Source organism: Alnus glutinosa, chromosome 5 (assembly GCF_958979055.1).
Source record: "Alnus glutinosa chromosome 5, dhAlnGlut1.1, whole genome shotgun sequence".
Lineage (NCBI taxonomy): Eukaryota > Viridiplantae > Streptophyta > Magnoliopsida > Fagales > Betulaceae > Alnus > Alnus glutinosa.
Window position 1 is genome coordinate 32342260 of NC_084890.1, and position 61478 is coordinate 32403737.

General features: G+C 38.3%; 5 protein-coding genes across 6 annotated transcripts; all 5 read left to right on the top strand.

Moving 5' to 3' along the window:
* The first annotated feature begins 276 nt into the window (after positions 1–276).
* LOC133869344 (disease resistance protein RPM1-like) lies at positions 277–7140 on the top strand. 2 transcript variants are annotated; one of them, XM_062306315.1, is made up of 3 exons: positions 277–766; positions 1591–1753; positions 3476–7140. In XM_062306315.1, the coding sequence occupies exon 3, from the start codon at positions 3510–3512 to the stop codon at positions 6327–6329; it is 2820 nt and encodes a 939-aa protein (XP_062162299.1). In that variant the 5' UTR covers positions 277–766; positions 1591–1753; positions 3476–3509; the 3' UTR covers positions 6330–7140. The 2 variants fall into 2 exon arrangements, with proteins under 2 accessions (XP_062162299.1, XP_062162301.1); XM_062306317.1 differs by lacking the exon at positions 1591–1753.
* Positions 7141–29925: 22785 nt separating this feature from the next.
* Positions 29926–35703, top strand: LOC133867975 (disease resistance protein RPM1-like). The gene is made up of 2 exons (XM_062304754.1): positions 29926–30265; positions 32453–35703. Exon 2 carries the CDS (start codon positions 33551–33553, stop codon positions 35279–35281), a length of 1731 nt encoding a protein of 576 aa, XP_062160738.1. The 5' UTR covers positions 29926–30265; positions 32453–33550; the 3' UTR covers positions 35282–35703.
* On the top strand, positions 32474–33367 carry LOC133869278 (putative disease resistance protein At1g50180). The gene has a single exon (XM_062306232.1). It carries the CDS (start codon positions 32474–32476, stop codon positions 33365–33367), a length of 894 nt encoding a protein of 297 aa, XP_062162216.1.
* A 1722-nt stretch (positions 35704–37425) lies between the features above and the next one.
* LOC133869593 (disease resistance protein RPM1-like) lies at positions 37426–42588 on the top strand. The gene is made up of 2 exons (XM_062306626.1): positions 37426–37653; positions 39668–42588. The coding sequence occupies exon 2, from the start codon at positions 39689–39691 to the stop codon at positions 42500–42502; it is 2814 nt and encodes a 937-aa protein (XP_062162610.1). The 5' UTR covers positions 37426–37653; positions 39668–39688; the 3' UTR covers positions 42503–42588.
* Positions 42589–57586: 14998 nt separating this feature from the next.
* Positions 57587–60395, top strand: LOC133869279 (disease resistance protein RPM1-like). The gene has a single exon (XM_062306233.1). The coding sequence runs from the start codon at positions 57591–57593 to the stop codon at positions 60393–60395; it is 2805 nt and encodes a 934-aa protein (XP_062162217.1). The 5' UTR covers positions 57587–57590.
* Positions 60396–61478: the final 1083 nt, after the last annotated feature.

Below are 61478 nucleotides of genomic sequence, written 5' to 3' on the forward strand. Positions count from 1 at the left end.
GGGAGCTTAATTGCTATGAAATTGGCAGTGGGGATAAGATAAATAGAAGAAAAGGTCCTTGGATTGGATTCCCCTCAATTACTGTTTTTTTAAACCAGCAGCCAAACAGTACCCACTTACAAAATACACCTTAATTGAAAGTACGTTTCTGACCTCATCAATCTCCAAAGTCGAAATTGGGATCATGACAAACTAGATCAGCTTTTTGATTCTAACACAGTCAGGCTGTCAGCCACTAGGGATGGTCGGTCACGCGTGAGGGATACTATAACGAAAGTGAAGAACAACCAGAAGAAAGAACGACGTCGTTGAACATTGACTCGCGTCCCTGCCGCCTCAGAGCCCAAAGCAAACGGAAACTTGACCCTTTTTTCCTTAATTGGCGGTGAACTGAAAAATGGACCAGACTTTTGGTTGGTCGAAAGAAAAGAAGAGGTTGTATGGTTATTTCCTTTTGAAGAATTAATATTCAATTAATGGCGTGTTTGCTGGTTCAGACTGAAAGTGAATATCTATATATATAATACTCCATATACATCAGTCCATCTCCATCTGTGGTAAATATAGCATGATCACCAATACCCCCTGTTTTGTGGTGTCTGTAACTTCTGAATTATTTTAACTGAAACTGAAGCTAATTTCTCCATCGTAAGTCAAAAACAGCAGCCATCACACCACCCGCAAGCTACCTTCCTCCCTGCCAACATTTTTGTCAAACTCTTCACCCCCCACAAAATGCAGCCATACCCAACGTATATAATTCCAGGTAAAATCTTCAAATTCCCCCAGTTTCGATCTCCAATGTTCTATTTTTTTGTGAGCATAGATTGTTTATTTTTTTTATTTTTGTTGAACATGCCTCTTCTTTTTGTGTATTCCTTTCTCTTACTATACAGATTGGATTTTTGTGCGGTTTTCTTGTTTTTGATTTGTGGGTGTTCTTGTTTTCTTTGGGTTTGCTTCAGAGGAGAAGATTTAGATTGTGGGTGTTTGCGTTTATGAGAAGTAGGTAGTTGGAAGAAGGAAATATGAGTGATATAAAAACAGTTGAATAAAATGGTCAAAGTGATTCTAAGAAGCGGGAGGTGATGCTTCTGTGGCCTTTGTAGAACTAAATGTATAGCTAGAAGTCTACGATGTTTCTTTGGATTCTGACAAACTAAATGCAGATGTTGGTGTTTCTGACGCTTATTGCATAATCTGCCGAAATATTATTTCTTGAGAAAACTTCCCTTACTACCATAGTTTTCATTAGTTTTAAAATCATATTTATATATTTTAAAAAATGTCAATTTAGTTTGTCTATCTTTTAATTTTTTTTTTTCAATATCACATTTCCGTTAAGATTTTACAAAAAATTTGAAAATGCCCAAATATATAAAAAAACAAAATTCAAAGATTTAGACATTGATATTTTTACAAATTCCGTTCAATCTTAAACAATGCCAAAAGTCTTGCAATTTTTTTTTTTCCTAAAAAAATGAGAGACATTTTCACTGCTCTCGTGAATTGCTCTCCCCCATGACGCCCCTCGCTCTCAAAACTCAATCTTTCTCTTTTAATTTGTTTTTTGTTTCTTTTTGGTGCCAGGTCCAACATCGCACATATGGTTCTGATCTATCTCTCTATCTCGCTCTCATTTTGTTTCTCTCTAGCGCCACAAAACTCCCTCCAGTAAGTCGCACCGTACCACTGCCATCCCACTATGTACGTTGCAAGCTCTCCCCAACTCGCCTCCATTGAACCCCTGCAGGTGTGTTTTTCTTCCCTCTCGATCTCTCATCCTCCACCTTGTATTCATGTTTTATGTTTGAGTGATGTTGTAGGTTTTGGATTTAGGTTTCAATTTGTTGGAGGAATACCTAATTTGTTAAAAATAATTGAAGGAATGAGGTGAATTTTGAATTAGGGTTTGAATTTGTTGGAGGGTTATTCTTGAATATCAGTTTTTTCGAGTTAGGGTTACTTTTCCCTATTTTCCCCTACTCTTTATTTTGCTGGCTGATTAGTCAATTTTAATGATTTAGAGTTTTTTTCCCCCTATTTTCCTGTAATAATTGTTTGATTACATCAAACTTAAACAACTATAGTAGAGAGAGACTTGTTTTATGAAAAAGATAGTTATGATGAAAGTTGAGGTATCCAGAAGCCATCATCTTTACCATTTGATTGAATGCGGCTTAATTATTGTTTGGTGGGAAGGGGGGAGAGGGGTTGGATATATAAGGCTTAACCATTTGATTAGAATTTAACGTAAAATTTTAACAAATTGGTGAAATTAAAAAACATTTAAAGATTGATATACTAAATTAACACTTTTTAAAGTTTAAGAATATAATTGCAAAAATGATGAAAGATCAGGGATGGTAAGTGAAATTTTCTCTTATTTCTTTTAGTTGATGCGAACTTGATTTTGACACAAGCTAAGAAGCATGTTTGGCAATATTATTGTTGCAATTTGGCATGAGTATCATGGGCTAGCTTGCTTGTGCAATTTGTTTCCTCAACACAATGGTTGTCTCCACCTTAGAATCGATGCATTTTACATTGAAAATTACACATGTGAGCATTTTAATGAATTTATCCCCAGGCTTTTGATAATTGAAGTCTTTGTGGCATAATTGACGTCGTTGTGGCATATATATTGATGTCTTTGTGGTATATTTCATGGCTTAATGGCATATCAGTGATTACTCTATCATGGGACCTTGGATAGGTTGATAGTCAAAATATGCTTACAATGCATTAGGTCATTCTTTTATTTTTCATTTTTTTTTGAAAAAAATAAAATTCAAAATTGGCAAGAGGTCCCCCGAATTGAGTTTGATACTCAATTAGCTGACTGTTGGAGTCTGGTTAGAATTAGAGGTTTCAATAAGTATGTTGTTGTATTAGTTATTTGTATTGTTGGAAGAAGAGACTTTTAGTTTGTAGTTTCTTAGTATATTGGACCCAGATTGTGATGTTGGAAGCAAAATATATCTTAAAGATGAATTAGGATTTTTTTATTTATTGTGTTTAGCAGTTATGAAGTACTTTAACAAAAAAAGAAAAAGAAAAAGTATTTTGTATTAAGTTTTGTTGGAATATTTATAGATCTCTAATTGATATTTTATAAGTAATTTGGTATATAAATAATTGGTTCTTGGATAAAATAGAATTCTAAGAAAATGTTACAATTAGGTTTAATATTAGTTCTTAGTATAAATAGTATTTGCTATTTAACACTTTTTACCTTTGAACAACTATTTTTGTCCTTCCTAATTTGCCTAGTTTTTAGGATTTCTTGTTCTCGTTTCTCCTTTTAGTTAAGTGCTTCTCTTGTATAATTCCTATGTGACTGAGTTGCGCTTTTGCATTTTAATGATATTACGATTACTTAGAAAAAGAAAAATATAAGTTCTTAGTAGGCAACGTGTCCTCCATTGGGCTTAGGCTGTGACAATTAACCCAAATTCTTTTCTAAATGTGACAGTATCATTAACTAGGTGAACATCAGACAGGAACCCATGACAGAAACCATTGTGACCCTTGTCATCAACAAGCTGGTTCAGTTAACCGTTCAAGAATCAAAATTGCTACGGGGTGTCCACCAACAAGTTGTGGACATTCGAGATGAACTGGAGAGCATCCAATGTTTTCTCAAAGATACAGATAAAGGAGGAGACCTCCAAGATGATTTCAAAATATGGGTGAAACAAGTGAGAGAAGTAGCATATCATATAGAAGATGTAATAGATGAATACGTCCTTCACGTTGCACAACGTCTGCATCAGCAAAGTTTTATTGCTTCTCTCCATAAAATTGGCCGTTTATTGAAAAAAATAAAACAACATCATGACATAGCTACCAAGATTCAAGATATCAAAATATCAGTCCGTGAAATCAAGGAACGAAGTGAAAGATATGGTTTTAGTTCCTCAGATCAAGGATCAAGTAGCAGAGCAACAAAAGTTACATGGCATGACCCTCGAGTGGGTTCACTTTTCATTGAGGACGATGAAGTTGTGGGTATTGAGTCTACGAGGGATGAACTCGTAAGCTGGTTGGTGGGGGGAGTATCTAAACGCTCAGTGATTTCAGTGGTAGGCATGGGCGGAATTGGTAAGACAACTCTTACTAAGAAAGTATATGAGAATGAATCAGTGAAGGGACATTTTGATTGCCGTGTTTGGATCACTGTGTCTCAGTCATACAATGTGTCGAAGATACTCACGTCCATGACAAAGCAAATTTACCAGGCAAAAGAAACTACTCCGGGGCAAATAGACAAGATAGACGAGATCACACTAATTAGCCAACTAAGGAAATGTTTACAGCAAAAGAGGTATGTTGTGGTTTTTGATGATGTCTGGAAGACAGAGTTTTGGGAAATTGTGAAACATGCTTTACCATGCAATGACAGAGGCAGTAGGATTATCATCACAACACGCAGTGAACTCATTGGTGTTTCTTGTAAAGAATCTTTATATGATCAAGTGCACAAGCTACAACCTCTATCTCAAGACAAGGCTTGGGAATTGTTTTGCAGAAAGGCATTCCAGACCGAGTTCCCAAGGTGTTGTCCAAGACAGTTGGTGAGAATGTCGATGGACATTGTGAAAAAATGTGAAGGCCTACCCCTTGCAATTGTTTCCATAGGTGGTCTTCTGTCAACAAAGGAGAAGGTGTCGTTAGAATGGCAAAAATTGCTCGATAGCCTCAGTTCTGAGATAGAATGTAATCCCCGGCTTACCAATATCACTAACATTCTCTCTCTCAGTTATCATGATCTTCCGTGCTACCTAAAGTCATGCTACTTGTACTTTAGCATTTTTCCGGAGGACTACTCAATCAGTGGTTCAAGATTACTTTGGCTATGGGTAGCTGAGGGCTTTATAAAAGGAAAGAAAGGAAAAACATTGGAAGACGTGGCAGAAGAATACTTAATGGAGCTCATCAACAGAAACTTGGTTCAAGTTTCATTTGGGGAACTTGATTACGGGATAGAGAAAAAATACAGAATCCATGATCTGCTGCATGAAATCATTCTATCAAAGGCTAGAGAGTTGAATTTATGTCAGGTTCTGGAAGCTGGTGACACAACTTCCATTGGAAAAAGTAGGTGCCTATCAATCCACAATGTTAGAGAAAATGTTTTCAAGACAAGTGAGTACTCTCGGGTTCGTTCCATTTTTCTCTTCAACATTAGTGAAATACCCAGGTCTTCCATTGTTAAATTGTTCAACAAGTTCAAGCTTTTGAAAGTGTTGGATTTTGAAGATGCTTCTATAGATTATCTTCCTCAAGAAGTGGGCAATTTATTCCACCTAAAGAGCTTAAGTTTGAGGGGAACAAAGGTGAAGATACTTCCAAAGTCAATGGGTAGACTACAAAACCTACAGACACTAAATATTTTGGAAACCGCTGTGCGTGAATTACCAATTGAGATATTAAGGCTTTATAAGCTGAGACATATTTTGGCTCATTCTCATGACTACGAAATTGAAAGTAGCTTTCATTCACTGCAAGGAGTAAAAATACATGAAGGGGTTGGATGTTTAAACAATTTGCAAACACTAGTAATTATTGAGGCAAATCATCATGGGGGTGGTCTATTTGAAGAGCTTGAAAAGTTGAGTCAATTGAGGATTTTGGGCATTTCAAGGATGACTGCAGAACGTGGGAGGGCTCTATGTACCTCCATACAAAATCTAGTCCACCTTAAAACTTTGATTGTATCCTCAATTAGTGAAGATGAGATTATAGACTTACAATCAATTTCATCACCACCTCCATTTCTAGAGTGTATCTATCTAAGGGGGCGATTGAAGAAGTTGCCCAATTGGATTCTAGAGCTTCAAAATTTGGTCACACTAATCTTATTTTTCTCATCATTGAAGGAAGATCCATTGTCGTGTGTCCAGACTTTGCCAAATCTAGTTACCCTTTCTCTCAATCATGCTTATGATGGGGAGCAGCTTCATTTTGAGGAAGGTGGTTTTCGAAAACTCAAGAGGCTCACCCTCAGAGAGTTGAAAGAATTGAAGATGGTGAAAATAGATAAAGGATCACTACCCGGTCTTGAGCAACTAGATATTGGGCCATGCCCGCAGATGAAAGAGCTACCCTTTGGAATCCAGCACCTGGAAAGGCTAAAGATTATCCACTTCTATGAAATGCAGGGAGAGTTTGTGCTACGTATGCAGCCAAATGGAGGCGAAGATTATTGGAAAGTGAAAAAGGTAAGTACTATCTGTCTCAAGTATAGGATTAAAGGAGAACGATATCAAATATACAAGGTCAGTGACTCACACTTATTGGAGCGTCTGCAAGGAATTCCAAACTAGCAGTTATAATTTGGGTTGGGCACGCGTGGCCCCACGCGCCACCTCCTCTGCATTTTTGTTTTCATTTCCTATTTGTCTGTTATTTCCTCTGTATTTTGGGTTTGCTTGTATTTTGGGTTTAGGGTTTTGGGGCTAGTTGGGTTGGGGTGTTTTTGGGGTAGATTTGGGTGTTTCATGGCGTCTTTATATTTATATATTTTGGGGTGGTTTTTTTCCTGTATTTTGGGTGTTTGATGGGGGCATTTTCTTTTTTTGAGTTTTACGAGGGCTTCTTCTGTATTTTAGGTTTTATGTGGGTATCTTTTGTATTTTGAGTGTTGTGGGTGCGTAGGTTGTTTTAGGTTTTCTTGGCTTCTCTTCTGTGGGCTAGCTAGGTTGTTCCTATGTATACTTCATGTGTACTTAGGAGCATCTTACGCATTTTTTAATAAAGTTTTCTTACTTATCAAAAAATAATAAAAAAAAAAATTAGGCTTGGGCCACCACATATGATATTTAATAATTAAAAGCTTAATTCTTCCAAGAATTTTGCTCTCATATGTAACGATTTTGAGTGTTTTGAAACTAAGGCGTTATAATACATAAGTTATGAAGTATCAAAAATTGTGACACGAATGCCACAATATGACATTGGATTATTTTTCATAAAGAACAATATTTTTGATATATTTCCCCATAAATTGGAAATATTCAAGACTTCTGAACTCACCCATCCATTTAGGGGTAGGCAAAATATCCGGCTACTGCCTACCGACCGCTATCAAACCGCCATAGATTGCCTAAAGACTTATTTCGGTTCGGTAATTAGTATAGATTTTTATTTCAAAAGTCTGTTCGGTTCGGTAGTCGGTATTGGTATTATTTTAATTTTAATTTTATTATTATTATTATTTTCCGGTTAACCGAACCGAACTGACTTTTAACCGACCGAAATGAACCGACACTTTGGATAGAAACGAAGTCGTTTCGTTTGATCATTCTGTCTTTTTTTTTTAAAAAAAAACAAAACGTTATCGTTTCATTAATCGATTTAGCCGATTTTAACCGACTTAACTGACTGCCTTTTAACAGACTTTACCATTTTAATCATTTTAACTAAAAATTTCAAAATTATAGGTTGTCGAAATGAAGTCGGTGAATTAACTGACTTTATCAGTTAATCGAACCGAACCGATACCCACCCTACATCCATTATCCAATTAAATTTTTTACGTTAGAACGTGATTACATCAATTAAACTGCATTGCATTATAATATAACTGCAGGGACTAAAACGTTAAAACTACACTGAAATGTTTTGAAGATCGAAAGGCTTAAATACTTTGGCTAATTAGCGTTCTAAGTGGGTAATGTTTAACCAAGTTGAGGAGCTTGAAATCAATTCAAATGTACAAAACTTTTCCTTCTTTCATTTTTGGCCAGTTGTTCTTATTGGCGCTTTGATTCAACAACAAATCTTTTAGTTCATAGCAACAAATCACTGATGTTGTAAAGAATCCATTTTGCTGATTTCATAAAACAGGAAACAATTGCAATTTTTGTTATTATCATATGTGGTTTCATGCCAGCTATACTTGTTTAAGTACTCTACAAGAAAGCTCTTCATTATGTAATTAGCTCATTTTAAGCATTTTGAAATTTTTGTTTGAATCCCTTGGAAGATTTTCCTACTCCAAAGGGGATCATAAATTTTTTGTTTAATTTTGTGCCAAAATCTAAAAGCATCGGTGATTAAATGCTAATTAATAAGAAGTACCAAATAGAGTTCACAATTCACATGTCAAAGAACGATCATGGCTTCCATTGGAACGGTCACCAAAACCCAAAATTAGGATAACAACAATTCAAAATCTAAAATAAATAAAAATAAAATAAAAAAATCAACCAACATTGTTAATCTTCTTAATGACTTAGACCAACATTGTTATTCAGCCTTGCGTGTTTACTTGTTGTTCAAAAGTAAATGGGTTGTTAAGTTTTCCCTTATTTTTCAAGGCGTCTTTTGAGAGTGAATTGGGCCCATAGACTTTAACATGGTATCAGAGCGGGTCTCTTGCAATGATGAGCATTTCTCTCCCGTATGTTGAACACCTGTTTGGCCAAAGTTGTCACACATGAGTAGGCATGTTAAAGTGTCCCACATTGACAAGATTAACTTGAGCTGGGCACTTTATAAACCATAGTGTCATATTCTCTTTCAATGCGTCTTTTGAGAGTGAGATTGGGCTCATGCACTTTTACATGGTATCAGAGCAAGTTCCTTGTGATGATGAGTCTTTCCCTCCTGTCAGTTGAATACGTATTTGACCAAAAGTTGCCACACGTGAGAGAGTGTGTTAAAGTGTCCCACATAGCTAAGGTTTCCTTGTCTTGGAAAGTTTATAAATTGGGCATTCCCTTCCTCTGCACACGTGTTTGGACAATAATGTTATACGTGAGGGAGTGTGTTAAGTTTTCCTTTACTTTCCAAGACGTCTTTTGAGAGTGAAATTAGGCCATGAACTTTTACATGGGTCATATGGGTTGGATTCTGAGCTAGTGAACCAAGCAATGCAGTGGGAATCAGAGGTCATAGACTGACAATGCAGTAAGAAAATGAGTACCTTGATAATATCGACTACTAGGAGTCACCCCATACTAGGGTTGTAAATTTTTTATAAAACCCACGAACTTAAAATAAAATTAACAAGTTATGGTTGAAGTTGACCTATATATATATATATATAGTCTTATACTCATGCCAAGATACCATCTGAACTCAACACAAAATACACCCCTAGATGTATTTTGGGGTGGCCTTCACCTCTAGGGGCGACGCCCCCCATAGGGGTGGCTACCAGATCCTTTTCTATTTCCATTTTTTTTTAAATAATTTTTTAAGTTTTATTTATTTATATTTTTAATATTTTTATATATTTTTTTATTATGATCGACGTGTCGCTATTTTATTGATGCTGACATAAAGCTAATAGAATTTGTTAAAATTTTTAACTGAATTTGACTTTAATGAGCGATTTGTAAATTAAGCCAATCAAATGGATCTTTAAATTAATTTTGATATCAAAGAGAGCGATTTGTAATTTAAGTTAATTAAAGAGACCAATGGTGCAGTTTTTCTTAAAATATAAGCACTCCAAAACACAAAAAAGTAATGGTTAAAAAGGACCAATGGTTTTTTTTTTTTTTTTTTTCTAAATAATAGAGTGTCTGGTTGAAAAGCCAAAACTCTCTCTCAGACTGCTATCCACGTTTCCCATGTCAATGTTCTTGCTGCAGCAAGAATCTCTTTGCAACCATATGATTGACTCTATCTTAAGGAAGTTCTGGTAAAGTTTTAAAGATTAAAAGAAACACCTTTTGTTTCCCTTGGCTTGGAACAGATAGAGTTTGCACTCCAAAGATCAAGGGAGGTTGGGAATAAGAACAATGCACAGTCAAAATAAAGCACTCCTTGGCAATATTGGAATGGAAAATACTAAAGGACGACTAGATTTGTTGTGGGTAAAATATTTAAAGACCCATGCCCTTAAACAGTCTAAGAAACAAGGGTAATCATCTTTCAATTAATTACCTTAATCAATAGATTTTCCCCTAAATTTTCAAAATTAGTGATCATCATGCAATTCCTAGTTAAAATAAAATATATATGTTGGTGTGGTTATAAACTTGTCCAAAGATTAAATTAAATTGAAAAAATTCAATGGATTGATTCCAATGAGTAGTAGATTCTATAATTAACTATGAATAACATAAATTTCTATATCTGCCAACAAAATCATGAATGCGGAGCCCATTACACTTCCACTTGACACTTATTCAAATGATCATAAACCGCTATATTATAATAGACACAATATGCCGTACTTCACAATTCCATGGCCATGGAAACTAGGTTCTAATCAACTGTAGTTCTACAGTTTCTACGTGACACAAACATTTGGAAGCCCTGCAGAATAATGGCCTGCTTTTCTAGTTCTTGATTGCATAATAATTCAACTCTAAAAACCCAAGCACTCTTAAAATGGGTCTAACTCATTTTCAAAAAACACCTTGAGAGAATTGGGGACACAATGGCTTATAAACAGCCCAAATCTAATAAACCTTATCGATGTGGGACAGTTTAACATGCCCCTTTATGTGTAGCAACTTTTGGCCAAACACGTACTCAACCGACGGGAGGGAAAGGTCCATCATCACAAGGGACCGGCTCTGATACTATGTAAAAGTTCATGGGCCTAACTTACTTTCAAAAAACGCATTGAGAGATGAGGTGACACAATAGTTTATAAACAGTGAAGTCTAATAAACCTTAACAATGTAGGACACTTTAATAAGTAACAAGTATACGCCGAAAGCATATATTGAGCAACTTCTCCCAACACACAACAATCTCATAGCAGAATACTCATTACAATTAAATCTAATGGCACTTAAATGCTCACATATGGACCATATATGTAGATGCTACCGGGTGAATAATCTCCACAAAAAAATTCAACCAAAGCTCAACTGAGTTAAGCCAAAAGAAGATTTGATGTGGGTAATTGATCGAAATTGGAATCATGACAAACTAGACCAGCTTTTTTGATTCTAACACAGTCAGCCACTAGGGATGGTCGGCCACACATGACACATGGGGGCCGGGAGACTAGCTAGAACGAAAATGAAGAACTAACAGAGGAAATAACGACGTCGTAGAAAGTTCAACCAAAGCTCAACTGAGTTAAGCCAGAAGAAGATTTGTTGTGGGTAATCGATCGAAATTGGGATCATGACAAACTAGACCAGCTTTTTGAATCTAACACAGTCACCCACTAGGGATGGTCGGCCACACATGAAACATGCATGGGGGGAGTCTAGAACGAAAATGAAGAACAACCAGACGAAAGAACGACGTCGTTGAACATTTGCTCGTGTCTCGATCTGCCACCTCAAAGCCCAAAGCATACGCAAACTTAACACATTTTTGCCTTATTTGACGGTCAACTCATGAAAAATGGACAAGACTTTTGGTTGGTCGATCCAATAAAGGACCAAGGAAAAGAAGAGGTTGTACTTGTATACTTTGCTTATTTCCTTTTGAAGAATATTTAATTAATTGCGTGTGTATGCTCGTTCAAAGAAGCCCCAATTTACTTACTTGTGTGCTGATTAGTCAAGAGTAATCCTTTCAATTATTATTCTAAGTACTGAAACTGAAGCTAATTTCTCCATCGTTTGGATCACCGTACCATTCAAGTCAAAAACAGCAGCCATCATGCAAGCTACGTACCTTCCTCTGCCGACATTTTTGTCTTCACCCACAAAATGCAGCCGTACCCAACGTATATAATTCAAGGTAAATTCTTCAAATTCCCCAAGCTAGATTCTCCAATATATGTTAATTCTTTGTGAGCATAGATTTTTTCTTTTCTTTTCTCCTCTTTTGCTTTAAAGATTGTGTTAGGGATAAAATCAACCCTAGAGACACGTGGATTCGGAAACATCTCGGAGCTATGTCTCGGACATTTATTACAGCCAACAAAGAAAAGACTGCCTAGGTGTAAATACATCTCGGAGGTATAACGATGTCTCGGTGTAAATACATCTCGGAGGTATAACGATCTTAACACTCCAGGTTACGGTATGAAGAACATCCCGAGATCTCCTAATCTGAATGGAGTGAGCACATCTCGGGTATTTGAGTCTCGGAGTAACCTCGCCTCGGAGATAACAACAAGTCGGTACAATAATGTCTTAGCTTTTTATAACCCCGTTATGATGCAGCGATATCCCGAGATCTCCAAGGTAGAACGAACATGTCTCGGACATCATCGCCTCGGGGTCTGGTTGAAGGTTTGCCGCAGATGTTTCAGAGTACAATAAGGACAGAATTCCATGATTAATGGGATAAGGTAGTTATTTAACGATTGAGGTGGGGTTCAGCATTAAACAAATGCTAGTGGATGATTTTGGAGAAACTCTGCTGGACAACAACATCAAGACAGCATGGGCAGCACTTTCCTCCAAACCTGGCAGCACTTTCCTCCATCCCAGGCAGCACTTCCTCCAAGCTTCTTGGACAATGCATACACTCAATAAAATAATCCCACTCAATCATAAAATAACCGTCCACTCACTCCTTCCAAGACCATGCACTTCTCGACCAACTTCATTCCACTCATTATCATCCCCACTCATCATTAAATAATCTCCAATCACTCTCTCCACTCGAGGACACAACAAAAACAAATGTTAAAGAAATAGAAGGTGGCAGACATGGGAAGATGGACGCTCCAAACAGAATAAATTAAGCCAGAATTCGAGCTCCTGGGAAAACGAGGCATGAAGAATTGGAAGGAGGCAGCAAGTATAGTAAGGCCAGGAGCCCGGCCTATAAATAGAGGTCATCGCACCAGATGCAAGGGAGATAGAAAGAGATATACAAAAACGAAGGCACAAAGAAGAGAAAGTAGAGAAACTTAAGAGAGGGAAATCTGGGTGTATCGGGGCTTAGAGCTACGAGTGATTTTTCTCTTGTAACTACTTAATAGTGAATTTTCTCTACACCTCCTACAGTGGATGTACCTCGGTTTGAGGGAACCACTTAAATCCTTGTGTCATCCTCTCCCCTATTTTCTCAATTTTTTCATTTCAATCAGGCCTTAGGAAATAAGACTAATTTCCTGAGATAGCGAATCATCAGACGACACGTCACCATACCGGAAACTGTACCAACAGTTTGGCGCCGTCTGTGGGAACGATAATCGTTCTTACGAAAAACAAATCCGCAATGGTGACTACGAGACGTTCCAAGCCAATCCAAAACGAAGCGCTGTCAACCAGCCAAGGCGATGCTCGTGGAGAAGCAGAATCTGCCGGACTAGAGGTCCGGATAACCCAACTAAGTCAACAGTTGGTCCAGGCACAGAAGAATGTGGAAGATTTGCTGGCTCAAAATGCTGTGCTCCTAGCCGCACGAACTCCGCCACCATCCAACCACGATGCAGTTGATGGGACAAACCCCGAAGGGTCAGGAGAGAAAGCCGAAGATCATGGGAATCCCATCAACCCGGTTCCACCCACTGAAGCGGAAAAGAGGTTGCAGAAGATGGTCCAGGATCTGGATGCAAAATACGACATGCTGTCAAAAACGATTGATCAAAAGCGTGGTGGGAAGGAGTCTCTCGTAGACAACCTCTTTCATCACAAGGAGTCAATATTCACCGAGGAAGTATCCAACTTCGATCTGCCTATAAGATTCAAGGTACCTGACATCCCGGGTTTTTCAGGCAGTGAAGATCCGGTGGAGCATTTGGACAATTTCCGGTCGCATGTATCGTTGCACAGGACACCAGATGCTGTGGCATGCCGAGCCTTTCCTCTCACCTTGTCAGGAAAGGCCCGAGACTGGCTCAGAAATCTCACACTAGGATCGATTGATTGCTTCGATACCCTTGGGAGGAAATTCCTGGCCCAGTTCGTATCCGGGAGAGTTAGAAGAAAACCCCGAGGATACTTACTCTCTGTTCAGCAGGGACCAAATGAACCTCTAAAAGACTATCTGTGGAGGTTCAACCAGGAGAAACTGGACACAGAGAGTGCACCAGACGACTTCATCTACGGTGCAATTTTTCAAGGCTTGAGAAAAGATGGACCCTTGATGGCGGAGTTGGCATTGAAACCGCCGAAAGATCTTCACGCCTTTATGGTGAAAATGGATAGGTACATCAACCAAGAAGAGACGCTCCGGGCCCTTCTCAACAATTCCCAGCCACAACAACAGCCCTCCGCTGAGAAGCTTAAGAAAAAGAAGAATCCTGAGCCCGCACAGGATGCTGGCCCCTCGGAGTATAAGAAGGTGAAAAAGAATTTCGGGGATTACAAGTGGACTCCATTGAACACCTCCATCACCGAGGTGCTCATGGAGCTCAAGAAAGACCCGAATTACCAGGGACCGAGGCCTATTCAAAGGAATCCCCCTCCGCACTTGGCTCACAAGTACTGCGCCTTTCATGATTCACACGGTCATTTGACCGAGCAGTGCATATCGTTGAGACAATTGATCGAGAAACTCATCGAGAATGGGAAGCTAGTCCGATTCCTCGTCAATGAGAGGAATCAACAGGAGCGAGACCATTACCCAAGGCCTAGGAGGGAAGAGGATCGGGATAATAGAAGAAATAATCAACCAAGACGAGACGAGAGAAGAGGAAGAAGCCGAGAACCAGCCCCTCAACCTCAAAGGGACGAAAGAAGGGAGAGAAGCAGAAGCAGACCTCGGGGGGCGCAGCAAGGCAATATCCCTATCATTCACACCATCTCGGGGGGATTCGGAGGCGGAGGTGAGTCCAACTCGGCTCGGAAGGCGTATGCCAGGCAGCTAGAGGATTTCGAGGTTTACTCGGTCCAGAGGCCCCCTAAGTCTCGGAAATATAACCCTCTGGTTATAGGATTCTCTGATGATGATTATGCTGGAGTCTCGCTTCCGCATACAGACGCCCTAGTGGTCACCTTGACCATAGCGAATTATCAGACTCGGCGGATCCTCATTGACACTGGGAGCTCGGCTGATATTCTTTTTAAATCGGCTTTCGATCAGATGGGTGTTCCGTCAGAGAAGCTGATTCCAGTCTCATGCCAGCTGCAGGGTTTTGCCGGAGAGAGAGTGTTGCCTTTCGGTTCTATCGATTTACCTGTGACAGCCGGGACTTATCCGAGGCGAAAAGTCATTATGGTAAAATTCTTGATAGTTGACACGGTCTCGGCTTACAACGCCATTATAGGGCGAACGGCTCTCAATGATTTGAAAGTTGTAACTTCAACGTCGCACCTCAGCATGAAGTTTCCGACGGAGGAAGGAGTTGGAGAAGTAAAAGGAGACCAGAGAGAAGCTAGAAGGTGCTACAATCTGTCCTTGAAAGATACCCCGGGGCAGCACAGTCGGGGGGAGAAAACAAAGGAGGATGGAAAATAGCAATCACCGTTGGGGGAGCCTGTGGAAGCCTTGGAAGAGTTCGAGATAGGCGACTTGGGAAAGAAAATTCATATAGGCTCACAACTCCCTCAACCCATGAAGGAAGATTTGATGGCATTCTTAAGGCGCAACGAAGATGTATTTGCCTGGAGCCATGAAGATATGCCAGGGATCGATCCCTCGGTTATTGTCCATAAGCTGAATGTGGATCCAAATTATCGCCCAGTGAAGCAGAGAAGAAGAGCTTTTGCTGCCGAGCGAAACAAGGCTGTTGCCGAAGAAGTAGAGAAGTTGCTGAAAGCTGGATTCATCCGAGAGGTGGATTATCCCGAGTGGCTGGCCAATGTAGTGCTGGTGAAGAAATCTAACGGGAAGTGGAGGATGTGCGTAGATTTCACCGACCTGAATAAAGCGTGTCCGAAGGATAGCTTTCCCCTGCCTCGGATAGATTTATTGGTGGATTCGACAGCTGGACATGAGCTCTTGAGCTTCATGGATGCCTTCTCGGGATACAACCAGATCTACATGGAGGAAATAGACCAGGAGAAAACTGCCTTCATCACAGACCGAGGACTTTACTGCTATAAGATGATGCCCTTCGGACTGAAGAATGCCGGAGCCACATATCAACGACTTGTGAACCGGATGTTTCAAAGTCAAATTGGTCGAAACGTGGAGGTATACGTAGATGACCTGCTGGTTAAGAGTGCTCGGGCAAACGGACACATAGAAGACCTCCGAGAAACTTTTCGGACTCTAAGAAAATACAACATGAAACTCAATCCTGCAAAGTGTGCCTTTGGAGTTTCTTCAGGCAAGTTTCTGGGATTTATGGTGTCACAAAGAGGCATTGAAGCTAATCCAGAAAAGGTCAGAGCTGTCCTCGAGATGGAGGCCCCGAGAACAACAAAACAACTCCAACGATTGACAGGAAGGATCGCGGCCCTGAATCGTTTCATATCACGGTCAACAGATAAGTGCCTACCCTTCTTTAAAATTTTACGAAAGGCATTTATATGGAGTGAGGAATGTGAGAAGGCTTTCAGGAAATTAAAAGAATATCTGGCCAACCCACCGCTGTTGAGCAGCCCAACTGAAGGGGAGATTCTTTATCTCTATCTGGCAGTCTCTCCCTCAGCAGTAAGCTCGGTACTAGTCCGAGAAGATTCAGGAGTTCAGAAACCAGTTTACTTTACGAGTAAAGCACTGCATGGCGCAGAGGGAAGGTATCCTCGGATCGAGAAATTGGCATTCGCCTTGATCATTTCAGCCAGAAGATTGAGGCCATACTTTCAAGCTCACGCTATCAGAGTTTTAACCGAGTATCCGATGAAGAAGGTGTTGCAAAAACCTGACCTCTCGGGAAGATTAGTCAACTGGGCAGTGGAACTCGGACAGTTCGACATCGAATTTCATCCTCGGACGGCTATCAAAGGGCAGGTTCTAGCAGATTTCCTGGCAGAATTCTGCAACATCTCCGAGGCGGAAGAACTGCCAAAGGAGTTAACCTGGATAGTGTTTGTAGATGGCTCATCCACACGGAGCAGAAGCGGAGTAGGAGTCTTCCTCAGAAATCCGGAAGGGCAAGAGTTCGGCTTTGCCATAAAATTGGACTTCGTTACGACAAACAATGAAGCTGAGTACGAAGCAGTGATAGCAGGTTTGGCATTATCCCGAGAAATGGGTGCAAATAATGTCGAAATCCGAAGTGACTCTCAAGTGGTCGTAGGCCAAGTCCAGGGGCAATTCAAAACACAAGAAGATAAATGGCTAGGTACTTGGAAGAAGTGCGGCGATTCCAATCCTATTTCGAAAGGTTCGTCATCACAAAGATACCTCGAGAAGAGAACATCCGAGCCGATGAGCTCTCAAAGATTGCCTCGGGAACAGAGGAAGAGATTGAAGCGTCAAGAAGGCAGGTTATTGTTCTGGCCGAGCCCTCGATAGCCCCGAGAACCAAGGTTATGGAAGTAGAGTCGACACCAGAGGAGCCAGAATGGGCAAAGGACATTATCCAGTTTCTCAGACATGGGCTGCTGCCCGAAAATAAGATTGCGGCTCGGAGGGTGAAGATACAAGCAGCACGGTACTGCCTTCTCGGGGAGATATTGTACAAAAGGGGATATTCTGAACCCCTGCTCAAATGCCTCTCCAGAGCCGAGTCGAACTATGTTCTCAGGGAAATTCATGAAGGTGTGTGCGGAGATCACTCAGGAGGTGGGATGCTGGCACAAAAAATCATTCGAGCAGGCTACTATTGGCCCATGATCAAGAAAGATTCAGCTTCCCTTGTCAAAACCTGTGACAAGTGCCAGAGATTCGCAAGAATCATGAAGGCAAGTCCCGAGAAGCTCACCCCCCTCACTTCTCCGTGGCCATTTGCGAAATGGGGGGTGGATATAGTCGGTCCAATGCCAGTAGGAAAAGGTGGACGGAAGTTCTTGGTTGTAGCTGTAGACTACTTCACCAAATGGGCGGAAGCGGAAGCATTAGCAGCTATAACAACGGCAAATGTCATAGCTTTCCTCTGGAAATCGGTGGTGTGCCGGTTTGGGATTCCTCATGCCTTCGTCACAGATAATGGGAAACAGTTTGACTGTGAACCATTTCGGAAGTGGTGTTCAGATCTCCATATCCGAAACCATTACGCCTCGGTACAATACCCAAAGGCGAACGGTCAAGTAGAAGCGACGAACAAGACCCTGGTACAGCTTCTAAAGAAAAAGCTGGGTAAGAAGAAAGGAGCATGGGTTGAATATGTTCCGGAGGTGCTGTGGTCATACCGAACCACCAGAAGAACTCCAACAGGCGAGACACCATTCTCACTTACGTACGGAACCGAGGCGGTGATACCTGTGGAAGTAGGATCTTCAAGCTTCCGTGTGGCTCACTACAATCCAGGACTCAACGATGAAAGTGTTAAGGTACACTTGGATCTTTTGCAGGAGAAAAGAGACGACGCTCATGTCACATGGGCGGCGTATCAGGATCGAACGGCTCGGTACTTTAACAAACGGGTAGTGCCCAGAAAGTTCCAGCTCGGAGATTGGGTACTCAGAAAGGTGAGCTTGATGACAAAGGATCCAACAGAAGGAAAAATGGGACCTGAATGGGAAGGTCCCTACAAGGTAATAGGATGTCATCGGAAGGGAGCTTATCGCTTGATGACCGAAACAGGGAAGATACTCCCGAGGCCATGGAATGCTGAGCACCTGAAAAAATATTTTATATAACATGTTGCTTTTGTCTGATTTTTTCAAAACAATTTCATATTCAATAAAGAATATCTATTTCCAGTATTTATTAACGATGTCAGGAATCCAAAAATCAATCTGATTTTTGATTAAAGAAAAGTCTCTCGATAATTCAACATCGAGAGCAGAAAAGTCTCTCGGTCATTCAACACCGAGAGCAGAAAAGTCTCTCGATCATTCAATATCGAGAGCAGAAAAGTCTCTCGGTCATTCAACACCGAGAGCAGAAAAGTCTCTCGGTCATTCAACACCGAGAGCAGAAAAGTCTCTCGGTCATTCAACACCGAGAGCAGAAAAGTCTCTCGGTCATTCAACACCGAGAGCAGAAAAGTCTCTCGGTCATTCAACACCGAGAGCAGAAAAGTCTCTCGGTCATTCAACACCGAGAGCAGAAAAGTCTCTCGGTCATTCAACATCGAGAGCAGAAAAGTCTCTCGATCATTCAACACCGAGAGCAGAAAAGTCTCTCGATCATTCAACATCGAGAGCAGAAAAGTCTCTCGATCATTCAACATCGAGAGCAGAAAAGTCTCTCGATCATTCAACATCGAGAGCAGAAAAGTCTCTCGATAATTCAACACCGAGAGCAGAAAAGTCTCTCGGTCATTCAACATCGAGAGCAGAAAAGTCTCTCGGTCATTCAACACCGAGAGCAGAAAAGTCTCTCGGTTTCTGCTCTCGATCATTCAACATCGAGAGCAGAAAAGTCTCTCGGTCATTCAACATCGAGAGCAGAAAAGTCTCTCGATCATTCAACACCGAGAGCAGAAAAGTCTCTCGATCATTCAACATCGAGAGCAGAAAAGTCTCTCGGTCATTCAACACCGAGAGCAGAAAAGTCTCTCGATCATTCAACATCGAGAGCAGAAAAGTCTCTCGATCATTCAACACCGAGAGCAGAAAAGTCTCTCGGTCATTCAACACCGAGAGCAGAAAAGTCTCTCGATCATTCAACATCGAGAGCAGAAAAGTCTCTCGATAATTCAACATCGAGAGCAGAAAAGTCTCTCGGTCATTCAACACCGAGAGCAGAAAAGTCTCTCGGTCATTCAACACCGAGAGCAGAAAAGTCTCTCGGTCATTCAACACCGAGAGCAGAAAAGTCTCTCGGTCATTCAACACCGAGAGCAGAAAAGTCTCTCGGTCATTCAACACCGAGAGCAGAAAAGTCTCTCGGTCATTCAACACCGAGAGCAGAAAAGTCTCTCGGTCATTCAACACCGAGAGCAGAAAAGTCTCTCGGTCATTCAACATCGAGAGCAGAAAAGTCTCTCGATCATTCAACACCGAGAGCAGAAAAGTCTCTCGATCATTCAACATCGAGAGCAGAAAAGTCTCTCGATCATTCAACATCGAGAGCAGAAAAGTCTCTCGATCATTCAACATCGAGAGCAGAAAAGTCTCTCGATAATTCAACACCGAGAGCAGAAAAGTCTCTCGGTCATTCAACATCGAGAGCAGAAAAGTCTCTCGGTCATTCAACACCGAGAGCAGAAAAGTCTCTCGGTTTCTGCTCTCGATCATTCAACATCGAGAGCAGAAAAGTCTCTCGGTCATTCAACATCGAGAGCAGAAAAGTCTCTCGATCATTCAACACCGAGAGCAGAAAAGTCTCTCGATCATTCAACATCGAGAGCAGAAAAGTCTCTCGGTCATTCAACACCGAGAGCAGAAAAGTCTCTCGATCATTCAACATCGAGAGCAGAAAAGTCTCTCGATCATTCAACACCGAGAGCAGAAAAGTCTCTCGGTCATTCAACACCGAGAGCAGAAAAGTCTCTCGATCATTCAACATCGAGAGCAGAAAAGTCTCTCGATAATTCAACATCGAGAGCAGAAAAGTCTCTCGGTCATTCAACACCGAGAGCAGAAAAGTCTCTCGGTCATTCAACACCGAGAGCAGAAAAGTCTCTCGATCATTCAACATCGAGAGCAGAAAAGTCTCTCGGTCATTCAACACCGAGAGCAGAAAAGTCTCTCGGTCATTCAACACCGAGAGCAGAAAAGTCTCTCGATCATTCAACACCGAGAGCAGAAAAGTCTCTCGATCATTCAACATCGAGAGCAGAAAAGTCTCTCGATAATTCAACATCGAGAGCAGAAAAGTCTCTCGGTCATTCAACACCGAGAGCAGAAAAGTCTCTCGGTCATTCAACACCGAGAGCAGAAAAGTCTCTCGGTCATTCAACACCGAGAGCAGAAAAGTCTCTCGGTCATTCAACACCGAGAGCAGAAAAGTCTCTCGGTCATTCAACACCGAGAGCAGAAAAGTCTCTCGATCATTCAACATCGAGAGTAGAAAAGTCTCTCGATCATTCAACATCGAGAGCAGAAAAGTCTCTCGGTCATTCAACACCGAGAGCAGAAAAGTCTCTCGGTCATTCAACACCGAGAGCAGAAAAGTCTCTCGGTCATTCAACACCGAGAGCAGAAAAGTCTCTCGATCATTCAACATCGAAAGCAGAAAAGTCTCTCGATCATTCAACATCGAGAGCAGAAAAGTCTCTCGATCATTCAACATCGAGAGCAGAAAAAAGGTTAGTCCAACAAAGGACACTAAAACAAGAAAACCCCTCGGTTGGAGGTCTCCAGACGTTAGAAGATTGAAGCCTTCAGAGATAAAGAAATTAAAAGGTAAAGATCTCAAGTTATGATTTCATCTCAGTAGCATCTTTTACAGGTTACAAAGATTTTCAAGAAGAAAGGAAAAGCTCAGCGACCTGATTACCCAACTCAAACGACTTAGCCTGCGGTCGCAGACTAAGGTTATGAGGGGTAACTCATTAATGTAAGCAGAAAAGTCTCTCGGTCATTCAACACCGAGAGCAGAAAAGTCTCTCATACAAAACCGAGAGCAAGAAAAGCATCTCGATTAGTCCAACACAGAGAACAGAAAAAGATAGTCAATTCATCATAAGAAGAGACTACGGAAAAGAAAATGCCTAAGTAAAAAGGCTTCTTTCAATGCCATGATCGGAAAGGAAAAGTAGAAATTTCATTCAGAATATATCATGTTCAAAATTTTGTACAGGAAAAATGTACAGATAAAAAAGAAAAAAAGAAACAGCTTCTAGCCGGCAGGATCGTCCAGAGGATCGTCTTCAGGAGTTGGCGCGTCAAGACCCCAATTCGGGACGTCGGGCATGAAGTCCTTCCCGAACTCCTCCATCTCCTGGATGGCTTCTTCGGGAAAACCCACCAGACTCGGATCAACAGTCTTGGGATCAAATTTGTACTGGGGATTTGTCACCAAAGTTCGAAAATTTTCGAAACCCCAATGACAACCCCGACACCAACTATGATCCCGAAGATGTGGTGCATAGCTCAACTGCTTCAGATAACGCTTGAGCTTCGCCCGATCTGCGTCATATCTGGTCCTGAGCCGAATCAAGAGACTCTCCGAGTGATCCTGCGCCTTGACTACTTTATCCCTCTCGGCTGTAAGTCTTTCAACTTCGTCTTTAAGCTTGTCCTTCTCAGCTTCGGCATTCAGAGCATTTTTGCATGCCTCGGAACATTCGTTCTGTACGGCCGACAAGCGGATGGAAAGTTGGTCTGCACGATCCAACTCGGAAGAAAGACTTGCAACCGAGCGGTTATACCGATCGTTGGCCTCCAGTACTTCCTTCCTCAAACGAGCGTTAGCAGAACGCATCTCGAATATGATAGAGTCCCTGGAGGCGAGTTCCTCGTCCTTGGACTGAAGAAGAGACTTCAGCGTCGCAACTTCATTCTCTAAACCCGAGATACGGGCCAGCACTTCGGGGGAAGGAGTAGACGGAGGCGCAGGACGATTCTCATACTTCTGCCAGAGGGCAGTCATCTTCACAAGAAGCTGTCAAGAAAAAAGTAAGCAAAGTCAGAATCGGGATGCAAACAGAATAAAAAGTCCTAGCTCCAGAAACTTACCTGATAATGAGAGATGAGAATGCCTTGGGCGATCTTCTCGGGAGAAGACGCCCCTGCATTCCCCAGATATCCCTCGGGGATTAAGTTCTTTATGGCCTCCATCGGATGACCCAGAAGACCCCTGCCCAAAATCTCGAAGCCGGCCGAGACCCTGGAGGAAGAGCTAGGACCCACTTGAGGTACAGCCCCGGCACTTGGGCTGGCCTCAGCACGAGACTCACTCCTAGTAGAAGTCTCGGGAAGCACGCCAGCTTCAGGAATAACGTTCTCGGAGTCGATCCGAGACTCCTCAGCCACTCCAACATGGGGAGTTGTTTCGGGTTGACCGGAACTTTGAGTTTCAGGAGCAGATTCCGGCACCTCCTGATCAACCACTTCCCGAGAGGGGCAAGGCTCTTCGACATTTTCAGCCTCGGGCGCCCCAGTAGGAGCTCCAAGTTCCACAGACGCTAGGGGGGTGGTAGGCCCCTTTCCAAGGTCTTCCTCTGGAAGTGGTGGTGTTTCTGGACGTTCCGAAGAAGGAGTTCGGGGAGTACCTTCTACTTCAGACTCTTCAGCCAGAGGCTCGTCTCGGGGGGTGCCAACTTCCTCTCCCATCTCTTCGAGAGATTCATCACTCTCTTAGCGCACTTCCTCGGCGTCGGAGGGTGTTATAACCGCTTTACCCCACATCCGCTCAGCGTCCGCAAGTCTTTGAGCCATTCGGTCCTGGGCAGTGAGCTTCCGCTTCCTGGCCGGATGCTTCACCCTACGCGCGACTGGGATGTCTCGGGTCTCAGGTACATTTCCCTCTCCTTCTCCAGACCTCTCGGGTTCCGCACACTGTTCACCATGGAATGAAGCCTCGGAGCCAGATTCATCCCGTGAAACGAGGGAAGGAGAAGGGCTAACCTCGGGGATGAAACCCAGAAAGCTGGCAGACCCCTCTTCAACGTTCACCCTGGGTGATGGAACCGAAGGAGGAGTCCTCCTCGCACCCGAGGCAGCTAAAGGGATCTTCTGTTTCTTTTGCGCTGGAGTATCCCCGAGAACTTCCTCGGAATTTTTAGTCGACCTCTTCTTAGTAGCAGGCCTCGGGGATGGAGGGGCTTCATTCCTCTTCTTGACAGCTCCCCTCTTGGTGATTAACTGTTTGTCTCTCGGAATGTCATATCCGAGAAACTGCCTCATATTCTCCTCGGTGACGAGATTGTCAAAATCGACTTCTTCAAACTTGTCGGCCTTGACTCTGGCAGCGGACCACCCACTTATCTCCTTAACATCCTCCAGTTCGGATACAGTGAGCGAAGGGGGGTCACTTCGGTCAGGTCGCAACAACTGCCAAGTCCGAGGCATCATACGATCTTCAGGAAGGAGAGTACCTTCGGGGCATTCCCACTCCCCGGAAACTCTGAAAAACTGCATCTCCCAGAACTTGTTGTTCGTCAGCCCACTCTTGAGCTTGATGAAAACAGGCGGGTGACGGACGCAGAGTTCAATCATTCCCTCTGCAGTCTGCCTCGGCCTATAGATGTTGAAGAATTGCAGGATGTTCATCTCCTTCTTCAACACAAGCCTCCACAGGATGTAAGAGGCGAACAGGTACCGCCAAGCATTTGGCATTATCTGACTGGGCGCGATCATCAGAAAAAGAACGAAGTCTCGAGCAATCTCTGGAAACGGCAATCGGAGACCAGCCAGAAACATCCTCTCGTATAGGATGACGTCGCCACCGTCAATAACCCTGGTTCTAGGCGCCTGATAAAACAGTTTCACTGCCGGAGAAATTTCGTAATTCGAGCGAAGAACACTCTCATGCTTCACGAAGATAATGGAGTCGACTCTGCTCTCCAGAGGAGAGAGATCTACAGAGCCATCGGATCTCTTTGTTCGAGCCCGAGATGTGGCAGGAGCAGTCTGGACAGCTTTCTTGGGAGCCATGGAAGAAAGGAGAAGAGTGGAAACAGGAAATACAGAGAAAGGAAAAAGTTGAGGAGGAAGAAGACAATGAAGATCGAAAGAAACAGATAAGCGATAAGGAATGAATAGTAAAATATTCTAACTTTAAATATCTCCACCCATACGTGTCTGAGATCCCAAAAGGCGGTGTCGATTCAAAATTTCCGAAGGTGAAAAGACGCACCTTCCGTAATTCCAGCATTAAATGCACTGCCTCGACAATACCATTTAATGATGACAAAAAGGCGGCTGTACAGAGCTGACGTCGTCATTGGGAAAAGAAGCGGTCAAATTCAAATTTTGAACTGTTGAAAAGACGCGCCCTTCACAGTATCGAGTACAGACTGGCGGCCGAAGAATAATTCCCTAATTTCCGTTTATTTCCGAAATCAGAGAATTAGGGGGGTAACTGTTAGGGATAAAATCAACCCTAGAGACACGTGGATTCGGAAACATCTCGGAGCTATGTCTCGGACATTTATTACAGCCAACAAAGAAAAGACTGCCTAGGTGTAAATACATCTCGGAGGTATAACGATGTCTCAGTGTAAATACATCTCGGAGGTATAACGATCTTAACACTCCAGGTTACGGTATGAAGAACATCCCGAGATCTCCTAATCTGAATGGAGTGAGCACATCTCGGGTATTTGAGTCTCGGAGTAACCTCGCCTCGGAGATAACAACAAGTCGGTACAATAATGTCTTAGCTTTTTATAACCCCGTTATGATGCAGCGATATCCCGAGATCTCCAAGGTAGAACGAACATGTCTCGGACATCATCGCCTCGGGGTCTGGTTGAAGGTTTGCCGCAGATGTTTCAGAGTACAATAAGGACAGAATTCCATGATTAATGGGATAAGGTAGTTATTTAACGATTGAGGTGGGGTTCAGCATTAAACAAATGCTAGTGGATGATTTTGGAGAAACTCTGCTGGACAACAACATCAAGACAGCATGGGCAGCACTTTCCTCCAAACCTGGCAGCACTTTCCTCCATCCCAGGCAGCACTTCCTCCAAGCTTCTTGGACAATGCATACACTCAATAAAATAATCCCACTCAATCATAAAATAACCGTCCACTCACTCCTTCCAAGACCATGCACTTCTCGACCAACTTCATTCCACTCATTATCATCCCCACTCATCATTAAATAATCTCCAATCACTCTCTCCACTCGAGGACACAACAAAAACAAATGTTAAAGAAATAGAAGGTGGCAGACATGGGAAGATGGACGCTCCAAACAGAATAAATTAAGCCAGAATTCGAGCTCCTGGGAAAACGAGGCATGAAGAATTGGAAGGAGGCAGCAAGTATAGTAAGTCCAGGAGCCCGGCCTATAAATAGAGGTCATCGCACCAGATGCAAGGGAGATAGAAAGAGATATACAAAAACGAAGGCACAAAGAAGAGAAAGTAGAGAAACTTAAGAGAGGGAAATCTGGGTGTATCGGAGCTTAGAGCTACGAGTGATTTTTCTCTTGTAACTACTTAATAGTGAATTTTCTCTACACCTCCTACAGTGGATGTACCTCGGTTTGAGGGAACCACTTAAATCCTTGTGTCATCCTCTCCCCTATTTTCTCAATTTTTTCATTTCAATCAGGCCTTAGGAAATAAGACTAATTTCCTGAGATAGCGAATCATCAGACGACACATCACCATACCGGAAACTGTACCAACAGATTGGATTTTTATGGGGGTTTGTGGGTGTGTGTTGTTTTCATTGGGCTTACTTCAGAGGAGAAGATTTAGATCGTGGGTGTATGCGTTTATGAGAAGTAGGTAGTTGGAAAAAGGAAATATGAGTGACATATATAATATTCGTGAAAGAAGAACGAAAAATAGTTGAATATATATATAAAATGGTCAAAGTGATTCTTACAATGTTATGTGGGGAGCTGACGCTTCTCTGGGCTTTGTAGAACTAAATGGAGTAGACAAACCAAATGTAGATGTTGGCGTTTCTGACGCTTATTGCACAAGAAAAATGATTTTTGTACATTACCTATTTGCACATTAATTAATTACACACCAAGATATATTGGATATGATATTCATGCATGTGAATCTCATATATGTGAGATCTACATGTATGAGTTTCACATCCTATATATCTTGGTGTGTAATTGATATGCAAATAACACATCTTATTGCAGAATCTGCCGTAATATAATTTCTTAAGAAAACTTCGTTTAGTACTACAACTTTCATTATTTTTTGTAATCATATTTTTAAACTTTAAAAATATTAATTTAGTTTATCAATTTTTTAACTTTTTCCAATTTCACCTCCTAGTTAGAATTTTACAAATTTTTTGGAAACATCCCTATTTTTCATAATAAATATATATATATATATATATATATATATATTCAAAGATTCAAGTATAAATATTTGTACAAATTCCGCTTAATCTTTACCAATGCTTAAAGCCTAGCAATTTTTATTTTATTTTATTTTATTTTTGTTCCTAAAATAATGAGTTGTATTTTAGGAATTTTGACACCATTCCATTAGGATTTAACGAAAAATTCTAACATATAAGTGAAATTAAAAAATATTTAAAGATAGATGAAATGATAAAAGATGAGAAATATTAAGGGAAGCTTTCTCTTATTCCTTTTAGTTGAATGCGAACACGATCTTGACGCTGGCTACGAAGCAAGTTTGGCAATATTATTGTTGCGATTTGGCTTGAGTATCATGGGCTACCTTGCTTGCGCATATGACTGGACAAGTATTTGTTTCCTCTGCAACACAATAGTTGTCTTCACCTTAGAATTGATGAAGTTTATATTGACAATTAAACGTGTGACCATTTTATGAATTTATCCTCGGGCTTTTGACAATTGATGTTTTTGTAAGAATGTTGGCTGGGGAGGGTTTTAAAAACTTTTAATTTCATCCATCAAACTTTTAATTTGATGCAATATCTTCTATCCGTTAGGGTTATGTGTAAAATCAGACGGTAGAAGGGGTAAAACGATCTTTTGCCATTTGGGAGTGGTTCGTCCAGTCCCTTTGGCTCAAAGGGGGTCGCTTGAGCCACCCCCAATTTTTTTTTTTTTTAGTTTACTTTTTTTTCTTGATTTTGATTTTGATTTTTTTAAAAAAATTGTTTGTATTTTTTAACAACTTTTTTTTAACGAGGTATATGACATTAGTTATGTTTTGATTGGGTTGACATGAAATTTCGTTAATTATTTTGACGTCAAATAGATGGAGGTACTATTTGGGTATATGCCCATAAGCGAGGTACCATATGTGATCGAAAGTAAAACTGAAGTGAAAAAAAATAAAGTTGTTAAAATCGAGAGGGCAAAATAATATTTAATCTTAATTTTTGATTCAAAATTAAGGGTAAATTTGAAATTTTATAAAAGTTTCATGTGTATATTTCACCCATTTTGCCGTTTGATTTAATGCCTAACCCAAACGGAAGGGGACATTGCATCAAATTAGAAATTCGAGAGGTGAAATTGAGAGTTTTTAAACATAGTGGGTCATTTCGAAGCAAGTAAAAGTTCATTGAGGTTTTGTGAAGTTTCCCCAAATTGTATCTTGTCGCAATACATACATACATACATACATAGTAAAAAGGTCAAAAAAATTTCGAGGCCGGAAAACGAAAAGGCCCAAAAATCATAATCACGTAGTTAGGCGAGTAATACTATAAGGAAGACTCTTGTCTTGCTTGTGTTTTTCCAAATGTCATACAACTTTAAAATTAGGGTTAAATATCTTATTAGTACCTAAGTTTTTAGCATTTATAAATTTAGTACTTGACTTTTCATTTGTTTCATAGGTGATACCAGAATTTAGGGGTAAAAACCACTTTGGTACTTCTGTCACATTTTTCGTCCGAATATTAACGGTCTGCCACATGTCAACTGCTGAAGTTGACATGTGGCACTATATAAAAATTGTTTGATGGGTTTTGGCCCTTAGGGATGGCCAAACCACCCTCAAGGGCCACGGGGTGGTTCAGCCAATTTTATTTTTTTTAGGGTTAAATACATACTTGCTCCCTGTGGTTTTCAAACTTTATTTTTTACCCATTCAGTTTTACTTTTTATCATAGGTGATACATGTGCTATGAAAAAAGATGTAAATGGTACATTCGTCTATTTTTCTATCCAAAACTAACAGAAATCCACGTCAGCGCCACGTGGCACCATTCAAAATGCGACACGTGGCCACACATTTTGTTTTTTTTTTTTTTAAATTTTAAGGCTTTTTTATTATTATTTTTTTAAAAAGAAAAATTAATAATAATAATTTTTGGGGTGGCTCACATGGGGGTGGCCGGCCACCCCCATTTGGCTTGGGGTGGTTCGGCCACCCCCAGACCAGCCAATCTAGGGGTGGCTGAACCACTCTAGTGGCCCATTGGGGTGGTTCGGCCACCCTCAAGGGCAAAACAGGAAGCATAAAAAATTGAGGGTTTTGCCTTGGGGGTGGTCGAACCACCCCCGTGGCCTATGTGGGTGGTTCGGCCACCCCAATGGCAAAACAGGAAGCAAAAAAATTTGAAGGTTTTGCCTTGGGGGTGGCCAAACCGCCCCCATGGCCCATGGGGGCGGTTTGACCACCCCCATACCGGCCGATCTTGGGGTGGCCGAACCACCCCTATGGCCCATGGGGGTGGTTCGGCCACCCCAAGGGCAAAACGGGAAGAAATTTTTTGAGGGTTTTGCCTTGGGGGTGGCCGAACCACCCCTAGGCCAAATGGGGAGGCTGGCCACCCTCTTGTGGCCCAAAAGCCACCCCTACAATTTTTTTTAAATTTTTTTTTTTTTTTAAAAAAAAAAGGCCTCAAAATTAAAAAATAAGTGTGGCCACGTGTCGCACTTTGAATGGTGCCACGTGGCGTTGATGTGGATTTCTGTTAGTTTTGGATGAAAAAATAGACGGAGGTACTATTTGCATCTTTTCTCGTAACATAGGTACCACCTATGATAAAAAGTAAAATTGAAGGAGCAAAAAATAAAGTTTGCAAACCACATGGGGCAATTTTGTATTTAACCTTTTTTTTTTTTTTTTTTTTTAAAATCGTATTATTTTATTATTTTTATATAATTTCAAAAGATTTTTATTTTTAATTTTTTCATTTTTTTATATAGTGTCACATGTCAACCTTAGCAGTTGACACGTGGCATACCGTTAATATTTGGGCTGAAAACGTAATAGAAGTATCAAAGTGGTTTTTACCCATAAACCCAGGTATTATCTATGAAACAAATGAAAACTTAAGTACTAAATTTAAAAAAGTTAAAAATTCAAGTACCAATAAAGCATTTAACCTTTAAAATTATAATCGAATTTCAAATCTAATAATAATAATTTTAAATCTAATAATAATTTTAATAGGCGCAAAACTCAAAAAGTCATAATCGTCCCGATCACATAACTTTGCTTACGCAAACGTGTTAAGATCCACGAGTTATTTAGCGGTCAACTGAAAAATGGACGAGAGTCACGAGACTTTTGGTTGGTCCAAGGAAGAGAAGAGGTTGTATGCTTAATTGCGTGTATGCTGGTTCAAAGAAGCCCCAAATTACTTGTGTGCTGATTAGTCAAGAGTAATCCCAACGTCCTGACTGCAGCTAGATTTGTCCTAATCAGAGAAATTTCCAACCCATGCTCTAAAGCATCATACGAGTATGGAGAAAGAAAAAGTGGTTGGTTAAGCATAACTGAAACTGAATATATATAATACTCTTTATATCTGTGATTAATTTCTCCATCGTTTGGGGTACCACTCAAGTCAAAAACAGCAGCCATCACACCACCCGCAATCTACCTTCCTTTGCCAACATTTTTGTCAAACGCTTCACCCACAAAATGCAGCCATACCCAATGTAATTCAAGGTAAAGCTTCAAATTCCCCTCGTTTCTGCAATGTTCTTTGTGAGCATAGATTTTATTTTATTATTTTATTTCCTTGAACGTGCCTCTTCTTTTTGGGTATTCTTTTCTTTTGCTTTAAAGATTGGATTTTTATGTGGGTTTTCTGTTTTTGGTTTTGTGGGTGTTCTTGTTTACTCCTTAGAATTGGGATGCCTGTCAAAAAACACAGACCAAATGTTGTGGGCTGATCGCTGAAACATTGTCATGTAGTTTTTCTGCTGGGTTATCGGCATTTGTAGTTTACTGAAATTAAAACAGCATCGTGCATTTGGGAGTTCCTTTCAATTACAGTACTATATGGTAACAAGATGTCCAAAATAGTTTTTAGGGGTTTGATGGACATGTATGAAATGTTGGATCTGGTACTGATATATATATATGATGGTTATGGGCTGAGAAACACAGAACTTATCTTTAATTGAAAACAAATGAACATTATTGATTTGTCTGTATCTAAGACACTATTAGCAGGTTAGCAGAAGAAATTGATGTACTGATAAAGCATTGAGAGTTGTCATTATTGGCTTTTGCTAAGGGTGGTGAAGGATAGGGATGAATTCCACATCTAGGTATGTGCACTAATGGGAAGTTTGGAAGAATTTGGAGGAAATTCCAGCTCTGTTGTGTCTTAGTTTAAGGGATGTCAAGTAAAGTTTGGTTGTAGAAATGAGGTTTAGGCTTTATGAATCAGGGCATATTTATTGTTATCATAATATTGTCACTCAGTGTGTTGGTTTTTCTTATTTTAAATTTAGTTTATTAGAATAAATAGTATTTTTTCAAGCTTTGACGAATTGTTATAAATAGTTTTGGCACTGATTGAGTTGTTGTTGCAACTTTTGGGAGACAACTTGGTTTGTTAGCGAGCGAGGTATGTAGCTTAGCTAATGGAATTTGAAAAATATCATTTTTACTTGTTTAAATGTGATTCTACAACCTTATGCATGAAAGTAAAATTATTTTTGTAATACTGGATATTTTCTTTTACTTGTGCGTTGAGAAGATTACATGCACTTGGTAAATGCATTACTTGATATTACTTATGGGGAATTGTTGACTTGTTGATTTGTGGTATTGAATATCATTGCAACTTGATGTAAATATAATTTATCAATGGTCTTAATGAATTTTACATGAAAAATTAAACATGCAAGTATTTTATGAATTCATCCTCGAGCTTTTGATAATTGACGTCTTCGTGGCATAATTGACGTCTTTGTGGCATATTGATGTCTTGGTGGCATATTTGATGTCTTCATGGCATAACAATGATTACTCTATCATGTGACCTTGGATAGGTTCATAGTCAAAATATTCTTTTGTGGGGAATTTGATTGACTCATAGTGTTTTGGAATTTGATATGTTATTTAGCTTAAACTTGCGATTCCTCTGACGCTATTATCTATGCTACTTACAAGGCATTAGCTCAATTTTTTTTTTTTTTTTTAGAATTTGCGGGAGGTCCCTCGAATTGAGATACTCAGTTAGCTGATTGTTGGAGTTTGGTTAGAATTAGAGGTTTCAATAAGTATGTCGTTGTATTAGTTATTTATATTGTTGGAAGATGAGACATGGAGTTTGTTGTTTCTTATATTGGACCCAGATTGTGATGCCGGTAGAATATATCTTAGAGACGAATTGGGATTTATAATTTATTGTGTTTAGCAGTTTATATAATTTATTGTGTTTAGCAGTTTATGGAGTACTTTAACAAGAAAATGTATTTTGTTATTAAGTTTTGTTGGAATATTTATAGATCCCTAATTGATGTTTTATAAGTAATTTGGTAGTATAAATAATTGGTTTTTGGATAAAATAGAATTGTAAGAAAATGTTACAATTAGGTTTAATATCAGTTCTTACTATAAATAGTATTTGTTCTTCTGTACTCTTTAACTTTGGACTACTGTGTTTGTCTTTCCTAATTTGCTTAGTTTTTAGGATTTCTTGTTTTCTTTTCTCTTTCTAGCTAAAGGCTTCTCTTGTATAGTTCCTATGTGCCTGTGTTGCGCTTTCGCTTTTTAATGATATTGCGATTACTTAGAAAAAAAAGTATATGTTCTTATTTGGCGTCATGTCCTGCTTTTTGTTTGGGGCATGACAATAAACCTAGATTCTTTACAAATTGTGACAATGTCATTCACTAGGTTAAGATCAGAGAGGAAACCATGACAGAAACCGTTGTGACCCTTGTCATCAACGAGCTGGTTCAGTTGATCATTCATGAATCAAAATTGCTAAGGGGCGTCCACCGAGAAGTTGTGAACATTAGAGATGAATTGGAGAGCATCCAGTGCTTTCTCAAAGATGCGGATCAAAGAGACCTCCAAGTTGGCGTCAAAATGTGGGTGAAACAAGTGAGAGAAGTAGCCTATCATATAGAAGATGTAATAGATGAATATGTTCTTGAAGGGGCACAGTGTCGTCATCAGCAAGGTTTTATTGCTTTCGTGCATAAAATTGGCCGCTTATTGAAAAAACGAAAACAAGGTCATGAAATAGCTACCAAGATTGAAGATATCAAAATATCAGTTCGTGAAATCAAGGAACGAAGTAAAAGATATAGTTTTAGTTCCTTAGAGCAAGGATCAAGTAGCAGTGCAACGAATGTTACATGGCATGACCCTCGAGTGGGTTCACTTTTCATTCAGGAAGATGAAGTTGTGGGTTTTGAGTCTATAAGGGATGAACTTGTAAGCTGGTTGGTGGGAGGAGCATCTAAGCGCTCTGTGATTTCAGTGGTAGGAATGGGGGGAATTGGTAAGACAACTCTTGCTAAGAAAGTATATGAGAATGAATCTGTGAAGGGACATTTTGACTCCCGTGTGTGGATCACTGTGTCTCAGTCATACAACATACCGAAGATATTCATGTCCATGACAAAGCAAATCTACCAGGCAAAAGATACGGCTCCCGGGCAAATAGACATGACAGATGAGATCACACTAATTAGCCAGCTAAGGAAATGTTTACAACAAAAGAGATATGTTGTGGTTTTTGATGATGTTTGGAAGACAGAGTTTTGGGAAATTGTGAAACATGCTTTACCATGCAATGATTGAGGCAGCAGGATTATCATCACAACACGGTGTGATCACATTGGTGTATCTTGTAAAGAATCTTTAACCGATCAGGTCCACAAGCTACCACCTTTGTCTCAAGACAAGGCTTGGGAATTGTTTTGCAGAAAGGCATTCCAGACCGAGTTTCATAAGGGTTGTCCGAGAGAGTTGGTGAGACTGTCGATGGACATTGTCAGAAAATGTGAAGGCTTGCCACTTGCAATAGTTGCCATAGATGGTCTTCTCTCAACAAAGGACAAGGTGCCATTAGAATGGCAAAAGTTACATGGTAGCCTCAGTTCTGAGCTAGAAAGTAATCCCCAACTTACAAGTATAACAAAAATTTTGTCCCTCAGTTATCATGATCTACCTTACTATCTCAAGTCTTGCTACTTGTACTTTGGTATTTTTCCAGAGGACTACTCAATCACTAGTTCAAGATTACTTCGGCTATGTGTAGCCGAGGGCTTTATAAAAGGAAAGAAAAGCAAACCATTGGAAGACGTGGCAGAAGAATACTTAATGGAGCTCATCAACAGAAACTTGGTTCAAGTTTCATTTGGGGAACTTGATTACGAGATACGGACAAAATACAGGATCCATGATTTGCTGCATGAAATCATCCTATCGAAGGCTGAAGAGATGAATTTCTGTCAAGTTCTGGAAGCTGGTGACACAACTTCTCATGGAAAAAGTCGGTGCCTATCAATCCACGATGTTAGAGAGAATGTTTTCGAGACAAGTGAGTACTCTCGGGTTCGTTCTGTTTTTCTTTTCAACATTAGTGAAATGCCCAGGTCTTTCATAGTTAAATTGTTCAAAATGTTCAAGCTTTTGAAAGTGTTGGATTTTGAAGATGCTCCTATTGATTATCTACCTGAAGAAGTGGGGAATTTATTTCACTTAAAGCACTTAAGTTTGAGAAGAACAAAAGTTAAGATACTTCCAAAGTCAATGGGTAGGCTACAAAACCTACAGACTCTAAATATCATGGAAACCCCAGTGCATGAGCTACCAATTGAGATATTTAGGCTTTATAAACTGAGACATCTTTTGGCTCATTATCATGACCTTGAAATTGAAAGTAGTTTGTATGCAATGCAGGGAGTAAAAGTACGTGATGGGGTTGGATGTTTAAGTGACTTGCAGACGCTATCACTTGTAGAGGCAAATCATCACGGTGTTGGTCTATTCACAGAGCTGGGAAAGTTGAGTCAGTTGAGGATGCTGGGCATTTCAAATATGGCGGCAGAAAATGGGAGGGATCTGTGTGCCTCCCTACAAAATATGGTCCAGCTTAAGATTTTGGTTGTAAGCTCAATCAGCGAAGAAGAAATTCTAGATTTACAATCAATATCATCGCCGCCTCAATTTTTAAAGCATATCTTTTTAAGGGGACGGTTGCAGAAGTTGCCCAACTGGATTGCAGGGCTTCATAATCTGGTCACATTAGGCTTATGTTTCTCATTTTTAGTGGAAGATCCACTACTATGTGTCCAGACTTTGCCTAATTTAACTAATCTTAGCCTTCATCAGGGGTATGATGGGGAACATCTACATTTTGAGGAAGGCGGTTTTCAAAAACTCAAAAAGCTCACACTGAAAAAGTTGAGCAGATTAAAGATGGTGGAAATAGACAAAGGATCACTGGCCGTTCTTGAGCAACTAGAGATTGGGCCATGCCCGCAGATGAAGGAGGTGCCCTTTGGAATCCAGCACCTGAAAAGCCTAAAGATTCTCGACTTCTATGAAATGCAGGGAGAATTTGTTCGACATATGCAGCCAGATGGAGGCAAAGATTATTGGAAAGTCAAGAAGGTAACTACTATCCGTTTCGGTTATAGGATTAAAGGAGAACGATATCAAATATACAAGCTAGGTGACTCAGACTTGTTGGAGCGTCTGCGAGGGTGAGTGATGCAGGAATATGACAGAGTACAGGCTACATCCACATTGTTTGCATTTATTTCAGTTCGTTGCTTCTATGATTCTGCAAGGCCTTCAAATCTACAAATTTGGTGGTACTCATTTATCCTACCTGGGAGTCCCATATGAAGGTAACTTGGTAATCCAAGTAGTCTTTACGTGAATAGCTTTATTCAGCTGATCACTGGAGATGAGTTTATTCAGCTGATCACTTTCGTAGCTCAATTGAGGACTCTTCCATCATCAAGTTCGCAGGATCGCGATTATCTACCATCTAATTATTTGACCTTCATTATCTGTTAGTAGTATTAGGATTATTTATGCTCCTTTGTGAATAAGTGGATGGCTATATAAGCTGCAATGTACTCTGAGAAATATAAATTGAATGAAGAGTTATAATTTTTAAACTATGTTCTTGAGTGAGATCCTTTTGTTTGAAATGAGATTTATATGCATTCTTGAGGTGTGATTCTTCTTCTATTCGGTGCTAAGACTACCAAAAACTCATTCTTGGACAGTGAGGCTACTGTTCAACATGAGATCTATCTTTATTTTCTGTTTATTTTTGTTGAATGCGCCTTTTCTTTTTGGGTATTCTTTTCTTTTGCTTTAAAGATTGGATATTTATAGGGGTTTGTTGTTTTTGGTTTGTGGGTGTTCTTATTTTCCTTGGATTTGCTTCAGAGGAGAAGATTTAGATTGTGGGTGTTTGCGTTTATGAGAAGTAGTTGGAAGAAGGAAAATATTTGCAAAAGAAGAACGAAAAATAGTTGAATAAAATGGTCAAAGTGATTCTTAAAATGAGGGGAGCGGGGGAGGTGATGCTTCCCTGGGCTTTGTAGAACTGAATGGAGTAGGAGTTTCTGATGTTTCTATGGATTCTGAAGAACTAAATGTAGATTTTGGGGTTTCTGATGGTTATTGCAGAATCTGCTGTAAGATTACTTCTTCCATTTGAACGCTAACTCTTGACACAGGCTAAGAAGCAGGTTTGGCAATATTATTGTTGCCATTTGACTTGAGTATCATGGGCAAAATTATGGTTGTCTTCACCTTGGAATTGGGATGCATTTCAAAAAGCAGAGACCAAATGTGGTGGGCTGTCAGCTGAAACGTAGTCATGTAGTTTTTCTGGTGGGTTAAGGGCTGCCAAGTAAAGTTTGGTTTTAGAAATGGAAACTTTACTTATAACTCTGAATTTTTTATCACTTTTAAAATAAAGTACTCAAATCTTAAAAAGTATCAATTTATGTATGTCTTTTAATTTGTTTCAATTTTAACTATTCGTTAGAATTTTTCGTTAAATTTTATTTAAAATTCACAAAATACCCCTGTGTTTTGTTTTTTTAAAAAAATTATATATATATATTTTTTTTTCAAATATTCAGGCATGAGTATTTTTGCAAATTCAATTAACTTCTAATCAACAACTAAATCCTTACAATTTTTTTTTCTTAAAAAATAATAGAAATTTTGAAAATTTTGACAGGAGTTGATGAAAAATTTTAATGAATGGCTGAAATTGAAAAAAAAAAATTTAAAAGATTGATACTTTATTTCAAAAGTGATGAAATATCAGGGGTTATAGGTGAAGTTCTTTCTTGTAAAAATGAGGTTTAGACTTTTTGAATTGGGGCATATTTATTGTTATGTTATTAATGTCGCACATAGTGTTGGTTTTTCTTATTTTAAATTTAGTTTATTAGAATAAATAGTAGTTTTTTAAGCTTTGACGAATTGTTATAATTAGATTTGGCGGTGAGTGAGTTGTTGTCGCAACATTACTTTGCTTACGCAAATGTGTCAAGATCCACGCTTCCTTTACGACTTTTGACTCTTTCGGTTTATCGTGAGCGACTCGCTTTATTTAGCGGCGACTCTTTTTTCCTTGTTTGGCGGTCAACTGATCGAAAAATGGACGAGACTTTTGGTGGTTGGTCCAAGGAAAGAAGAGGTTGTATGCGTGTATGTTGGTTCAAAGAAGCCCCAAAATTACTTGTGTCCTGATTAGTCAAGAGTAATCCCGACGTCCTTAACTGCAGCTAGACTTGTCGTCCTCACAGAAATTTCCAACCCATTCTCTAAAGCATCATACGAATACGGAGAAAGAAAAATTGGTTGGTTGAGCAAAACTGAAACGGAATATATGTACATAATACTCTTGTCTGTGTAACGCCCGCCAAGACCCCCTGTTTTGTTGTGTCTTTAACTTCAACTGAAGCTAATTTCTCCATCGTTTGGGGTACCACCCAAGTCAGAAACAGCAGCCATCACGCGCCACCCGCAAGCTACCTTCCTCTGCCAACACTTTTGTCAAACTCTTCACCCACAAAATGCGGCCATACCCAATGTAATTCAAGGTAAAAGCTTCAAATTCCCCTAGTTTCTGCAATCTTCTTTGTGAGCATAGATTTTATTTTATTGTTTTATTTAGTTGAACGTGCCTCTTCTTTTTGGGTATTCTTTTCTTTTGCTTTAAAGATTGGATTTTTATGTGGGATTTTTGTTTTTGGTTTTGTGGGTGTTCTTCTTTACTCCTTAGAATTGGGATGCCTGTCAAAAAACAGAGACCAAATGTTGGGGGCTGTTCGCTGAAACATTGTCATATAGTTTTTCTTCTCGGTTATCGGCATTTGTAGTTTAATTTACTGAAATTAAAACAGCATCGTGCATTTGGGAGTTCCTTTCAATTATAGGACTTGAGCACTATATGGTAACGAGACGTCCAAAAAAGTTTATATGGGTTTGATGGACAGGTATGAAATATTGGGTCTGATAATGATATATATGATGGTTATGGGCTGAGAAACACACAACTTATCGTTAATTGTAAACAAATGAACATTATGGATTTGTCTGTATCTAAGACACTATTAGCAGGTTAGCAGAAGAAAGTGATGTACTGATCAAGCATTCAGAGTTGTCATTATTGGCTTTTGTTAAGGGTGGTGAAGGATAGGGATGAATTCCAGATCTAGGTATGTGCACTGATGGGAAGTTTGGAAGACTTTGGAGGAAATTCCAGCGCTGTCGTGTCTTAGTTTAAGGGATGTCAAGTAAAGTTTGGTTTTAGAAATGAGGTTTAGGCTTTATGAATTAGGGCATATTTATTTTTTATTTTATAGATAATTAGGGCATATTTATTGTTATCTTATTATTGTCACTCATAGTGTCGGTTTTTCTTATTTTAAATTTAGTTTATTAGAATAAAGAGTTTTTTTTTTTTTCAAGCTTTGACGAATTGTTATAAATAGTTTTGGTGCTGATTGAGTTGTTGCTGCAACTTTTGGGAGACAGCTTGGTTTGTTACCGAGCGAAGTATGTAGCTTAGCTAGTTGAATTTGAAAAATATCATTTTTACTTGTTTAAACATGATTTGTGGTATTGAATATCATTGCAACTTGATGTAAATATAATTTATCAATGTTCTTAATGAATTTTACATGGAAAATTAAACATGTGAGTATTTTATGAATTTATCCTCAAGCTTTTGAAAATTGACGTCTTCGTGGCATAATTGACGTCGTTGTGGCATAATTGACGTCTTGGTGGCATATTTGATGTCTTTAGGGCATTACAATGATTACTCTATCATGTTACCTTTGATAGGTTCATAGTCAAATATTCTTTCGTGGGCAATTTGATTGACTAATAGTGTTTTGGAATTTGATATGTTATTTAGCTTAAACTTGCAATTCCTCTTATGCTATTATCTATGCTGCTTACAAGGCATTAGCTCAATTTTTTTTTTTTTGTTTAAATTTGAGAATTAGAGGGAGGCCACTCGAATTGAGATACTTAGTTGACTGTTAGAGTCTGGTTAAAATTAGAGGTTTCAATTAAGTATGTTGTTGTATTAGTTATTTGTATTGTTGGAAGATGAGACATGGAGTTTGTAGTTTCTTAGTACATTGGACCCAAATTGTGATGCTGGTAGAATATATCTTCGAGACGAATTGGGATTTATGATTTATTGTATTTTGTTATTAATTTTTGTTGGAATATTTATAGATCTCTCATTGATGTTTGATAAGTAATTTGAAAGTATAAACAATTGGTTCTTGGATAAAATAGAATTGTAAGAAAATGTTACAATTTGGTTTAATATCAATACTCTTTACCTTTAAACTATTGTGTTTGTCTTTCCTAATTTGCTTAGTTTTCAGGATTTCTTTTTCTATTTTCTCTTTCCAGCTAAAAGCTTCTCTTGTATAGATCATATGTGCCTGTGTTGCGCTTTCACTTTTTAATGATATTGCGATTACTTAGATAAAAATATATATATGTTCTTAGTAGGGGTTATGTCCTGGTTTTGGTTTGGGGCATGACAATTAACCTAAATGCTTCATTAATTGTGACAATGTCATTCACTAGGTTAAGATTGGAGAGGAAACCATGACAGAAACCGTTGTGACCCTTGTCATTAATGAGTTGGTTCAGTTGCTCAATCATGAATCAAAACTACTAAGGGGTGTCCACCGGGAAGTGGTGAACATTAGAGAAGAATTGGAGAGCATCCAGTGTTTCCTCAAAGATGCGGATCAAAGAGACCTCCAAGTTGGCGTCAAAATGTGGGTGAAACAAGTGAGAGAAGTAGCCTATCATATAGAAGATGTAATAGATGAATATGTTCTTCAAAGGGCACAGTGTCATCATCAGCAAGGTTTTATTGCTTTCCTCCATAAAATTGGCTACTTATTGAAAAACCTAAAACCAGGTCATGATATAGCTACCAAGATTCAAGATATCAAAATATCAATCCGTGAAATCAAGGAACGAAAAGAAAGATATGGTTTTAGTTCCTCAGATCAAGGATCAAGTAGCAGAGCAACAAATGTTACATGGCATGACCCTCGAGTGGGTTCACTTTTCATTGAGGAAGATGAAGTTGTCGGTATTGAGTCTACAAGGGATGAACTCGTAAGCTGGTTGGTAGGGGGAGTATCTAAACGCTCAGTGATTTCAGTGGTAGGCATGGGCGGAATTGGTAAGACAACTCTTACTAAAAAAGTATATGAGAATGAATCAGTGAAGGGACATTTTGATTGCCATGTTTGGATCACTGTGTCTCAGTCATACAACGTGTCAAAGATACTCATGTCCATGGCAATGCAAATCGACCAGACAAAAGAAACTGCTCAAGGGCAAATAGACATGACAGATGAGATCACACTAATTAGCCAGCTGAGGAAATGTTTACAGCAAAAGAGGTATGTTGTGGTTTTTGATGATGTCTGGAAGACAGAGTTTTGGGAAATTGTGAAACATGCTTTACCATGCAATGACAAAGGCAGTAGGATTATCATCACAACACGCAGTGATCTCATCGGTGTTTCTTGTAAAGAATCTTTATACGATCAAGTGCACAAGCTACAACCTCTATCTCAAGACAAGGCTTGGGAATTGTTTTGCAAAAAGGCATTCCACACCGAGTTTCAGGGGGGTTGTCCGAGAGAATTAGTGAGACTGTCGATGGACATCGTCAGAAAATGTGAAGGCCTGCCACTTGCAATAGTTGCCATAGGTGGTCTTCTGTCAACAAAGGAGAAGGTGCCATTAGAATGGCAAAAGTTGCACGATAGCCTCAATTATGAGCTAGAATGTAATCCCCACCTTACAAGTGTCACTAACATTCTCTCTCTCAGTTATCATGATCTCCCGTGCTACCTAAAGTCATGCTACTTGTACTTTGGCATTTTTCCAGAGGACTACTCAATCAATGGTGCAAGATTACTGCGGCTATGGGTAGCCGAGGGCTTTATAAAAGGGAAGAAGGGCAAACCTTTGGAAGACGTGGCTGGAGAATACTTAATGGAGCTCATCCACAGAAACTTGGTTCAGGTTTCATTTGGGGAGCTTGATTATGAGATATACAGAAAGTATAGAATCCATGATCTGCTGCATGAAATCATCCTATCGAAGGCTGAAGAGTTGAATTTCTGTCAAGTTCTGGAAGCTGGTGACACAACTTCCCATGGAAAAAGTCGATGCCTATCAATCCACGATGTTAGAGAAAATATTTTCGAGACAAGTGAGAACTCTCGGGTTCGTTCTGTTTTTCTCTTCAACATTAGTGAAATGCCCAGGTCTTTCGTAGTTAAATTGTTCAGAAAGTTCAAGCTTTTGAAAGTGTTGGATTTTGAAGATGCTCCTATAGATTATCTTCCTCAAGAAGTGGGCAATTTATTCCACTTGAAGAACTTAAGTTTGAGGAGAACAAAAGTGAAGATACTTCCAAAGTCAGTGGGTAGACTACAAAACCTACAGACACTAAATGTCATGGAAACCGCAATGCGTGAGCTACCAATTGAGATATTAAGGCTTTATAAGCTGAGACATATTTTGGCCCTTTCTCATGACTTTGAAATTAAAAGTAGCTTTCATTCTGTGCGAGGAGTAAAAATACATGAAGGGTTTGGATGTTTAAAAGACTTGCAAACACTATCAACTATTGATGATCATCATGGGGGTAGTCTATTTGAAGAGCTTGGAAAGTTGAGTCAATTGAGGGTATTGGGCATTTCAGGGATGACTGTAGAACGTGGGAGGGCTCTGTGTACCTCCATACAAAATATGGTACACCTTAAAATTTTGGTTGTAGGCTCAATCAGTGAAAATGAGATTATAGACTTACAATCAATTTCATCACCACCTCCATTTCTAGAGCATATTTATCTTTGGGGGCGATTAGAGAAGTTGCCCAACTGGATTCTAGGCCTTCAGAATCTTGTCACGCTAATCTTATTTTTCTCATCATTGAAGGAAGATGCATTGTTGTGTGTCCAGACTTTGCCGAATCTAATTACCCTTTCCCTCAATCATGCGTATGATGGGGAGCAGCTGCATTTTGAGGAAGGCTGTTTTCAAAAACTCAAGAAGCTCACACTCAGAGAGTTGAATAAATTGAAGATGGTGGAAATAGGCAAAGGATCATTGCCCGGTCTTGAGCAACTAGAGATTGGGCCATGCCCGCAGATGAAGGAGCTACCCTCTGGAATCCAGCACCTAGAAAGGCTAAAGATTCTCGACTTCTATGAAATGCAGGGAGAATATGTGCTACGTATACAGCCAAATGGAGGCGAAGATTATTGGAAAGTCAAGAAGGTAAGTACTATCCGTCTCATGTATAGGATTAAAGGAGAACGATATCAAACATACAAGCTGGGTGACTCACACTTGTTGGAGCGTCTACAAGGACTACCATCCTAGCAGTTGTAATTAGGCTTGGGCCAGCACATATGATCTTGATAATTAAAAGCTTAATTCTTCCAAGAATTTTGGTCAAGGAGAGGATTAGGACTAGGCAATCCTCTTTCATGTTTTCTATTCATTATTGGGGATTTATTCTTATCCAGACTTATTCTCATGGAAGAATCCTTAAATAACCTTCATGGAATAAGAATAATCGGCAAGGGCCAACTATATAACATCTCTGTTTTGTAAATGATGTCATGATTTGTAGCCGTGCAAATCCAAAGGAAGCTTCAACTATTCTCACTTGCTTAAATTACTACTCAGCTTGATCAATCAGGCAATATATAAGCTAAATCTACAATTATTTTCAGTAAAAACTGTAGCCCCTTGATTCAAACAAAAATTTATGGAATTCTTAAGCTTAGAAGAATGCAGCCTATATAATGCCAATTACTTAGGCCTGCCACTATTCATTAACCAAAAGAATTGAAGAAGCCAGCTTTTGAAGACATAAAGGCCAAAGTCCTTAATAGAGTGTCCGGTTGGAAAGCCAAAACAATCTCTCGGGCTGCTAGATCTTTTGTGACAAAATTAATTTTAAGGATTACCAAAAAAGTAGATAATAGCAGAATAGAAAATAACACAATCACACAAGACATCAAGATTTAAGTGGTTCAGTTTAATAAGCCTACATCTACTAGCAGAGACAACCCGGATAATATTTACTAACAAATGATGGAGTACAAAGAGTAATACAAAAAAAAACCACTCAAATCCAAAAGTCTCAATACACGCAAATCTCACTCTCTAAGTAAAAGCAAATTAATGACAATAGAGAAATTTCTCTAAATTCCCTTGATGCCGTACGACACTCCAACACCTTGAAAATACAAGTGAGACTCTCGAATGAAAAATTACTGCCTCTTTCTATATTTTCTGTGTTACGAAGTTGCTGGATTGCACACTTCGACAAGATAACCGAATGGCTTCAATATATAAAGTGGCTAAGTTTAAGACTTGTGAAATACAAGTCATCAACCACAAGATCCACCTTGATCAAATCAGAAGCTTCTTCCCTTCCAAGTTTCACCATGTCAATGTTCTTACTGCCAAATCTCTTTCCAATCATATTGACTCTATCTTATGGAAGTTTTGGCGGAGTTTTCAAGATTCAAAGAAACACTATATGGTTCCCTTGGCTTGGAATAAAGTTGTTAAAACCAAGAGGGCAAAACGGTATTTAATTTAAATTTTTAATTTGAAATTTTTATAAAAGTTTCAGGTGCATAGAGGTTATTTCATCTTTTTTGCTGTCCGATTTCATGCTTAACCTTAATGGAGGGGAATATTGCATCAAATTAGAAGTTCAAGGTATGAAATTGAGAGTTTTAAAAGGTATAAGACATTTGGAACGACTAGTCCTCCATAGGGATGTGTTAGTTGCACAATAAAAAAATGCACAACTTTTACACAAACAAGGGTGGTGTAAAAGTTGTACACTTTTGGTTGTGAAAAAATCATTTTTGTCCTCCATATAGCTTAGCATTACTTTGTTTAGGCCCATGTGTCAAGATCCAAGCGTTATTTAGCCGACTCTTTTGTTCCTTGATTGGCGGTCAACTGAAAAATGGTCCAAGGAAAGAAGAGGTTGTATGCGTGTATGTTGGTTCAAAGAAGCCCCAAGTGTCCTGATTAGTCGAGAGTAATCCCGACGTCCTGACTGCAGCTAGACTTGTACTCAGTGAAATTTCCAACGCATTCTCTAAAGCATCATACGAATATGGAAAAAGAAAACTGAATATATATATAATACTTGGGAAAAGCTCACTGCATGAAAAATTTGTAGTTCGGTTATATGTAATGATAAAATTATTCACATTGTGGTTAAGTAACCAAATTTTCATGGTTAACAAGACTTGAATTGGCCGGTGAGTCCCAACGTAGCGGTTGTAATTGGGCTTGTGCCAGCATGTCACGGGTCTGATTATAGAGTAATATTTTTGATATATTTCCCCATAAATTGGAAATATTCAAGACTTCAAACTCACCCATCCATTATCCTATTAAATTTTGTATATTAGAAACGGGAATAAAACATTAAAACTACACTGAAATGTTTTGAACATCGAAAGGCTTAAATATTTTGGCTAATTAGCATTCTGAGTGGGTAATGTTTAACCAAGTTGAGGAGCTTGAAATGAATTCTAATGTGCAAAATTTTTCCTTCTTTCTCCAGCTGCTGGACACTAGGCTTAACATAAAGTAGATAATATCGATCACCGTGATGGAGTCTCATCAACCAAGAGAGAATGGTGCCACCCCGTGAAATCAATCAAAGCCAGCACAAATCAATTCTGTCAACGGAAACCCATCGAGACAAAAATTCTTTACAAGGCAAATATTGGGCAAACCAGGAAACCAATATTTGCCTTGCCCTTCTTGCCTTAATCACTAAACTACTATCCAATTCTATCCAAGATACTCATCAAGTATACATGGCATCAAAGACAAGTCAATAAGGCAAGCATTGCCTTATGCAGCAACCAAACACTGGACGTGCTCATCAAGATTTGACAATGAGAAGCAGCAGCCGTGGCGTGCTCATCAAGCACTGATATTTAGCAGCAAAAGCCGGAATTGCAGACCATCTAAGGAAAGACTAGAGAAGCCGGTTTTCCTTCAGTGACACTTGATTGTATTTGAATTTAAAACTTTCCGTTAGTCTACACATGTAAATCAGTATATATGTATGTGACCAGCATTGTAATAAAAATCAAGCAATCAATTCCTCTGCATATCAACTCTTTTTTGGTATCAGAGCTTTCATTAGGCACACGCCAACAAACGATCCAAACACCTTCTCTATTTTTCAATGGCTGCTTCATCTTCAACCCCTGCTGCCATGCCAACTCTCAATGCAGAAATCCCTACCTCCATGCCAACTCTCAATGCAGCCTCTGCTCTACCTCCACCAAACCTCACCTTCCATGAGAAATTAGAAGGTCCCAATTATTTTAGCTGGCTCACCCAGTTTCTCCCCATTCTACGTAGCCAAGAAGCTATGGAGATTGTTGATGGAACGAATAGATGCCCTCCTCAATTTCTTGCCGATGTCAGTGGCAAACAAATTCCTAATCCGGAATTTACAATCTGGCAGAGAAAGGATCAAATCATCCTTAGCTGGATCAATATCACATTGTCAAGGAAGGTGTTGTCTACCATTTATAGCTTGGACACTAGGCTTAACATTTTACTCATCCTCTCTTTGTTGCTGTAATTGTTAAAGTGTCCCACATTGCTAAGAGATCCTTGTCTTGTAGACTTTATAAGCCATGGACACCCCTCCTCTCTCAAGGCATCTTTTGAGAGTGGGCCAGACCCATAGACTTTTATATGGTATCAGAGCAGGTTCATTTGACAATGATGGGCCTTTCCCTCCCGTTGTTGAACACATATTTGGCCAAAGATGTCACACGTGAGGGGACGTGTTAAAGTGTCACACATTGCTAAGAGATCCTTGTCTTGTAGACTTCATAAGTCATGGACACCCCTCCTCTCTCAAGGCATATTTTGAGAGTGAGCCCGGCCCATAGACTTTTACAGTAATTTCAAAGTTTTTACCTTCAAGCACCAAGCCTTTTTTTTTTTTTCTAAGCAAATAAGGAAATGGTTATAGGAATTAAAACATTGAAAAAGTGGTGGACTCCACAACAACAAATCGAAAATGAAAATTACAAAGCATAACACATACAAACAACTAGTAGGAAATGCGGCAAAAAAATGACCTAATCCTCTATGAAAGGATTGCATAAAGTGGTTTCTGAAGTAAAAATGACACATAAATGGGTAACCCTTCCCAGACCCCACTAAGGAACTACAATAACCACCGAAAGGAGGTTATTGAGGGGGAGACACTGTAAAAATCTGAGTGGGATCCTTTTACGAGGAACGATCTCCGCATGCAAAAGTCTCCTCAACACGTTCAAATAATATAAGAATAGGGAGACAAAATCCCACAAAAAGCAACACTAAAAAATGAAAACAAAGATACAACAGAAAAATAACAACAATGTAAAAAATCCAAAAAAGCATAGCAATTGGCAATTGCAACGGTAGAAGGCAGTAGTGGAGAGGCACGTGAAGCCCACACGCAGCCTTAGGGCTGTAGATGGAACCACCGGTGATTGACAATTTTTTGGTAGTTTGAGGATATTTGTCTCAACTTTGAGGACAATATTGTACATTAAGTGATAGTTTGAATGGTATACGTAAACTTTTCGATTATAAATTTACAGCATAAATTATGGATCTCAATACGAGGTGAAATAAGATAACATTTATCCTACTAATAAATCCTATTAAGATAAGATAATTAATCCTATTGAAAATATAATTATCCCTAACTGAATTATTTTTCTTAATCTTAATCTTATCACCAAGATCATAACACGTTGCTTTAGAAAACATATGGTTTGAGGACGATTTTGTTGTGTAATGGCTAATAATGTGGGTTTTTCACGATGCACCTATTTTAAAAATTAAAAGGGAAAGAATAAGAATAATGCTACTCTTTACACCTATTTATTATATTCATTTGATATTGTTGACGTAACATGTTTTAAGAGACTTTTCTTTTATTTATTTATTTATTTTTAAATATTTAACATGGAAAGCCACTTAAAACACGCTATATCAACATGTATGAAATGGATGTGATAAATGTGTGAAAAAAGAACAAAAAAAAAAAAAAATAGACTTTCTCGTTTTCACGGTGCTTGAAGCCTACTGAGATTGAAGGGCTCTCAAAAAATTTGAAGTGGCCTCTTATGAAATTGTTTAAGCAGGGTAATTAATTTGCTGGCTTCTTATGCCATTGCTTGTGAAGACTGATTTTGCCTATCTTCATAATATAATGCTACGCTTCACATTCATTACACACCAACTAAAGTGACGTGTTTTAAGTAGTTTCTTAAGTTAGTCACTTAAAAAAAAAAATAAAGGAAAAACCCACTTAAAACACTCAACTTCAACCCATATAAAATAGATGTGAAAAGTAGCATTACTCATCTTCTTAAGCTAGCAAAGGACAAGGAAAACATTGATGAAAATCACAGTTTTAATGCATTCTTGGTCATTGTCGGCCTTGGATGAGATTTTGAAAGCTGTGTAGTGTGATTGCTGGCAGTGGATGCACTGATCTTGTGTTTCTCGAGTTGTTCTTGAGACGACAAATTAAAGCATTTTATTTCTTTGGGAAAATTACAACAACAGATTAGGCCATTTAGGGATATTAGGCGTCGACAATATTCTTTTCAGCCTATACCTCTCAAATTAAAATGCCTATTTCGAAGCTATTTCATTCCACCTCCACTTTTTTTTTTTTTTTTTAATGAAAATTATTTATTTTCTGTTAAGGAGGGGCGGTTGAACCAAAGTCTCAAATTGATTGACTGATCACAATAAATCTAAAAAAGAAAGGAAGGAGATGCATGTTCCCATTCCGTCCACTTTGGGTTTGAACTTTTTAGTCTTCTTCTACACGAAAATTGATGTTGTACGTGAGGTGATAAAAGCGATAAGGACCAACAATAAATCCAAAAAATGTGATGGTCCATCCACATGACTTTTGGAGTCTTTGGAGGGGGAAATTGGCAGTTAAATTCCACATGGACCCCTGATGTTATTTGAAAGTGAACAAAAAGAAATAAAGAAGATCGATTTTCCGTCCACTTTGGGTTTGGAATTTTATGTCGATACAAAGACTACAGACCATAAGAAATAAAAGAAGTCAAGAATTAATATTGTTATCCGTGCACATTGGGTTTACAATTTTGTGTCAATTTAAAGAACCACATGACTTGGAGTCTTTGGAGATGCAAATTGCCAGTTAAATTCTACATGTTTACATATCTAATTAGTGATGACTAGCTAGCTACAAGTCTTGAACCCGTTGGAAGATTTAAATTAATATGGTGATTTTAATTTGTCTATTTTTTTTTATTTTTTTTTTTAGAATTCTTCCAGTAAGATGATTATTGATAAATTCAAGTATGAGTTTGGAAGTTTATCTCAATACAAAGACCCCACGCTTGGAGTCGTCTATACCCAAATTGCACGTCGTAAGAATCACAAGAGAGAGGAAAATGACAGCAATTAATTAATTGGTTATCACTTGCCAAGAAATTGGTGCAAAGAATCCACACATCCGAGTCTTCTGCGTGCAAATTGGAATTGCGTGTTAAGACGTGCGTTCCATTTGGATGACTTGAAACATTTGGAAGGATATTTTGGCAATTATTTCTACTCAAATTTGTAAAATATTAAGTTAATTAACTGATAATTAACTTCAAATGCTACTATAATACTATCACATTATCATAATTAATTAATTTATGCGGAGGAATTGTAGATCATAATTCATGAGAGATCTAAGATTGCCTATATTCTACTCCCACATTTTTTTCTCTCTTTTCCTTTCCACTGTTATCATTAGTATCATAGCCCCTAAATACATTATCCCTTGCAACTTGTCTTTGCCTCTCAATTTACAAACCAATGTACCAATAACATGACATCCCACTGCGGCCTCGAAATCCCGTAATTACTTTTAGCCTTCTCTATGTATTATTGCTAGCTAATTGATCTGTAAATTAAATAAGATCGTTTTACAAGTAGAAAATATGTAAGTTCACAACTTAGTAAGGAAATCGCCAACGAAACATAGCCCCGCCATATAGTCATGAGCCCATTTTGTATTAGTAAAAGAAGGTTAAACATATAAATAAGCACAATAAACATTGTGAGAAATCATTGGCGGGGATAGAACTAAGGTTAAAACACCTTATGATTGACAAGTTATGCTTATCGACCGGAAATATTACTGTAACCTTTGTTAATTAAAAACGATGTGTTTGGCAAAAAGATTATGCATGGTATTGTACTTAGAAAATCATGCACCAGTTAAAGATATATAGAAAATCATACACCGATTAAATTAGATAGAAAATCATGTTGATGAGGTGCACATTATAATACTAATACATATATTAACAGTCATAACTGTTCTCCTTTTTTTCTTTTTATTATTATTATTATTATTATTATTATTATTATTATTTTATCGTAACAGTCATAATTATTCTCTATATGGCTTATTCGTGCCCTTAAAGCTTAAACATTTCACGGTAGAGTTTGCGCGTCCCATAAGTCATATGAAACAACCCTTGTATTGTTATTGTGTACAATAATGATGAATAATATAAAATTGAAAAGAAAGAGAGTAAGAGAAAATCAAGATACAGAGTTACATGGTTCGGTAATGTACTTACGTCCACTGATATTTTAATATTACTCTTTATGCCTGAGAGAATATGAATCATTTGTTCCAACACCTTGTAATACCCCTTTCTAACCTAGGACTAAGACCACTATAATAAGGGTTAAGAGATAAATAAGATACAACAATTAAGGTGTAGATTAGGAAAATGGTAGTGAGTTTGTCTAGAATCGCTTTAATGGTGGGGAGATACCGTTCGAATGATATGCCATGTGGGGTTAAGGAAAAACCCTACTACTACTTGGACAATGTATATAAAGTAACCATTCAAACGATTATGTGGAAAGCCACATGGGGCACAGAGGAAACCCTACCATTTGGACGATACAAAATAACCGTTCGAACAGCATGGCGTGAAGCCGCATATGATAAGTTGAAAAACCATAGCGTTCAAACGACAGGAGTACCGTTCTAATTATGAGAGGCTGCATACAATTTAGATAAGTCCAAAAGTTACATAAGTAGGAAGGGACTCAATACAATGGTTGCTCGTGTAGGGCTATGATACCATACCATCAAAACGATTTTCAAAATGCACGAATTGTTTTATTTCTCCGCACTTTTCACAATACAAGGTATATATATATATATATATACACCAAAGATCTGTATGAGATGGAGCTCCGGGTCATTATATATACATAACACTAAAACCACTCTTTATCTACAGTTTTCCACTCAAGGGTTGTCGACAAATTCCCTACTAAAATGTCCACAGTAAATTAGTCTATGATCTAAAATGAAGTTATCTCTATGTAAATCAATATTTATTTATCCCAAATTCCCTGCTAAACCGTCACTCATTTTTCTTAATTCGCGTACAAATTAATAATAATTTTTTAAAAAATGTACACTCGTAATTTTGTTTTCAAAAAATATAGATATATGTGATGTTACGTACCCATTACATGGTTGAGTTTCAGCTTTCAAGATAAAATTGTATCTGAACAAGTCAATAATTCTAAGAGTCTTGATTAATTATACTTAATTACGATCGAGATTGTGATCATGAAAGCAGTGAAGACTCGGCATGCACATATCCACTTTTTCTTTAGTGACCAAGAATAAATCCAAGAAATCTCTTCATTCATTCACAATAAATTCAAAAGAAGATGTAATTGCCGCCCACTTTGGGATTGAAACTTGAAAGTTTATCCCAAGGCAAGGAATCGTCTATATGCAAATTCCACGTAAGGGCCCTACGATGACAATTTTTTTTTATTTTTTTGTTTATATAAGTAATTAAGTTTTAGGTTTAAATATTTTTTTGGTCCTTGAATTTTGACAATTTTATTTTTTAGTTTTTGAGTTTCAGTTCGCATTACTGATGATACCTCAATTTTGAGAAAAGACTAAAATTAAAAAAATAAATAAAAGAAGAAGAAGAAGAAGAGGGGTAGCTCATCCATCCTCTTGACCGGTCTAGGGTGGCCAAACCACCCCTATGAGGGGTGAAACCACCCCATGGCAGGAAAAAAAAAATTAAGGGTTTTAGCCCTTGGAGATGACTGAACCACCCCCGTGGCCCATGGGAGATGGTTCGACCACCCCATGGCAAAAAAAATAAAATATAAAACAAAACAAAAAATAAAATATAAAAAAAAAAAAAAAAAAATCAAGGGTTTTGGCACTTGAGGATGGCCTAACCATCCACCTTTTTTTATTTTTAATGAAAATTATTTATTTTCTTTTAAGAATGGGTGGTTGAACCAGAGTCTCTCCACCAAAAGAGAAGAGAAATTACATCTCAAACAAAACATCTGTTGTAATTCATCATAATTTGTATCATGTTCTCCATCGGAGTACAAATTAAGAGCATTTAAATAGACTCTGAAAATAAATTTTAACCCCAATTTAACTGACTTTTGGGACAAGCCCATTATTAAAAGCTGACTCTTAAAACATAAATTAATTATTATTAACCATCACAAAATAATACTGGCTCTTAAAAATGAGATAAAACTAAAACTAATATTCTTTCTTCATTCTGCGTCACAATGAGGGCTATTAAGTTGGAAGAAACAATATATAAAATGACTAAATTACTTTGTAAGTGTCCCACTCAATATGGCTTGACTAACTGATTACATTAAATCTAAAAACGAAATGAAGGAGATGTTTCCATACCGTCCACTTTGGGTTTGAACTTTCTAGCCTTCTAGTTTTCTTCTTCTACACGAAAATTGAAGCTTACTGATGTTGTACGTGAGGTGATAAACGCATTAAGGACTGACAAACAATAAATCCAATAAATATGATGGTCCGTCCACCTTAGGCTTTAAAGTTTGTGTGAATGCAAAGCACACTTTTGGAGTGAAGCTTGGAGATGGAAATTGGCAGTTAAATACCATATGGGCCCCTGATGTTATTTGAAAGTGATAATCAATTAAGCAAGTGTAGATAAAGATGAACACGTTGAACACATTGCAAGATGTAATATAATCAAGTGTACAAAAAGAAATAAAGAAGATGGATGCTCCGTCCACTTTGGGTTTGGAATTTTATGGCAATGCAAAGACTACATACAGACCACAAAAAATAAAAGAAGTGAAGAATATTGTTATCATGGTCGATCCGTGCACATTGGGTTTACAAGTTTGTGGCAATTTAAAGAACCACATGACTTGGAGTCTTTGGAGATGCAAATTGCCAGTTAAATTCCACATGTTTACATATCTAATTAGTGATGACTAGCTAGCTACAAGTCTTTCGAACCCGTTGGAAGATTTAAATTAATATAGTGATTTTAGTTTGTCTATTTTTTTTTTTTTTTTTTTTTTTAGAATTCTTCCAGTAAGATGATTCGTTGATAAATTCAAGTATGAGTTTGGAAGTTTATCTCAATACAAAGACTCCACGCTTGGAGTCGTCTATACCCAAATTGCACGTCGTAAGAATCACAAGAGAGAGGAAAATGACAGCAATTAATTAATTGGTTATCACTTGCCAAGAAATTGGTGCAAAGAATCCACACATCCGAGTCTTCTGCGTGCAAATTGGAATTGCGTGTTAAGACGTGTGTTCCATTTGGATGACTTGAAACATTTGGAAGGATATTGGCAATTATTTCTACTCAAATTTGTAAAATATTAAGTTAATTAACTGATAATTAACTTCAAATGCTACTATAATACTATCACATTATCATAATTAATTAATTTATGCGGAGGAATTGTAGATCATGATTCATGAGAGATCTAAGATTGCCTATATTCTACTCCCACATTTTTTTCTCTCTTTTCCTTTCCACTGTTATCATTAGTATCATAGCCCCTAAATACATTATCCCTTGCAACTTGTCTTTGCCTCTCAATTTACAAACCAATGTACCAATAACATGACATCCCACTACGGCTTCGAAATCCCTTAATTACTTTTAGCCTTCTCTGTGTATTATTGCTAGCTAATTGATCTGTAAATTAAATAAGATCGTTTTACAAATAGAAAATATGTAAGTTAACGACTTTGTAAGGAAATCACCAACGAAACTTAGCACATATAGTCATGAGCCCTTTTTGTATTAGTAAAAGAAGGTTAAACATATAAATAAGCACAATAACCATTGTGAGAAATCATTGGCGGCGATAGAACTAAGGTTAAAACACTTTATAATTGACAAGTTATGCTTAACGACCGGAAATATTACTGTAACCTTTGTTAATTAAAAATGATGTGTTTGGCAAAAAGATTATGCATGGTATTGTACTCAAAAAATCATGCACCAGTTAAAGATATATAGAAAATCATACACCGGTTGAATTAGATAGAAAATCATGTTAATGAGGTGCACATTATAATACTAAAACATATATTAACAGTCATAACTATTCTCCTTTTTATTTTATTTTATCTATCTATCTATTTATCTATCTTAACAGTCATAACTATTCTCTATATGGCATATTCGTGCCCTTAAACATTTCACATGAGGTGGCCGCGCGGCCTCCCCAAGTACCGGGGGTAGCGTGGCCAACCACAGCCACTGGTTTTTTCGTTGTTTAGCGGTCAACTGAAAAATGGACTAGACTTTTGGTTGGTCATGGAAAAGAAGAGGTTGTATGCTTAATTGCGTGTATGCTGGTTCAAAAAAGCCCCACATTACTTGTGTGCTAATTAGTCAAGAGTAATCCCAACGTTCTGACTGCAGCTAGATTTGTCCTGCTCAGACAAATTTCCAACCCATTTTCTAAAGCATCATACGAATATGGAGAAAGAAAAAGTGGTTGGTTGAGCATAACTGAAACTGAATATATATAATACTCTTTATATGGTTAATATAAACATATAAACCCATATAGTTATGTAACGCCCACCAAGACCCTCTCCTTTTCTACTAAAAAAAAAAGAAAAGAAAAGACCCCCTCTTTTGTTGTGTCTTTAACTTCAACTGAAGCTAATTTCTCCATTGTTTGGGGTACCACTCAAGTCATAAACAGCAGCCATCACACCACCAGCAAGCTACCTTCCTCTGCCAACACTTTTGTCAAACTCTTCACCCACAAAATGCGGCCATACCTAATGTAATTCAAGGTAAAACCTTCAAATTCCTCTAGTTTCTGCAATTTTCTTTGTAAGCATAGATTTTATTTTATTGTTTTATTTAGTTGAATGTGCCTCTTCTTATTGGGTATTCTTTTCTTTTGCTTTAAAGATTGGATTTTTATCTGGGTTTTCTGTTTTTGGTTTTGTGGGTGTTCTTCTTTACTCCTTAGAATTGGGATGCCTCTCAAAAAACACAGACCAAATGTTGTGGGCTGTTCGCTGAAACAATGTCATGTAGTTTTCCTATTGGGTTATCGGCATTTGTAGTTTATTGAAATTTAAACAGCATCGTGCATTTTGGAGTTCCTTTCAATTATAGTACTATATGGTACCAAGATGTCGAAAAAAGTTTATAGGGGTTTGATGGACATGTATGAAATGTTGGGTCTGGTACTGATATATATACAGGGGTGGAACCATAGCCAAGGTCTCCCAAAAAATTTTAAATTCTCTTTAAAATATATAAATTTATAACTTTGTCCCCGAAATTTTTTTTGTTTATATTTTGACCTCTCGTTCATTTTGAAAGACTAAAAATATGCATAATTTCTACCGTTAGAACATTCACAACAATTTTCCAACCATTTTACCTATATGTTGGAACAATACCATTTTTTTTTTCCAATCATTTTTTTCTATATCATTAAAATAATATATTTTCGTACTTTATTCCATAAACTATTTTTTTTTTCACTCTCTTTTACCTTCTGTCTTGTTCCTCTCTCGCCCATCACTCTCGTCTCTATGCAATCTCTAATTCTTCTTCCATTTATTTTTCCCAAAATCAGAGCTTCCATTTCTTTGTCTCTCTATATATCTCGTTGTAGATCTCTCCATCTCCTTCTCTTCGAGGGTCCCAAGAGGTTTAGTCGCTGCTTCAGATCTCGCAGCGATTCAAATCCCCCACGAGCTTCGATTTTTGCCTCGCAGCTGGTATTCTAACATGTACAATTTCAGCATTCGCCATTTTGTCCTACAAGTAGTCTGTAGTCAATTACCTGTTTGTCCCTTATTGGGTCTTTTTGTTCTGGTTTTGTTTACTGATTTTCTTTTCTGGTAAGGATTTCCAAGTGAAAGTTGAGCATCGTTGTTGATTTGGTCATCGTTGTTGAGACTATATGGTCGGAAAATGTCGTGGGAAAGGGACGAGGGGTTCATTTTCTGGGGGACGAAGAAGGAAAAGGTGGAGACTAAGGCAGAGTTGACTAGGCGTAGCTAAGTTTGTATAAGTTTGTATAAGTTTGTCTTCCTTTACCAAAAATTCTAGTTCTGTCCCTGTATATTTATGATGGTTATGGGCTGAGAAACACACAACTTATCTTTAATTGTAAACAAATGAACATTATTCATTTGTCTGTATCTAAGACACTATTAGCAGGTTAGCAAAAGAAATTGATGTACTGATCAAGCATTCAGAGTTGTCTTTATTGGCTTTTGTTAAGGGTGGTGAAGGATAGGGATGAATTCCAAATCTAGGTAGGTGCAATAATGGGAAGTTTGGAAGAATTTGGAGGAAATTCAAACACTGTGGTGTCTATGTTTAAGAGATGTCAAGTAAAGTTTGTTTGTAGAAATGAGGTTTAGGCTTTATGAATTAGGGCATATTTATTTTTTATTTTTTATAGATAATTAGGGCATATTTATTGTTATCTTATTATTGTCACTCATAATGTCAGTTTTTCTTATTTTAAATTTAGTTTATTAGAATAAATAGAATTTTTTTTCAAACTTTGACGAATTGTTATAAACAGTTTTGGGGCTGATTGAGTTGTTGTTGCAACTTTTGGGAGACAACTTGGTTTGTTGGCGAGCGAGGTATGTAGCTTAGCTAATGGAATTTGAAAAATATCATTTTTACTTGTTTAAACATGATTCTAGAACCTTATGCATGAAAGTAAAATTATTTTTATACTGCTGGATATTTTCTTGTACTTGTGCGAACGTTGAGAAGATTACATGCACTTTGTAAATGCATTACTTGATATTACTTATGGGGAATTGTCGAGTTGTTGATTTGTGGTATTGAATATCATTGCAACTTGATGTAAATGTAATTTATCAATGTTCTTAATGAATTTTACATGGAAAATTAAACATGTGAGTATTTTATAAATTTATCCTTGAGCTTTTGATAATTGATGTCTTCGTGGCATAATTGAAGTCGTTGTGGCATAATTGATGTCTTTGTGGCATAACAATGATTACTCTATCGTGTTACCTTGGATAGGTTCATAGTCAAAATATTCTTTCGTGGGGAATTTGATTGACTCGAAGTGTTTTGGAATTTGATATGTTATTTAGCATAAACTTGCAATTCCTTTGGCAGTATTATCTATGCTGCTTACAAAACATTAGCTCCTTTTTTTCTTTTCTTTTTTCTTGGTTTAAATATCAGAATTAGGGGGAGGTCACTCAAATTGAGATACTCAATTAGCTGATTGTTGGAATTTGGTTAGGATTAGAGGTTTCAATAAGTACGTCGTTGTATTTGTTATTTGTATTGTTGGAAGATGAGACTTGGAGTTTGTAGTTAAACGTCTGTTTGGATGTTGAATCCAAATATTATTTAAATTCACCGCGCGGATTACGAAGTTTGATTTTGTGAGATAAAATTTGAAAAAGTTGAATAAAATATGATTTATTTATGAAAAAAGTATAATATTATTCCAAATATTATTTGAACCAATTAAACACACCACATTAGACCCAGATTGTGATGCTAGTAGAATATATCTTAGAGGGGAATTGGGATTTATGATTTATTGTGTTTAGCAATTATGGAGTAATTTAACAAGAAAATGTATTTTGTTATTAAGTTTTGTTGGAATATTTATTGATCTCTAATTGATGTTTTATAAGCAATATGGTAGTATAAATAATTGGTTTTTGGATAAAAAAAAAATTGTAAGAAAATGTTACAATTAGTTTTAATATCAATTCTTACTATAAATAGTATTTGTTCTTCTATACTCTTTACCTTTGAACTATTGTGTTTGTCTTTCCTAATTTGCTCAATTTTCAAGAATTCTTGTTCTCTTTTCTCTTTCTAGCTAAAGGCTTCTCTTGTATTTCGCATTTTAATGATATTGCGATTACTTAGAAAAATAAAATATATGTTCTTAGTATGTGTCATGCCCTCCTTTGGGCTAGGGCCATGACAATTAACCCAAATTCTTTTCTAATTGTGACAGTATCATTAACTAAGTGAAGATCATATAGGAAACCATGACAGAAACCATTGTGACCCTTGTCATCAACGAGCTAGTTCAGTTGATCGTCCATGAATCAAAATTGCTAAGGGGTGTCCACCGGGAAGTTGTGGACATTCGAGATGAACTTGAGAGCATCCAGTGTTTTCTCAAAGATACAGATAAAGGAGGAGAGCTCCAAGATGGTGTCAAAATTTGGGTGAAACAAGTGAGAGAAATAGCATATCATATAGAAGATGTAATAGATGAACACGTTCTTCACGAGGCACAACGTCTTCATCAGCAAAGTTTTATTGCTTTTCTCCATAAAATTGGCCATTTATTGAAAAAAATAAAACCACATCATGACATAGCTACCAAGATTCAAGATATCAAAATATCAGTCCGTGAAATCAAGGAACGAAGAGAAAGATATGGTTTTAGTTCCTCAGATCGAAGATCAAGTAGCAGAGCAACAAATGTTACATGGCATGACCCTCGAGTGGGTTCACTTTTCATTGAGGAAGATGAAGTTGTGGGTATTGAGTCTACGAGGGATGAACTCATAAGCTGGTTGGTGGGGGGAGTATCTAAACGCTCTGTGATTTCAGTGGTAGGCATGGGCGGAATTGGTAAGACAACTCTTACTAAGAAAGTATATGAGAATGAATCAGTGAAAGGACATTTTGATTGCAGTGTTTGGATCACTGTGTCTCAGTCATACAACGTGTCGAAGATACTCATGTCCATGATAAAGCAAATCTACCAAGCAAAAGATACTGCTCCGGGGCAAGTAGACATGACAGACGATATCACACTAATTAGCCAGCTGAGGAAATGTTTACAGCAAAAGAGGTATGTTGTGGTTTTTGATGATGTCTGGAAGACAAAGTTTTGGGAAATTGTGAAACATGCTTTACCATACAATGACAGAGGCAGTAGGATTATCATCACAACACGTAGTGATCTCATTGGTGTTTCTTGTAGAGAATCTTTATCCGATCAAGTGCACAAGCTACAACCTCTATCTCAAGACAAGGCTTGGGAATTGTTTTGCAGAAAGGCATTCCAGACCGAGTTCCAAAGGTGTTGTCCAAGAGAATTGGTGAGAATGTCGATGGACATTGTCAAAAAATGTGAAGGGCTACCACTTGCAATTGTTGCCATAGGTGGTCTTCTGTCAACGAAGGAGAAGGTGCCGTTAGAATGGCAAAAGTTGCTCGATAGCCTCAACTCTGAGCTAGAATGTAATCCCCACCTTACAAGTATCACTAACATTCTCTGTCTTAGTTATCATGATCTTCCATACTACCTAAAGTCATGCTACTTGTACTTCGGCATTTTCCCGGAGGACTACTCAATTAGTGGTTTAAGATTAATTTGGCTATGGGTAGCTGAGGGCTTTATAGAAGGAAGGAAGGGAAAATCATTGGAAGACGTGGCAGAAGAATACTTAATGGAGCTCATCAACAGAAACTTGGTTCAAGTTTCATTTGGGGAACTTGATTACGAGATAGAGAGAAAATATAGAGTCCATGATTTGCTGCATGAAATCATCCTATCGAAGGCTGAAGAGTTGAATTTTTGCCAAGTTCTAGAAGCCGGTGACACAACTTCCCATGAAAAAAGTCGATGCCTATCAATCCACGGTGTTAGAGAAAATGTTTTCGAGACAAGTAAGTACTCTCGAGTTCGTTCTGTTTTTCTCTTCAACATTAGTGAAATGCCCAGGTCTTTCGTTGTTAAATTGTTCAAAAAGTTCAAGCTTTTGAAAGTGTTGGATTTTGAAGATGCTCCTATTGATTATCTTCCTCAAGAAGTGGGTAATTTATTCCACTTAAAGCACTTAAGTTTGAGGAGAACAAAAGTAAAGATGCTTCCTAAGTCAGTGGGTAGGCTGCAGAACCTACAGACTCTAAATGTCTTGGAAACCGCAATGCCTGAGTTACCAATTGAGATATTTAGGCTTTCTAAGCTGAGACATCTTTTGGCTCATTCTCATGACTACGAAATTAAAAGTAGCTTTCATTCTGTGCGAGGAGTAAAAATACATGAAGGGATTGGATGTTTAAAAGACTTGCAAACATTAGCAAGTGTTGATGATCTTGGGGTTGGTCTATTTGAAGAGCTTAGAAAGTTGTGTCAGTTGAGGACGCTGGGCATTACAAATATGACAGCAAAACGTGGGAGGGCTCTTTGTATCTCCATACAAAATATGGTCCACCTTAAAATTTTGGTTGTAGGCTCCACCAGTGAGGATGAGATTCTAGACTTGCAATCAATTTCTTCACCACCTCCATTTCTAGAGTGTATCTATCTAAGGGGGCGATTGGAGAAGTTGCCCAATTGGGTTCTAGAGCTTCAGAATCTGGTCACACTAATCTTATTTTTCTCATCATTGAAGGAAGATCCATTGTCGTGTGTCCAAGCTTTGCCAAATCTAGTTACCCTTTCCCTCAATCATGCTTATGATGGGGAGCAGCTGCATTTTGAGGAAGGTGGTTTTCGAAAACTCAAGAAGCTCACACTCAGAGAATTGAAAAGATTAAAGATGGTGGAAATAGATAGGGGATCACTGCCTATTCTTGAGCAACTTGAGATTGGGCCTTGCCCGCAGATGAAAGAGGTACCCTCTGGAATCCACCACCTGAAAAGCCTAAAGATTCTCGACTTCTATGAAATGCAGGGAGAATTTGTCCTACGTATGCAGCCAGATACAGGCGAAGATTATTGGAAAGTCAATAAGGTAACTACTATCCGTCTCAAGTATAGGATTAAAGGAGAACGATATCAAATATACAAGCTTGGTGACTCAGACTTGTTGGAGCATCTGCAACGGTGAGTCTTGGAGGATCTAATCGCCATGCAGTTCAGTGATAGACAAGGCATGTGCCTCTGAGCCACAAGACTTCCATGAATTTTTAAATTTTTTTCTTTCTAGTTTTGTTATATGTAATGCTAAAATTCTTCACATTATGTGGCTGACTAAGCAAGACTTGCATTGGGCGGTGAGTTCCAACCTAGGCAACAGTTTGAAATGTTACCACAACCTTTTACACTTTATATTGTGTTTAATTTCCTGTTTTTTGGTACTTCTTTTTATTTGATATTTTAATGTTTCATCAGTAAAAATGGTTTGATACTAATCTATGTTACAACTAGGATCTAGCACATTCCACTGTCATAATAGAGTAATATTTGTGATAGATTTCCCTATAAATTGGAAATATTCCTGACTTCCAAACTCGCACATTCTACTATCCAATTTTTTTTTATTTTTTTTTATTTTTTTTTTATTTTTTTAAGTATTTAACATACAAAGCTATTTGAAACTCGCTACATCAACATATTGAATTATGAAATGGATGTGATAAATGTGTGAAAAAGGAACAGACTTTCTCGTTTTCATGGTGCTTGAAGCATACTGAGATCAAAGAGCTGTTAGAAAATTGGAAGTGGCCTCGATCTTGTGAAATTGTTCAAGCACAGCAATTTGGCTTCTTATGCCATTGCTTATGAAAACTGATTTTGCCCATCTTCATAATATAATGCTACTTTTTTTCACATTTATTTTTTAAGTGATTTCTTAAGTCAGCCACTTAAAATAAAAATAATTAAAAAAAAAAGGCACTTAAAACGCACAACTTCAACCGATATGAAATGAATATAAAAAATAGCATTACTCATCTTCATAAGCTAGCAAAGGAGAAGGAAAACACTAATGAAAATCACAGTTAACACATTCTTGGTCATTGTCGGCTTTGGATGAGATTTTGAAAGCTATGCGGTGTGATTGCTGGCAATGGATGCTGATCATGTACGTGTTTCTGGAGTTGTTCTTGAGACGACAAAGCATTTTGTTGTTTGGGAAAATTACGACAACAGATTGGGCCATTTAGGGATATAGTAGACGTCATTCTATTCT

Coding starts and splice junctions, on each gene's coding strand:
- LOC133869344 (XM_062306315.1), top strand. CDS start 3,510: ATGACAGAAACCATTGTGACCCTTGTCATCAACAAGCTGGTTCAGTTA.
- LOC133869278 (XM_062306232.1), top strand. CDS start 32,474: ATGACAGAAACCGTTGTGACCCTTGTCATCAACGAGCTGGTTCAGTTG.
- LOC133867975 (XM_062304754.1), top strand. CDS start 33,551: ATGGACATTGTCAGAAAATGTGAAGGCTTGCCACTTGCAATAGTTGCC.
- LOC133869593 (XM_062306626.1), top strand. CDS start 39,689: ATGACAGAAACCGTTGTGACCCTTGTCATTAATGAGTTGGTTCAGTTG.
- LOC133869279 (XM_062306233.1), top strand. CDS start 57,591: ATGACAGAAACCATTGTGACCCTTGTCATCAACGAGCTAGTTCAGTTG.